This window comes from Peromyscus californicus, unplaced genomic scaffold (assembly GCF_007827085.1).
Source record: "Peromyscus californicus insignis strain IS unplaced genomic scaffold, ASM782708v3 Scaffold_6__1_contigs__length_162567912, whole genome shotgun sequence".
Lineage (NCBI taxonomy): Eukaryota > Metazoa > Chordata > Mammalia > Rodentia > Cricetidae > Peromyscus > Peromyscus californicus.
Window position 1 is genome coordinate 137,146,173 of NW_026294584.1, and position 69,917 is coordinate 137,216,089.

Genomic DNA, 69,917 nt, shown 5'->3' on the forward strand with positions numbered 1-69,917 from the left:
GTGTTTATTGTGTATCGCACAGGGGGAGGAGTTAACTGATCTCCACAGGTCCCTATAGGCCAGTGTTCTCAGGCCACACAGATCTGGGAAGAGGAAGTTGCAGTTGCTAGTTTTTGTACACATTACTCACTTGTTTGCACTTGACTCCTGAGCAAAGTTTTGCATCCCTCTGAGCCTGGCCTGGGAAAGGCTCTGCCTCTCCCATGGTGCTGAGGTATTAGGGTCCTTGATACAACCATGTCCATGTCAGTGATACAAATTCACTCAGGACTTTACTCAACTAAGGGCTTCCTCCTCTTCCTATAGCTAGTATTTCTGTCTCATTTTTTAGTTTTATTTTCATATCATAGATTAACTTTGGTATTTTCATTCAGCTATCTGTGTTCTCTTGGAAAATAGTCATGTCTTTTTTTAGTTGTTTGATCATATTTATTTGATCTTTTGAATTCTGCATCTGGAACTTTGTCCAGGTTGTTTTCTTTGAGGATCCAGTTGGTAATTTTGGAAGGAGAAATGCTGTCTTGGTTTTTCATATTACTTTTGTTTCTGCCCATCTAGGGTCAGTTAGTTTGTGAAGGTGGAGTTCGTTGTTGTTTTGGTTTTTGGTTTTTCCTTCCATTCCTGTTGCTTTTCTTCTTTAAGTGGACATGTTTGCAGTGTTCAGGATAGATGGGGGTCGTATTAATATTCTCATTTGTTAAACTGATGTTCCAGGTACTATCTCCAGTCCGTCCCTGTGGGTTGAGCTCTGTCTGTAGCAGCAGTCAGTATCCAGCAGGACATTAACAGACTCTAATAACAGACGGTCGGTGACTACTGTTAGAAATAATCTTGGTGTCACACGAAGGGACACCCAAAGTGAAAGTACCTCAGCGAGACAAAACTTTACTCTTGGTCAAGAGGGAGCACTACCCACAAAATGAGAAGAGTGAGCACTCTGAGGCAGGGAGTGCTCTTGGTTTTCATTCTAATGCAGGTGGTGGCTGCTTTTTCTCTCTTGGCTGGGGTCTGACCTCACAGTCTTTCATGACTGGCTAGCTTAAAAAGAATCAGTTCAAAGGAAAGGAGGGAAAACAGGAAGGGGTTGGTCACAAGTTCTGAGAATGCAGCAGGGTCTTGGTGTAAACAAAAGCTTTACCGGGGTGGAGGGTCATTAAAACATTTGCATAAAGGTTTTATGGGAGGGGGTGAATTCCTGACTTGAATCAAAGCTTTCCCATCTTTGACAGAAGAGATAAATATTTAGTGTTTCTTACACTACAAAACAGACACTCGTCAAGCACCAATTGTGTCAGAGGGTGGAGGGACTATTACAGTCCTGTGTACTTTAGTATGTTGATGTGAGTGGGAGGATGAGAAAAGAAGTGAGCAGTCAGGGTGAGACCAGAAATGAGAAAAGAAGTGAGCAGTCAGGGTGAGACCAGAAATGAGAAAAGAAGTGAGCAGTCAGGGTGAGACCAGAAATAAGTATTCGGTGGTTAGAGGGGAAGTAAAGGAGAGGGATGCGCAAAGCGGGGTGGAGGACACTGAGGCAAACGGGGGGGGGGGGGGGGGGGGGGGGGGGGATAGGGGGGCCCGGGGATGGGGGGGGGAATAGGGTGGGTATGCAGGGTTTTGGCTAATGGTAGACTACAAAGTAGAGGTAAAGATATGCACCCAGATTTTGTATACTAGGCCGGCTTCTGGGCTTTGGGAGATGTAACGGTAGGAGGAATGGGGCATGGGGAAAGAGAGAGGAAGAAAAGAAAGAGAAGAGAGTAAAAGGCATAAACAGTTGGAAACATCTCCCACAATGACCTACTGACATAGGATGGTCTCAGCCTTTCTAATGCTGTGACCCTTTAATTCAGTTCCTCATGTTGTGGTGATTCACCCAACCACAACCTTTTTTTTTTAAGATTTATTTATTAATTATGTATACAGTGTTCTGCCTGTACCTATGCCTGCATACCAGAAGAGGACACCAGATCTCTTGGTTGTGAGCCGTCATGTGATTGCTGGGAATTGAACTCAAGACCTCTGGAAGAGCAGCCAGTGCTCTTAACCTCTGAGCCATCTCTCCAACCCCCAAACCAACCATAACTTAAAACATAACTTTAGCCATCACTGGCAACCCTTTCTATGAACCCTCTGCTAGTATAACTTTTGTAGATTTCCTAATAGAAGTTTGTTAGCCAGTTTGGTTGTAGTTGATGAAATAAGAACAGTCTAATGGTAGAGAAAAGTTTTGAGTCTGATGATAGAGGTTTTTTGGAGACTGGAGGAGTAGTTGGTGGAGTGATAAAATATGCTAGCCCCCTTTGTTTCCCAGACTATAATCAGTCACACATTCTGATGTGGCTTCTAGTCTCTGTCCTGGAACTCACTATGTAGTCCAGGCTGGCCTGAAACTCTTGAGTCATCCTCTACTCTGTCTCCTAGTATACCGTTGGCTCTTACATATACAATTTTACTTACTCTTAGCACTGCTATTGGAGGTAAATATTACTTCTCCTGGCTTACAAAGGAAAAATTGGGCTATAGGTAGGGTAGACTCTTAGCTAGGACATTATATTCACATATGGCATATTATGATTTGAATATGAAATGTCCCCACAGGTTCGTATATTTTGAATATTTGGTCTCCAGTCAGTGGTGCCGTGTGTGAAGATCATGAAATCCTTAGAAGATGGAACCTCACTGGAGAATGTGGTACTTGGGGGGTGGGGATAGCATGGGGGCCCTGGGAAGGGGGCTGTGGTTTTATAGCTACACCCCATTTTCTGTTCATTTCTATGCCTTCTGAGTGTAACCACTGAGCCAATACCTAACCTTTTTTTTTTTTTTTTAAGTTTTCAATATAGGTTTCTCTGTGTAGCTCTGGCTGTCGTAGAACTTGCTCTGTAGACCAGGCTGGCCTGGAACTCAGAGATCTGCCTGCCTCTGCCTCCTGAGTGCTGGGATTAAAGGTGTGCGCCACCACCACCTCCCCACCACCGGCCCTATTTTTAATTTTGTGTGTTTATGTTCATATTATTGATGCAAATCAATTGAAAAACTAAAATCAAGAAGTGTTACAGGAGGTTTTTCCTATTTGTCATAAAAGTAACACCTTTGTGTACCAGAGAACGAATGGTATTTCTATACGTGATGTTCAGTTAGTTGGATAGCCACACAGGAAAACAAGGCTTCATAAGCCTGCCTCATAGGGGACATTCTCATTCAAACCACCCCAGCACCCAAAAAAATTCACAGTGCCGGATACACTGATAGCCTTTCAAAAGTTTTATTTTTTTAGCCTACTCCCAAAGTTTTAAGTCCCATCTTCTCCAGATTTCACCTCCAGGAGACATGCTCGTCTTCCCTCCACCAGCTACCGCCACCCGAGCTCTAAGAGTCCCAAGAATGGATGAAAGAACAGCTCAGCCGTTTCTCTTCCACTGTGCCCTTTCCTTGCGGAGTCTCCTGTGTGAGAGTATCCCCACCTCTCCATAAGAAAGCAGAGAGTCCGAGGTCCAGGCATACCCATCTGCCATCCATCCGATCAGAGAACCAAATCGTGTGATTGAACGAATTCTGCTTCAGGAGGAAAATCACGTTCACAATGTCACAGAGAGTTCACTTAGTCCCCTTCCAGCTTCTATCCTGAAAAGCAAGTAAATGAACAGCAGACGACATGAAGGTCTTACTTACCAAGGAGTGCTCTCCCAAGACCTAGGACCCATGTCACCTCAGAGTTTTCATCCTTACTCTGGCTCCCTCTCTTTTTTTCTCTGCCTGCCTCATGTTTCCTTCCAGTATTTTTATACAATGAAGACATATTATGTAAAAATAGCTAGGAAAAATCCATCTGTTTTCTAAGCCAGTGGAAAACATATTGTTTTTAAAAGTCGTCCAAGGAGGCTGTGAAGACGGCTCCATCAGCAAAGCGCTTGCCTTTCAGACATAAGGAACTGAGTTCATTTCCCATAACTCAGGTAAAAACAATCCAAGTGTGGCGCTGCACACTTGCATTCCCGGTGATGGGAAGGTGGAGACAGGAGGGTCCCTGGGTCTCACTGGCTAGCCAACCTAGACTGCTTGGTGAGCTCCAGGCCAGTGACAGACCATGTCTAAAAAAAAAAAAAAAAAAAGGCAGAATGTTGTCCTCTGCCCCATTCCCGCACAGGAAGCATACAGACAGACAGACATACCCTCACAATACACTCATAATCATATAGAAACCACCACATAAATGCCACTATTGGTTTTCCTGGTGTGAACTATGGGGACATCGTGCTCTCTTCAAGAGTTAAGGACAGTGTGGCACTTGGGATACTGAAGCAGGAGGTTTTCAAGTTCAAACACCAGCCCGAGTCACATAGCAAGACCTCATGGAAGTACACTTTCACCAAAAAATGTTCCAAAGACAGTAACAGTATCTCAAAAGAGAGTTCTCTCCTTAGAAACTGCCCTGCCCAAAAGTCCTCTTCCTTCCGAATGGTACCACTCCAGCCCAGATGGACTCCTTTCTCTGCTGGACTCACCTCATTCACAAGGGTCAGAGTACTGAGTCATCGCCTGCTCATCTGTGAAATGGAATGACATGGTGTTATTCTTGGGAGAATTCAGAGGTGATCCTTCAGAGGTAAAAGTTCTGCTTTATCCACGTTCAGATGTTTCCATGTGTCATGAGCACATTAGAGTTACAGGCACTTTCAATCCCTAACACTGTGTGTTACGGCTGAATTAGTAACTACATCAGAAACATCAGCGCTCACCAGCTCCTTGAGAACAACGGTCTGCTTTGTTCCTGTGGTCTAAAGACCACAGCATGTAAAATACCTCTTCTGTAGGTGAGTTTTTATTATTGATTGATTTTATTTCATTTGCTTGTTTTGGAACAGTCTTATACAGCCCAGGCTGGCCTCAAACTCTCTATGTAGCTGAAGCTAGCCCTTATCCTTTGGCTTTTGCCTCCTAAGTGCTGAGATTACAGGCATCTACCACCATGCCTGGCTCCCTGCACCCCCACCTCCATCCCTGGGCTGGGTACTGGGACTGAACACAGGGCCTTGTGAATGCTAGCTAGTCAAGCACTCAACCGGTCAGTTATAGTTTTTTAGATGACTTAAAAAAATGTTTTAGGTCAGGTAATATGATTGCATGCTGCTTGTCTTGGGAAGAAGTGTTTGTAAAATTAAGAGCAAGAGGCCATAAAAGTGAGATACAACTGTGTTAGGAGATGTGTGTAGGCTCTCCATACTCACCTAGCAGGTAGTAGTCATAGACTTTGATGGTTGCAGGTTTCAGGTTAGTCACCAACACACTTTGGCTGATGGTCAAAGTGTAAGTCTGAGTCTTCTTACTAAGCTGTGGGGAACACAGATCAAGCACATAAAAATGAGGAGGCCAGATGGATCAGTGGTTAGGCCCTGCTGCTCTTCCAGAGGATCTGAGTTATGTTAGATGGCTCACAATCACATGTCACTCCAGCTCTAGTCTAGTGGATTCAATGCACCCTTCTGGCCTTCATGGGCACCCACAGGCACATGGCACATACATCACACACACACACACACACACACACACACACACACACACACACACACACACCTTTACACAAACAAAAAACAAAATGCATTTAAAAGACAACTAAAATGAACCATGCGGGTAACAGCATGGTGACATGCACCTGCACCACCCATAGTCCAAGCACTCAGGAGGCTGAGACAAGAGAATCAAGAGTCTAAGGTGAGCCTGGGTGACACAAGAAGACCCTGCTTCAAGGAGAAGAAGGGAGGAGGGAGAAAGAGAAGAGGGAGGGGGAAAAAAACCTAAAATGAAAAAGGGGATGGATTATAGCTCCACGTGAGGTCGCGGGTGTGATCCTCTGCACTACAGCAAGCAAACAAATCAATGTGTCTTTCCAGAAGATAGACAGGCTGGGCAGAGGGCTGAAAACGGGACATGGATATTCACGGTAAAAGTAAGTTTTAGTTTGGTACATTCTCTCCTGTTGGCTTTAAAATAAAAGTGACTTAGGCCAGTATGGTGGCACAACCTTCAATTCCAGTACTTTGGGAAGCAGAGGCAGGCGGATCTCAGTGAGTTCAAGGCCAGCCTGGTCTACAAAGCGAGTTTGAGGACAGCCAGGAGGACTGTTACACAGAGAAGCCCTGTCTCGATAAATGAAAAAATAAAATAAAATAAAGAGTAAAGGTGACTTTATTCCCCATGTGTAACAAACTTTGATGAAAGTTAGAGTCACATCGAACTTTAGACTGTTACTAGGTCCTTGGGAACTTCTAATTTTATCAAAATGAAAACAAGTTCAATTAAAATTAATCTTAGCATTAAAATAAAATAATATGGACATATACCATATCTTGAGGGCTTGTTTTGTGTCAGTAACACTTTCAAACACTTTTATAGTCTTAAGTCATTTAATCCTCTCACGAGCGCTGCAGGGTTAGCATGCAGTTCAGTGGTAGGACACTGGGTTCCACCTTCAGCACGGCAAATAAAGGGAGAAAAATTGAATAGTTCTAGGACAGATACAGTTATCTGTCTTCTACCAATAACTCATTTCATGGTTAAGGAAACCGAGACTTTCAACAGCTTGCCCAGAGCTACACAGCCAATAGCTAAAACCCAGAGTTCAGAGCACCGTTTTGGTTAAAGGCTTTGCTGTTAAGCATGTATTGTAATCTAGAGTTGCAAGGATGCTTGTGGCTACTGAACAGAAAGAATGGAGACAGGCTGACCATGTAAAACGCAAACTGGAGTGCAAAAACGGAATGCATGTGCACAGGCACTCATTAATACATCTCACTTTATGTTTCAATATATTATAAAGTTGAAATGTTGGAAAATATAAAGTTAAATTAAAAAACATTTTCTTGAGACAAGGTCTCACGAGGCTGGCCTCAAACTCATGGAGATCCATCTGCCTCTGCCTCCCAAGTATGAGGATTAAAGGTGTGTACCACCACACCCAGCTAAAATTTTCTCTATTGTGTCTACTAGGTAGGTTCAGTCTCTAGCACTGTACCACTGAGCTATATGCTTAGCCCACAGAAATACTGAAATAATAAGATTTTAAGACTATAAGAATATTTAGAACTGTTGCCAGTGAAAAATGAGACATGTATATATTCATATTATCTATTGTGCTATTAAGTTTAATTTAAATCAACATGTTATATTTAACTTTTCATTTCAACAAAGCTCAAAGTTCCCAAGGATTAGTACTATTCTAATGTTTGGTACAATGCTAATTCTCATCACACTGTTTCTTTTCTTGAATGTATCTATTAGAAATCTCAAATGGTGTAAACAGCTCAGGGTGTCCGTCTGTGGGAGGGTATTTGCTTGTAGGGGCAGCACCTGCTTCGTGGTGTACCATCATGGAGCAGACCCCTTCTCACATCGTACACTCCCAGGTCCTGCTTGTCTGTGTACAGAACACTTGGACATGTAGATTTGAAGGGAAGCCAGCACACACACAATCCAGCTCTTTGGTTAGTTCTGAACACCTACCTCCTCCAAGTAAATGTTAAGTGTGTCTTTGCTGAACTCGACCTTCTTCACCAGGGGTTGCTGCAGAAGCTGGATTTGAAAAGGAGGAGAGGAAGAGATTAGGAGCCAGAATCAGGCTCTTCACTATCCCTGGGGCAAAGTATTTTATTCAATTTTGAACTCCCAACATTTCAGTCTTATCATGAGACATATACTAACAAGGATGTATACTTTTTCCTTCTCACTACACCTTAGAATTCCAGTATGTTTTACATATACAACTCTGCTCTTTCTGGCCAGTTTCAAGTGCTCCAGAATAAAGAAAGCGAGGCACCTAGGCCACGTGTACAGTATTTGCCTAGCATGTGCAAGGCCCTGGGTTCCAACCCCAGCACAGGATAAGAATAGGAACCAAAACCAATGCTGCTCCCATTTTATGTATCCGATGCACCTCAACAGCCCTTTCCGATGTCTGGCCTTGAATTGTAAATGGGTGGATGTGTGTACATAGATACATAGGATGGTGCCAACTTCACCGGGTTTTGGTTCATCAATAACGTTAGGTTCTCTAAGAGACAGTTAAATGGAAAAAACAGAGGCCACCTACTAACTGCTTGGTGCCTTCCACGGGACTGAACCCAGACAGCATCTTCACTTCCACAATGGCCATGTTGGAAGAGCTGCGGCTCCCCACGTAACTGAGGGCAGGAAGAAGCAGACTTGTTGTCAACCTACTGTTTCCACTCTTGCTACACGCTACATACACACACATACACACACACGTGTGTGTGTATGGGCATATGCACACCCCCACTCCACCCACCCCCTCCACACACAAATTCAGTTCCCAGGACCCAGATGCCCTCAGCTTTCCTTGCCTGGTATGAAGAGTGAGAGTCAAGGATCGAGGTAAAGCGAGTTTTTCACAACCAGCTTTTCCTGTTTCCACCTGAAGGCTAAAGGTCTCTGGAATTTTAGGAGGGAAAACGTTGTATCTCAACACCGTCTGGTGGAAAGAGATAACAAGATTAGAATAAGGAAGGACTTCAAATTTGTGCACCTCAGACCACTTTTCCAGGGAGAGAGAGACACACAAAGGGAAGGAGAGAGGGAGGGAGGGCGGAGGCAGCAAGTGGGAAGTGAGAAACTGTATTTGAGGTGAGAATCCTCTGACACTGCTTTTCCGTGTACTCCACTCTCTTGGCCCTCTGCTTGCCTGCACATAGACGCAGCCCTGGCCTGAGGCCTCCACAGTGTACACTCCGGGGATGCTGGGCAGTGCTTCCTGCTGCAGTACCAGTCGGTTGGCAGATTCTATGTTGAAAGTGCGTTGGAAATTCTCGGTGGATTTTATAAGCACGCTGACTTCCTCGGAGGGCGTGTAGGCAACTGCAGCGTACTTGGCAAGCGCTTGGAGGGCAACTACAGTATCCTGAAGTAAAACAAGCACACGCTTTACCTGTCTGCAAGCCACGCAAATTAGCCCGAAGACGCTGTAGCCAGTGCCTGGTGGCTGAAGCTGGCCTGGGTAGCAGCACTCCTAAGTATACAGAGAACTATATTCACCTCTCCTGGGGAAGCTGATATGGAAACCCGACAACTTACATTTATAGAATATCATCACTAACGAGTTGTTATTGAACAACCTTAAGGTCATCTGGCCATTTGGGTGAATTCATACTTAGAAATAGAACTTAGCTTCAAAGGGGTTATTTCTAGAATCAAGAGGATAATGGCTCATTGTATGTTTCATAGCTGTCTTGTTGGAGGAGGGACTAGCAATAACTTGACGGTCCTAGGAAATTCATACCTTCTGCAGTTATTTATTCTGCAATCATCTGTGTGATGACCTCTGTCCGGCTGGAGAGGGTACCAGGACCCTTGGACAATCTTTCCTTTCAGTCCAAGGCTTCTTAGCTACTGGGGCACATGATATCTTTTCTTTAACTCTGAATAAGGCAGACTGTCACTCAGAGCACATCCTATTGTATAGCTTGAAGCTTTCCATTTCAAAAAAACACCATTTATATAAATTACGATAAAAAGGAAGAAAATGAGATGGTAAGCAAAACTGTTATGTTCTGCTCTCTACTGTGAGAATCTGTACACGCTTGGCACTGTAAAATACACATTCCAGAATAAGGGACCTCACTTTTCACATCCCAACGAGACCAAAAGAGCGTGCATATTTGGACAGCATTACCGCTCTGTGAAGTAGGAAGATGAGGCAAAACCCTGTGGAGGCTGCAAACAAGCTTCCCCTGTAAAGCTCTGTCTACCCTTTGTGAGCTGGAGCTTTACTGCTTCAACACACTTCAGCAATCCAACAGGAGGACCTTCCCATGGGCTGAAGATTCATGGTGTGTGTGTGTGTGTGTGTGTGTGTGTGTGTGTGTGTGTGTGTGTGTGTGTATAACAGAGAGAGAGAGAGACAGACAGACAGACAGACAGAGAGACAGAGAGAGAGAGACTTCTTGTAATCACTAAGGATTTTAGTGAAAAACAATTCTGACAGGCACGTGTCACTGACAGTTCTAAAGACTTCTCTCACTGCTTGGCAAAATATTGATATATATTATAATTACTTAGGGCTGGCTAGGCATCAAGACGTCTTTCCGGATTAAGAATGTCCCTGAGGGGCTAGCATGTAGCCAGCTGGCAGAATGTTCGCTTAGCAGGTACAAGGCCAGGTTTCAATCCCCAGCAGCAAAAATTGAAAATAAATAAAAATCATTTTCAATCTCCTAAGGAAAAACAACAAAAGAAGTTCTCTGAAGTAAGGCACAATACCTTATCTTTTAAAAAATTCATTAAATTGGTTGGGTGTGGTGGTGCACACCTTTAATACCAGCACTGGGAGACAGAGACAGGTGAATCTCTGGGAGTTCAAGGCCAGCCTGATTTACAGAGCGAGTTCCAGAACAACCAGCGCAGTTACACAGAGAAATCCTGTCTCAAAAAATCAAAAAAAAAAAAAAAAAAGAGAAGAAAAAAGAAAGAAAGAAAGAAAAAATGTAGACCAGCTGGCCTTGAACTCAGAGATCCACCTTCTTCTGCCTCTCAAGTGTTGGGATTAAGGGCATGTGCCATCACCACCCAGCCTGACACTAATTTCAATAAATCAATTTATAATTTCCATGAAGACAAGAAATACTTTTTTTTCTTCATTTGAGTAATTTTTACATGTTAGATGTTTGATTAATTTCCAGAACAATGTACTAATGACTAACTATCCTGTTATGGTAAGATGCATATATGTGCATATGTGTGCTTGTATGTTTGTGCAGTGAGTGCACTGCGGATTGAACCCAAGGCCTTGCCCATGCTAGGCAAGTGCTCTACCACTGAGCTACACCCTGAGCTCTCAGATAATTTTGGATACATTCAAATTTACCACAAATTCTACCTTTCTCCTTTATCTCCTCCTGCTGCTCTCCTAGTTTAATGAAAAGTCTCCTGGTCCCCAAGTCCTGGGTCTCTTTCCTCTGGATTACCAAGCAACAGGTTAATCTTTCTGAAGCAAAGTTTAAAAACCAAAACAAGCCACCTTAACCTCTTGGAATTACGTCCCAGCTTGAAGCCTGCCATTCAAGGCCCCCCATAATAATGAACAGAAGCTCTATAAGGTGGCTTCCGTTCCATTGGCTCCCAACTAAAACACTTTTCCCAGTAGCCAATTGCTGTGGGATGTTCTGTATGGCAAATGTGTTGCTAATTAGTCAATAAATAAAACACTGATTGGCCATTGGCTAGGCAGGAAGTGTAGGCGGGACAAGGAGGAGAATAAAGCTGGGAAGTGGAAGGCTGAGTCAGAGAGACACTGCCAGCCGCCATGATGAGAAACAGCATGTGAAGATGCCGGTAAGCCACGAGCCATGTGGCAGGGTATAGATTAATGGAGATGGATTAATTTAAGCTGTAAGAACAGTTAGCAAGAAGCCTGCCACGGCCATACAGTTTGAAACCAATATAAGTCTCTGTGTTTACTTGGTCGGGTCTGAGCGGCTGTGGGACTGGCAGGTGAGAGAGATTTGTCCTGACTGTGAGCCAGGCAGGAAAACTTTAGCAACAGCCAATCGACATTTTTACAGATCGGTGTCTCTGTTCACATCGTTTCTTTCTCCTTTCAATACTTGCCTACCAAAACTTTATACACCTGCTTAGATCCTTCTCTTCTAACCATTCTCTTGAAAACTTTTTTTGTTTTTTAAAATCTGAACTGGGCATGTAGCTCAATGGTAGTGTACACACGCACACACACACACACACACACACACACAATCTTTCTATTCAAGCTGATAAAGTTTGCACCTTTATGCTGTGGGATGTTCTGTATGGCAAATGTGTTGTTAATTAGTCAATAAATAAAACACTGATTGGCCATTGGCTAGGCAGGAAGTGTAGGTGGGGCAAGGAGGAGAATAAAGCTGGGAAGTGGAAGGCTGAGTCAGAGAGACACTGCCAGCCGCCATGATGAGAAACAGCATGTGAAGATGCCGGTAAGCCACGAGCCATGTGGCAAGGTATAGATTTATGGAAATGTATTAATTTAAGCTGTAAGAACAGTTAGCAAGAAGCCTGCCACGGCCATACAGTTTGAAACCAATATAAGTCTCTGTGTTTACTTGGTCGGGTTTGAGAGGCTGTGGGACTGGCAGGTGAGAGAGATTTGTTCTGACTGTGGGCCAGGCAGGAAAACTTAAGCTACACCTTTATGATGTTGGTTCCAGATCCTCCTTCATTTATATATTTTGAGAAAGGGTCTGGCTGGGCCTTGAACTCAGAGATCAGTTCTCTGCCTCTGCCTCCCCAGTACTAAGATTAAAGATGTGCGTTCCTTCCTTTATATGAAATGTGACCTAGCTTTCCTTCTTTACTGTAAATATTTGGAATAGAGATTATATCTTATTAACTTTCCAATACCAGCAATAATAGAAGGGAACATGCCCATGAACCCTCAATTTTCGTATGTACAGATCCCCTAATAGGCTTTATAATTCGTTAACATAAATTTTGCCATAATTATGGATTCCTATTCCTATTTACATGGTGTCCTAGTTAGCTTTCTGTTGCCGTGATAAACACCATGACCAAAAGCAATTTGAGGAGGAAAGGGTTTATTTGGTTTATATGACCAAATTGCAGTTCATCGTTGAGGCAGGAACTCAAGCAGGGAAGGAAGCTGGAGGCAGGGACTGAAGCAGAGGCCAAGGAGCAAGACTGCTTCCTGGCTTGCTCTCCCGGCTTGCTCAGCTTCCTCCCCTCCATCCATCCTTCCTTCTTTCCTTCATTCCTTTCTTTTTCTTTCTTTCTTTGTTTTTGGTTTGGTTTTCAAGACATGGTTTCTCTGTGTAGCCCTGGTGGTCCTGGAACTCATTCTACAGAGCAGGCTGGCCTTGAACTCAGAAATCTGCCTGTCTCTGCCTCCTGAATGCTGGGAGTAAAGGCATGCACCACTGCCTGGCTCAGGCTGCTTTTTTTCTTTCTTTCTTTCTTCTTTTTTTTTTTGGTTTTTTGAGACAGGGTTTCGGTAGTGTAGTTTTGGAGCCTGTCCTGGATCTCGCTCTGTAGAGCAGGCTGGCCTCGAACTCACAGAGATCTGCCTGGCTCTTCAGGCTGCTTTCTTATACCACATAGGACCACCAGCCCAGGGGTGGCGCTGCCCATGTGGGCTGGGCCCTCCCACATCAATCATTATACAAGCCAATGCCCCAAAGACTTGCCTACAGGTAATGTGATGGAGGCATTTTCTCAGTGATGGAGGCATTTTCTAGTTTCTTCCTAGATGACTCTAGCTTGTGTCAAGTTGACAAAAACTAACCACCAGCCCACATACAAAAATACTCCACAAAGAGAAAACCAAATGCATCTGGTATCACTCACATTGTAACAGGCCTCCAGACCTTAGCATAACTGACACCATGGTAGAGACACCATTCTGACCTTAAAACCCAGCATGTAGGCCCCACATACCTGCCAAAATGGAAACAAAGACCTAATCCGTCAAAGACCTAGTCCACCATTCCAGAAAAGTTCCTAAATGTACTGACCTTGCTTTATGGTTTCTGAGGTTCTACTTCTTGCTAATTGTGACAACCTGGCTATGGTTTGTGTACATAAAAGACAAAGGGCTATAAGGGTCAGAGCTGCAGGATTCTGGCAAGTTCCCAATACAGCTGCCAGCCAGCAATAAAGACAGTAGTCTCTGGTGGGCTTATCTTAAAACAACACGTTCACACGACCTAATTAATCCTTCTGTATATTTTCATATGCCTTTTCTCCATTTCCGTAAGATTATAAGAACCCAGAGGGCAAGGGAGATATTTCTCTATCTCCACAGCGTACCTGACTATGTCAGAAAAGCGGACTGCTGCTCACCTGAGTGGAAGAGAAGCCTCCATATGCATTGCGTTGCTTGGCCAACCAAGCCACTATGCTCGTGGCCTTGGCTACTTCCTCTTGAGTCAGGCAGTTCTTGGTGAGATGAGCCAACAACACATAGGCTGTAAGTTCTACATCCACTGCCTGAGGCTCAGACCAAGGACTGGCATCTGCAACGTCAGGTTTCTGGTTCCAGTGAATGGATTCTCCTACAGAGAAGAAAGAATCACTGTAAAGGTTTGCCAAGAGCTAACGGATTTTCTCATTTTCACTTAGTAAATATCACACCGTAAAGTGGAGAAGTGTCAGCCAAGAATCAATTGTGGGTGAGAAAATACTTCTCAGAATCAGCTGATTCAGTTAGCCCTAAGTATGTATGATGTGTGTGTGTGTGTGTGTATGTGTATGTATGTGCACGTGCATATGTGCAAACAACCACACATAACTCCCTAAGGTGAAGCTAGAAGGTCAATAAATGTTCTTGCCGCAGAAATACATGAGAAGCATTCTTGTTGTTTAGAAGTTCCGATGCTGATGCAAATAAGTTGGCAAAAACTTCTGATAAGAATTTCATGTGCTTGGGGGCACTTGTTGCTGCTGAATAAGATTTCAGTAATGTTCATTATTTGCTTCACTTCTTCAAAGGCCATTTTGAAAAGAAAAATGGTAAGATGTGAGCTGAGTGGTGGTGGTGCACACCTTTAATCCCAGCACTTGGGAGGCAGAGCCAGGCAGATCTTTATGAGTTCAAGGCCAGCCTGGTCTACAGAGTAAGATCCAGGGCAGGCTCCAAAGCTACACAGAGAAACCCTGTCTCAAAACAAAAACAACAACAACAACAAAAAAGATAAGATATGTATCCAAATGCTAAGAAATCATAGAAGAAAATATGCTAATGAAAGTCATCAAATAAAGCATACTGATAGGGCAATTAGGTAGAACGTGGGGCAAAAATAAACCTTGATGACGAGTAACCTGAAAAAACACATGGACATAAAGAGTGGGAGAAGGCTGTTTAAAGAGAAGTTGATGAGTCACTCAATGAGGTCATCTAACTGGAAGAACCAAGCAGAAACATGTGGCTACAATTCAAGATAACGCGAGAGGGACAAGCACAATGAATCAATCTAACAGGGAACAGGTGTGTCCTGCCCACTCTCAACCAGAGTCACGTACAAGACAAAATCTATCCTGAGCTCATAGGAGAGGACAATATGGGACTGGTGTTCATCTAGATGGAAGCTGAGATTAAATTTCTGCCTGGAAATATAATTCTACATATGTAGATAAAGAAAACATACTGATGTTTCACTTACGACTTATAACTTCAAATATTATTCTAAATATATCCAACTTGATCTCAGACCAAATATCTCCAAAATAGTTGTATGACACCAGTAAACCTGACCAACTTCAACAGATGCATTCCCATGTTCCGAATATGCAGTGATGTCTTTTGAGGACTTAAATGGACTTTCTCTCACAACTCCCAACGATGAGCTTGTGATTCAACTTCTACCAAAATAGTCCCTAAATTTGAACATATGTGGGGCAGAGGACGGCACAGAAAATGATGGCTAACTCACAGCACACCTTAACAATTCCAAAGAATGCCTACCATGCCAACATACCTGAGACAGTGGCCTGTTGATCTAACTTGTGAAGAAGAGCACTTCTGATTTCTGTTTCTCCAGCCAGAGAGAAGGTATAAGCTAATAGGGCCTGGGTGTAGAGGTTGTTAGTGGAGGTGACAGATTTCCTGAGGCACTGCAGACCTTGTCTCACCATCGAGTCCTAAAAGGTTAAGATGAACAACTGAATTCATAAGGCACTATCATAAGATGAGAAACAATAAGGATATCATCATATCTTCCTTGACTTTAACAGAGTGAATAGTGGGCCAGTGGTTCAGTGGATAATGTCACTTGCCACCAAGTTTGATACCTGAGATGGATATCCAAAGCCCATGTGGCGGAAGCAGACAACCAACTCCTGTGAGTTGTCTTCTAATCTACACACACACACACACACACACACACACACACGCACGCACGCACGTGCGCGCACACACACATACACAGAATAAAATATAAAATATAATGACAGGGTGAATAGGAACAAAGAAGAACAAACATCTCTAGGAACAGGCAAGACAAGGAGTTAGAAAACTCACATCAACCGTCTTTCCCATCTCCAGCAGTGCAGCTGTGATGTACGCAGTCAAGGAAATCTCATCGTCAACACCACCCTAGGGGGAAGCAGGGAGACGGGACATCAGAGCTGGAGTCAACACCTCCAAGAAGAACGTGCAGAGTGAAGAAGAAGTCATCTCCACCAGAGGTCTCTGCAGCCCTGACTGCCGGGACACACGTGAGGTAAGAAAGACTTCACCGGAAGCCACAGGAGGCGGCGGCCTGAGATTGCCAGCTGGGTGGGCACTTAGAAACCCTAAGAGGGGTTAGATCAGAGGTTAAAGGTGGAGGAATAAGTTTCTCACAGGGACCTCCCCCCGCCCCCCCCCAGGAACACAAGCCCAGCCCCTTATCCAGGAAAGATGAAGTGTAACCTTCCCTGCTCGACACGGTTCCTAGAAAGAGCTTCGGAAATCTGGAAAACTCTGGAATCTAAATTATCCTTATTCCATAGAGAAGAAAATAAGTACTTAAAGACATGAAATGGCTTGCCCATGGAGGCACAGGTAAAACACTGTAAGTCTGGAATTTGAAGTTGCAGAGTTTAACTGGTGTTTTCATGCCGAACCACTGAACTTGATGACACGGTGATGAGTTTCTTAATGGGCTATTTGGCTCCGGTAAGAAAGAAGGAGAAAAAAACAAAACCCTGGAATCTTTTTTTTTAATATTTATTTTTATTTTTATGTGCATTGGTGTTTTGCCTGCATGCATGTCTGTGTGAGGGTGTCAGATCTTGGAGTTATAGACAGCTGTGTGCTATCATGTGGGTGCTGGGAATTGAACCAAGGTCCTCTGGAAGAGCAGTCAGTGCTCTTAACCTCTGAGCCAGCTCTCTAGCCTAAAACCCTGGAATCTTGTTCTAGTCAACTCCTGTTGTGTACCTTGACAATGAGGGGCAGGGGCAGCGCCTTTGGAGTCTGGCTGCAAAGTCTCAAGTCTTAGCCCTGCTACCCATTGGCTTACAGCGTGGACAGTTTACCGAATCTCTGGGCCTTTGTTTCATCTGTAAGTGAGGTTAATAGTAGCATACGGGTACTTGGCTCTCTGGTGTGTTGTAAACATTAAGTATCAAACAAATGCTGAGAACAGTACCTGGTACAGAGCAAAGCTCTTACAAAAGACACTGCAAAATGGCTTTGCTTCGGGCCTAAGGCAGTAGCAAGAGACCCAGAGACTGTCTGGTCCAGTGGTCTGAAACTTCAGCCGCTGGTTCTCACTCCCAGCTTCCACTCACTGTCTGGGGTAGGAACTGGGATTTGCATTTCAGACAAATTCCCAGCTGATGCTGATGCCCTTGATCTGAACACTAGATTCTGGAGACTCTTCTCTTTCTATAGACGTGAAGACTGAAAACCAGACCGGTGAGCACTTGACCAAGACCACCCACAGCAGGGATAGACCCGAAAAGGTCCTCCCGGACACAGTGGGGGCTGCAGACCCCTGGGCAGACCCCCACCTTCATAGCTGTGTGCAGCAGCTTTCCCACATTGTCATAGCAGCCGCTGGGGAGCTGGTTTCCCGCCATCCACCTGAGGGCATCCTGGATGTTCTTGTCATCGATGAAGATGAATTTCTGAGCTTGGCCAAAACATTTAGTGACAAAGGCTGTCAACCTGCATGGGTGAAGAAAAAAAGCAGAGTAAGAAGGGGGAATCTCCAGACGACGGCGCACAATCCCAGTTCGTTCTGGTTCTAGAAAGGGGCCAAGACACAGTGCACTGGAGACCTAGAAAAGGGTGAACTAAGGCGCGGGGGAAAGAGTGAGGGACTTGACCAGGTGTGAGCAAAACTAAGCAGCGCTGAAGGGCGGAGGCTGAGAGCAGGAGGAGGGGATTGCAGGGAGAGAGAGGGGAGAGGGGGTGCCTCGAGAGTGAGGTTCTGGAGTACGGAGCCCGTCGGGAAGCCCGCAGTGTTACCATGTGTTGCCATTTCCATCCTGTTCCCCGAAGGCGCTGTACGAGCCATTGCTGTGTTTATACGTCAGTTCCTTCTGGTACCCTGAGGAACCAAGATGTGGTTTTAGACCTCACGACAACTTCAACTCACATCGTCAAGATTTTCAAGGGCGTGGGTCTCTCCAGACACTAAACTTCTCCCTAGCTTATCGACCTATTGTAAACCTTCCAGAAGGGTGTTCAATGAAGAAAGAGGTCTGACTTACCTATCTCCAGGAAGCCCACTGCCCGAGACCTGATCTCCTCAGTCAGCAGCCCTGTCTTCTCCAGGTACTGCAAGACATAGATGGTAGGAGCAAAAGCGACCATGTTCTGCTCCCCACAGCCACCGGGCATCTGTACCAGACCATCCAGATGTTGCAGAGCGGTGCCCATGATGTCTCCTGCCATTAAGATAGAGAAATAAGCATGTGGTGAAAAAGAAAAGAAGAAATTTTGTCTTGTTTTTGTTTGGTTTTGTTTTTTTCAAGACAGAGTTTCTCTGTGTAACCTTGGCTGTCCTGGAACTCACTCTGTAGACCAGGCTGTCCTCGAACTCAGAGATTTGTCTGTCTCTGCCTCCTGAGAGCTGGGATTAAAAGCGTGTGCTACTACTACCCGGCCAGAAGGAATTCTTAAGAATTGTGACTTTTATTTATTTATTTATTTATTTTTGACAAACACATATTAGCTGAGATTTAGTGAGAGCTTGCTGTGTGTTTTAAGGAGAAACACTAAGTTCAACATGTTCTCTACCTTTAAAGAGCTCACAGTTAGTTAGGGGCTGGAAAGATGGCTCAGTAGTTAAGAGCACTGACTGCTCTCGTAGAGGACCTGGGTTGAGTTCCCAGGACTTATATGGTAGCTCACAAGCTCCTGTAACTCCAGTTCCAGGGGATCTGATGCCTTCTTTCTGGCCTCTGTCCATGCAGACAAAACACCCCCACACATAAAACAAAACAAACAAGCAAAAAAGGGGGTTCATAGTCAAGAGGCCAGCATCAGGAAAGAGTTACATTTCTTACTAACAAGTCTAACACAGTCTCTAATACGGGGCATGCGAAGGTACAAGAGCTCAGGAAAGCACGCAGGTTGTCCACGAGAGTACAGGGACTTTTAAGTGGACATGTTGCCAGAGACGCTGCATGTGACATAACAAATCCACCATACTTAGCCATAGTACCTAAGCTCCTCAACTGCACATAAATTTACTCCCCAAAGAGTGCATTCCCCCCTGACACTCATAATACGGATACTCTGTCCAGGTTACACCTACGGACACACCCCGTAAGCCAGCTAGCAGGATACCGTGACTCATTCGCGTTGGAGACGTCAGGTTCAATTCAAATCTACAAATAGGTACTCGAAATGAACTGTCTGAAAGGAATCTGTCAGAGACAGAAAGGAAAAAGACACGACCCGTGTTCTCAGGGGGAAGATGAATCGCGTGAGCTGGCCCACTGGAGGGAAATGTCACATATCTTAGTCCCACGCCAGTCCCGAGAGGGGGAAAGGAGGCTGGGGTTGTGTGAACTTGTTCCGGTCACGCAGTTCAGTGGCAAGATGACTACATCCAACTCCAGGTCCACTCATTTCCACTGTTCTCCCAAAGGCGTGAAGCGCACTGTACGCTATTTGTGTGAACATGGCTGTTACCTTCTGAACTGAACACAAATGCTTCACTGTTAAATGGCTGCAGCGAACATTTTATCTCTTCTCTACCCAGTTTATAGATACCCTAAACCCAAATACATATCAAACGTCTGTAACAGCGAGCTTCCTCCTGCCCCAGTGACTTCACTGTTTAAAAGATTTTATTTTTATCCTGCCTCAATTCTTTCATTTTTTAAAAAGATATATATTAAGTGTGTGCGTGCATGCGTGTGTGTGTGTGTGTGTGTGTGTGTGTGTGTGTGTGTGTGTGTGTGCAGGTACCCTCAGAGCCCAGAAGAGTGTGCTAGATCCCTTGGAGCTACAGTTACAAGTAATTTTGGGTCAACTGACATGGTCCCTTGGTCCTCTGGAAGAGAAGAATGTGCTCTGAACCTCCAGCCCCAAACAACGCCTTCATCTGAAACTAGATTTGTAATCCTATCAGGGGCATTGCTCTTGTACAGGATTTGCTTTTCTTCTTTCACTCCTTCAGACCGGGGACACCTGCTGCAGGCCCACGTGCTGCCCCAACATGCCTCTGCAGCCTCTAGTCCACCTTGTCCCTTCCGAGCAAGCTGCTTACCCAGAGCAGTGATGTAAGCCTTGGCCGAGTCGGGCACAGTATCCACAGGGAGCTCCAGGGAGACAGAGTCTGAAGCCACCTCTCCTGTGACCACAGAGAAAAGGTGACGTGGGTGGTGGAATCATGGGATCCTGAATCAAGTTCCATGACCAAGGATTTCCTATACCCAGTGTTCTCCGGTACTTTCTATGGGGTGGCATGCAGCTGTGTTTAAGCCGATTCATAGTGATCTTTGCTGAAAATAAATTTCAAGCAGTCCTACATGTGCTGCTTAGAATTTTCTTCTTCTTTTTTTTTTTAAATCCTGCCTTTCAGTTCCTTCATCCCAGCAGGGGTAACAACCTAGACTCCCGTTTCCCTTCTAGTCCTGCACACTTCTCTGATTTGTTGCTTGGTTGGTTTGGTTGGTTTGGTGACAAGGTCTCTCCCTGTGTGGCCCTGGCTAGCCTGGAACTCTAGTTTAGACCAAGTTGACCTCAAACTTGTGGTGATCCTCCTGCCTCTGCACTCAACTGGGATTATAGGTTGCACCACCACATCCAGCATAATCCTCCTTTTGTGTATGAAAATCACCTGTTGCCCAAGGGGCGTCTTCCCAGCCACCCTCTCACCTTCTGGACACAGCAATGAGCTGTGAGTCTTCTCCACGAGGACTCCTTCCGGCTGTATGATACAATGGGGTGAGCATCAGATGAACAGCATGATGGGAACAGAAGCAGGAGGAAGGAGAGGAGGCCCTGCCCGTGTTCCCACGCTTCCCTCAGAATTTTAGAGAAGGGAGATTTTCTTTGAAGCATAGAAGGACCCTGTTTCAATCCAGCGATCGAATCCAGGCTCTTTCTATAAACATCTTTCCAGACACAGCCTACAGCTAGGGGAACCTTTAGAAAACTTTTTAGAAGCAAGGTTAACCATGGGGTTCATAATGGGTTAAAAAAGCAACTGATGAGGTCATGAATTTAAGTAAGGGAAGCTAACATTTATTTGACCCTTTGCCACGGGCCTGGCATCACATTGAGCGCTTTCACAGGTCATAGGTATGGGTTAGTCAAATGGCTAAGACAAGAGGGCCAAGGGAGGAGAAGGCAGAACTTTCCAGACTGGAGGTAGAGCATGAGGGCTGTGAAACTGACTGTCGGGGTGGGGCATTGAGCATCCTGTGTGGGTGTCGTCTCTATCTCTGATACCAAGCCCGAAAGACACTCACCTTGACAAGAACTGGCTTGATGAGAGTGTCGCTCCGGCCTCTGTTAGGGACAACCCCCTTCCGGCCCCCACAGAGTTCATCGCTGTCTACAATCTTTGTACTAATAGTGAAGTTAACATGACCTGAGGGGAGACAAAGGAAGGGGAGTGTCACCATAACAACCAGAGGGGCCAGTGAGGCCTCTTCCCCTTTAGACTCTCAAACGGGCATGGCCCATCCATCACCTGGGACTTTGTCCACAGTGCAAGCTCTAGCTCAAAGGCCTGGTATGCAGCCCAGATTCTGCACTTCTCAGGTATTCCTGGGTGATGCCGGTGAGGAGGAGGCAGTGTGAAAGGTGACTTCTGAGGGTGCAGGAGCCCCGCGTTTTGATAATTATCCCCTTTGGGGTATGGGCTGGATTGAGTGACTTCATTGAGTGGGGTAGGGTGTTTGGTTTTTTTGTAGTTTGGGTGCTGAGGGTGGAAGTAGGGACCTTGTGACACATTCTGGGCCATCACTCTGCCTTTGAGGCAGGTCCCCAGCCCAAGTGACTCATGTGTAGTTAGGAGACAGCGCAGAAGTAATGGGTTAGCCCTTCCAAATGTCACACAAAGGCTGCAGGCTCTCTCCAGTGAGCAGACTTGCCAGCCTCGTGCTCTGGAGTGATGAAACAGCCCAGAGAAGACTCATGTGAGACGTGGAATGGGGGCTCCAGCCCACAGCTGAAGCTAAGAATGTGGCGTTCGGACCATGAGCCTGCCAGAAACAGGGACTTGGAGGTGAACTTGAAAGCAGATCTTCTCTCAAATCTCCAGATAAGGCCATAGCCTTGGCTCGCAGCTTGATAGCATCATGACAGACTTTAGTGCCACATAAACCAGGTATGGTCACATGTGTCTATAATCCCAGCACTTGGGAGCTCGAGGCTTGGATCCAAAGTTCAAGACCATCCTCAGCTACATAGTGAATTTGAAGCCAGCCCGGAATATATGTGACTGTGTATACATAAATACATGTTTGCTCTTCCAACCCACTAGGTTTTCCAATAGTGTGTAACTATTAAATCAAAGACCATCTTTTGATTGCAGGGTTTTACTCCCTGAGAGACAGCCAGCGGGTTGGTATGAAGATTAAAGGAGTTAGTACAGGGGCTGGAAGGGTGGCTCAATGGTTAACGTCTCCAGCTGCTCTTGTAGAGGACCCAACACCCACATGGTGACTCACAACCATATATAACTCCAGTTCCCAGGATCTGATGCTCCCTTCTGACCTCCACAGGCTCCTCCATGCACATGGCACATGGATATACACTTAGGCACATACACATACACACAAAATAAAAAAAAAATATTTTCTAAAAGTGGATCGGTACATTAAAGCAGTCAGCATAGTCCTTGTCCCATGGTGGGTCCTTGTCCTGTTATAATACCAAAAGCTCGCCTTTCGCACTCAGAATATTCTAGATTGGATACAGTTGATCGCCCCTTTGAGCCTTCCCTTATTTACCCATCACACAGCCTCAGCCTCGGAAGGGAACGGGTAGAGGCAAATAAAAAGGAGGAAAGCAGAGACAAGCAGACGCAGCAGGGAAGCACGGAGGTCTTGGATCCTGTTGGCTTCCCGCCACGATTCCTCTCTTACCCAGCTTGACAGCGGTGATATCCCAGTGGAAGGTCTCGGCTTCATCCGCACACAGGCAGCTGGAGGCCTGACGATCTGCCCGTGACTCTACGCGGTACTCATCTGACGGGGCCAGGCGAGTCTGAATCTGGAGGATTAAAGACATAAAAGGTCTGAGAGTGGACCACGATAGTGCAGGCCTGGAAACCCCGAGGTCTGGGAAGGCTGAGGCAGGAGCTGGAGTCCAAGTCCGCTTTGGGCCACAGACAGAGTTCAAGGCCAGTGGAAGCAACTTTGTGAGACTCTTTCTCAACACTAAAAGGTAAAAAGCAGGCTGGGAGGTGGGAACAGGGTGAGGGAGGATAACGGGAGGTGGGAATGACCAGGATATATTCATGGATGGAACTGTCAAAGAATAAACACGTACATAAATAAATAAAAAGAGTGCTGGGACATAGCAGCTCAGTGGTCGAGGATTTGGCTAAGGGGCTTGAAGCCATGTGTTCAACTCTCAGTATGAAGGAGGGAAAGAAGGGAGGTGGGAGGGAAGGGGAGAGAAGGGGAAGGGTGGGGACAGGGTGATCTAGGGACTCAGGGCCTGTGACAGCGGCAGGGCGTCTCCCAGGGGAATCGGGTATGCTTCCAATTTAGGGATGGACTCGGAGTGGGCCTGAGGCTCCAGGGCCACACTGCTTCCGGCATCCCCACTCTCACCCTGATGCAGTCCTTTAGGTAATTGAAGACGATGGCTGTAAGGCGGAAGGATTCTCCACGAACGACTGAGTAAGGGAGCGTCAGATCAACAAAGAACGGCTGGAAAGCCGTCAGCCCAACAGTAGGCGACAGGCCGAAGCCTCTGGACTGCGAGGTGCAGAATGTCATAGCCTTCCACTCCGTGATGGTATCAGGAACTGTGACCTGGACCACCTTGTTTCCTGAGTTACTGTGGACACAACAAGAACCCAAGTGAGGTGCGGGGCCGGAGAGCATTAGAGAGAATTGATCTGCAAACGGAAAAGTAGAGGCTCCTGGATGCAAATCCTGGGGTGAGGGAGATGCTCAGATGCGGGAGAAGGGGTGTCACGGTTACGTGGCCTGTGGCTTGCACATAGTCAGTGGTTCTAAGCATCCGTGTGGATTTGGGGCGAGCGTGCAGTCCGCACTACGTGGGTGTGAGGTATGAGTTTGAGTGCTTGTTTTGGGACCCCGAGGGAGGAGTTCCTGACACGGAGATTTTCGAAATGACAACTCTGAATTTTCTGCGGACTCTACCGCATCACTTACCCGACCGGAAACAGTTCCCACAGCCAGGTCTCCGGGAAGTACTGGCGGACCTGAGAGCCCTCTGTCTGCGGCGATGGCGACGCGAACCCAATCTTTGGGGCAATACCGCCACCTGCTGACGAGGCTGAGAAGAAACATTTGGAAAACAAGACTCGCATGCATTATGAGTGAGACTGCCAGTAAGAAACTCAGAGCAAACCGGAGAAGTCACACAAAGCAAAGGACTGCCAAGGAGAGGCGAGGTCAGGAGGGTCACTGGGGAAGTCCGGCCAAGAGCTGTGGCCAGAGACGGGACAGATAAGGGACTCAGGCTCCAAAGGCTCTTCCTGGAGAGACACGTCCTGCATCTCCTTCCCAGTACCAGTCTGGGGCGACACTCAGTGCACTCAGGGCAGAGGAGGTTTCCAGGGTCCCAGGGCCCAGAGCCGCAGCTTACCTCCTTCCATGGTATGGCTGTAGTGTGTAGGGTGGTAACTGCAGTCTACCGGCTTCTTGATTTTGGCATTTGATAGAATTTTCAAGCCCATGTCCTGATAAGCACCAAAGAGACCGTGAAGTGTGAAGGGGGCTTTTTACCTTACGACCAGACCTCCAAGGTTTGAATCAAAATATCCTTTTGTTTATTAATGGTGAGACCATTAATGTTATCACCCAGCATTCAGCCACGGAGACCAGGCTGCTTATTAGGTCACTTGTGGTCTGGGTGTGCAGCTCAGTGACAGAAAGCATTGGGGTGGCATTCGGGGCCCTGGGTCCCATTCCCCCAACCAGAAGGAAAGGAAGATAACATTGCCTGAGACTTCAGTGTGACTAATGAGGCCTAACTCGCTCAGCCTTGAAATTCATTAAAAATAAAGATGTTTCTGCTTCTCCCAAATGTCACTGTGTCCTCAGTGTTTGACTTCTGAGGGCAGAGGCCATACCAGCTTAGCCAGTCCTCCAAAAACACGACTGTTACAGAAAAGCAAGCATTAGGAAGAACACTCCGATGAAGAGGACGCGGCCCCTGACCGTGGACATCTCCTGGTCGGGCTTGGCTCACACAGCATCCCAAGCCCTGCTCTTGAAACAGGTATAAACTGCTTTCTATGACAATACAGGCCTCTGGGTTACCTCTCCCACTGTTCTTTCTCAAGTGTCACCTGTGTCAGAGGGCCGTGGAAACAGTTCCAGGACAGCCTCACACAGTGGTTCTTTGAGTAGACAAGATCTCCAGGCAGGAGAGCCTACAGAGACTGTCTCACAGGTCAGAGCCTCTCCCACATCCTTCCTGCCCGCATCAGCCGCTCTGCTCTCTTAGATGTGGGGTACCCTTCCCCTGTTCCCACACCATCGTTTTTTTCACAAAAGCCTCAGGGCATCCACCTGGAAGAAACTGAACAGGTCCGCGCCTTCAGAGTGCCAGGGTCTCCAGATGATGGAATGCCGGCCCAGTCCCTCTCTGGGCACAGGATCGATGAGGGGTTGAGGAAAGTCCCATGGGCCGAATGCCGGGCACTCATCATACTCAGCCACTTGGTAGGGGTAAAAATTGTACCAGGATGGAAACATCCCATAGACCTGTGATGGGGGGAGGGGAGAACAAGCCCAACTTAGTGCAGCCGGTGGGGACCACGCCCACTCTGCGGCCACAGCTCATGCTGTCTCGCTTCACTTGTATGGATTCTTCTGTTTATTCTATGGTAACCTCTATGGCACTTTCCCGGGTCCTCATACTTCCTATTTCACCCCTCTTCCTTCTCAGCATCCATACTAAAGGACATATTACTATGTCCTTCAAATGCCTTTATTCCTTCTTCCTCCCTCCTTCCTTCCTTCCTCCTTCTCTCCCTTCCTTCCTTCTTTCCTTCTTCCCTCCCTCCCTCCCTCCCTCCTTCCTTCCTTTCTTTCTTCCTTTCTGACCTCACTATATAGCCCAGGCAGGCTATGAACTGACAGCCTCAGCCTCTCCAGTGCTGGCATTACAGGTGTGTGCCACCACCACACAGGGCTCTATTTTCAAGTCCTCTGCAGCTTTTCCAGCACCTTTCATCGGGCTCTTCTTTCCCTAGGACTCGTGCTCACTGCCGTGCTCTGATGCAGCTGAATTGTTCTCTCCATCATCTCCTTGGTCCCCACCCCTTCCAGACCACTCACAGAGCTGTTGCTCAGCTCAGTCTCGGGCCTGAGGAGCAGAACACTCATCCACAGCCCGGACCGCACACAGGGACCCGGGCGCTGCCTGCAGCTGTAACTCCACATCTGTTCCTGGGAGCTGCTGGGAAGGCGAGAAGCCAATGGAGACCTGGGGAAGAGAAAGGTATGCAGTGGGGATCCAGTCATCCTGGACAGCAGGTGAAGCAGAGGGACCTGGGTCACCAGCCAGCGAGCTGGGATCCAGGGATCCAACCCACTCCATCACTGTTAGATTATTGATAACATATATTTCTGTGATACTAGAATGTTATGACAGAGATGGAAAATGTGGGGAGACTGATCAAGTTTAGAAGAAGAACCTGGGGGACGGGGATATGTGGCCAGCTGTGGTGGCACATGCTTATAACCCCAGCACTTGGGAGACAGAGGCAGGAGGGTTGCTGCAAATTTAAGGCCAGCCTGGGCTACATAGCAAGGCTTTGTCTCAAAAATAAAGAGAAGAGGAGGGAAGGAGGGAGGAAGGGAGGGAGAAGAAGGGAAAGGAAGGGAGAGAATACTGGAATAGAGGTGGAGAACATGCCTTCTGGGACAGGCTCTCACTATAGTTTAGACTGGCCCTGAACTCACAATCATCTTACCCACCTCCAGCTCTGCTGTGACTTTAGAAGGGGGAAAGAGAAGGAGGAGGACAAGGAAGAGGAGGAGCAGGAGGAGGGGGCATTGGGGAGACCAGTAAGGGAAGGGGAAGGACCAGAAGAGGGAAGAAAGAGATCTCAGCATAGATTAAAGACACAGGTACGGTGTGACCATCAACTTCCATATGCTCTTCAGATTGCGCTGAACTTGCTGGCCTCCAACTCCATCACACACGAGAACTTTCTCTTCGAGTTACTCCTAACTGCCACCTTACCTGGTTGTCAAAGCACATCTCCACGGAGAACTGAATTTTGTCAGCTATGACACCTCCGCCGGGAAATATGGTGTAGATGACGAGGGAGGGGGAAGGGGCCATTCTGGAGGTGAAGGTCAGCGAGACGGAGAAGGAGCCTTTTGGTCCTGAAAAAGAAGAGGGGCAGAGGAGCAAGGCTGCACACCCACCTGCACGGCTCTTCTCCAGTGTCTGGTGGGGCCTCAGGGTCCACGCCGCCCCCTTTTCTCTCTAGTGTCTGGTTGTTAGCATTCTTCTCCAGTCACCTCCGGGCATAGGAACTCTTCTCTAGGATCGCTCACATCTCTGTCTCCCAGAAGCATGCACACTCACCTTTCTCTTTAACCTTCAGCTGCTTCTGCCCTTCCATCTGCAAACTCCCTTTCCCTGTTACCTACGAGAGAGAGAGAGAGAGAGAGAGAGACAGAGACAGAGACAGAGACAGAGACAGAGACAGACAGAGAGAGAGACAGAGAGAGAGAGAGAGAGACAGAGAGAGAGAGACAGAGAGAGAGAGACAGAGACAGAGACAGACAGAGAGAGAGACAGAGACAGACAGAGAGAGAGAGAGAGAGAGAGAGAGAGAGAGAGAGAGAGAGAGAGAGAAACAAAAACAAAAACAAATCTCAAAGCTCAGAAGTCAGTAGGAGCAGGGTCCCCTTCCTCTGGGCCCCCTACCTGCGGAGCATGTCTGCATCCCCACTGTGAACTGCACCTCTTTGCAGCTTCCCCGAGCCTGCACAGCACCTCACCTAGCAGCTGTCTGCCTACCAGATAACGCTGCCTGCCCACAGGTCCTGAGGGCTCCTCTCCAAGTGGAGCCTTGGCTGAGAGCCAGAAAGAGGGTGGAGGAAACAAAGGACAGACGGCATTTAAAAAAAAAAAAAAATCCCTCACAGCAGAAGTCCGGGACTTCTCTAGGATCTCCAAGCTTTATTGTTTTATAATCCTCGTAGCACAAAGTCAGCCAAAAATCCATCATCACAATCGTTCTTTATTACAGTTCAATTAAGTAAAAATGAATCTTACACTGTCCAGAGCCAATCTGGCATCTGGCTCATGGAGGAGAATGCTGCTACTTCCTAGGCACTTCCTGCATGCTCTTGCTTGAAATAGAACCCCTGGCTTCGTCTCAGCAGGCAGGCAGCCCTGCTCCTACCCAGTGCTCTCTGCCCATTCTCAGCCACCCGACCTGAATCTCAGAGCTCCTCAGGCCCAGCCCCCAGCCTCTTGTCCCACCCCTGTCCTGAGACCCCTGTCGATATTCTCACTGTGACTTATTTTCTGCACACCCCTCCTTATTCTGCTGGGTCAAGATGGTTCTTTACAGCTTGCTGGAGACAGTGAAATGACAGAAGTAACCGGTATGATCCAGAGGAGAGACAGTCTCAGAAACTGAGAGAGTCAGGGAACAAAGACTCTCTCTGGGTCATGCCTCCTAAGGTTTATTTGCGTCTGGTTCCTTTAGTCGCCGTGAGCGGCCAGGCACTTGCTCATCTTTACACACTACTTGCTGTCCACCAATTGGGGGTTTTGCTTCCCCACTGAGGCTGCTGTTGATGTCAACCTTCAGTTTATAACACTGCTTTGAATACAGTCCAGAAGCCGGGCACGCCTTTAGATCTCGCACATGGGAGGCAGAGGCCGGTGAACCTCTGTGAGTTCAAGGCCAGCCTAGCAGAGCTAGTTTCAGGACATCCAGTGCTACACAGAGAAACCCTGTCTGGGGGGGGGGGGGGGGGGGGGGGGGGGAGATATAGTCCAGGGCTGGCAGGATGGATGGCTCAGTGAGTAAAGAAACCTGTGAAGCCTGGAGTCTATGTTCAAGCCTCAGAATTCATAGAAGGTAGGAGAGAACCAGTTCCACAGAGTCATCCTCTGGTCTCTACATGTTCAACACACACACACTGTGTTATGTATGTGCGTGTGTATATGCATGGCAGTGAAGGACTAGGGTACAGCTCAATGGTAGAGTGCTTGCTGGGTTCAATCCTCAGCACCAACAAAAAAATAAAATTAAAAATTGAAATACAGAAGGACGGTGTTTCTGAGTCCCATGTTCACTTTCCCTCCCTTCCCACTCACTCACCCCGCTTCAACCCTGGACTAACTATTTTCTCGATTAATTTCTCGTTTTGTTTTCCTACATAGTTACAGTGGGTTTTTGTTTAAAACCAAACCAAACCAACCCTCTTTGTCTGCAATCCGCCATCTCTTGCTGTATTTCAAGATGGCGCAATAGAGTTGCCAGTAGGTGTGTGCAAATACTGAACACATCACAACATCCAGGCTTCCGTGATCACTAAAGCGCAGTGAATTGTAACTGAGGTATGCTTTAAGAATTAAATGTAGCCGGGCGGTGGTGGCGCACGCCTTTAATCCCAGCACTCGGGAGGCAGAGCCAGGCGGATCTCTGTGAGTTCGAGGCCAGCCTGGGCTACCAAGTGAGTCCCAGGAAAGGCGCAAAGCTACACAGAGGAACCCTGTCTCGAAAAAAACAAAAAACAAAAAACAAAAAAAACAAAAAAGAATTAAATGTGTGCTGCTTGAAAGCCTTAGTTGAAAAAAGACTGTGAATATCTTTTATTCCTTTGACTTTTCGAAACTGGCTCTTACTGTGGAGCTCAAACTATCCTTGAACTCACAAACAATCCTTCTGTCTCTGCCTTCTCGATGCTGAGACCACACGCCTATCTGGGTTTTGTTGGTTGTTTGCTGAGGTGGGATTTTGTGTAGCCCAGACTGGCCTTGAACTTCTGATCTCCTGCCTCCACCTCCTCAGTGTTGGGATTCTAGGGATACACCACCACACCCAGCTTTCTGGTGTCTCAGCTTTTTAAATGTGTCTCTAAAATTCAGCAATTCTACACATGCCCTCCATCTTATCTCCATCCAGGCATCTGTCTCTCCTCTCTAGCTCTCTCTCGATATCCTTTCACAAGCCCCCATTTCCCAACTCACATAGTAGGAGAAGGTGACTTCTTGGTCTGGGCTTGCATCCTCTGGATCAATGGAATAGTCCACTAGCACCTCCTGGGTCTGACCACACCTCACCAGGCCATTTGGCCGCCGGATGCCCAGGAAGCTGCGGGTGGTGTTGTAGAAGGGACGCAAGTACAGATAGGCATTTTCGTAGTAATGAGGTACTTCCTTTGGATTATATACCACATCTTCTAGTTGGAACTTGCCCTGGAAGAAGCAGAAGAGAAGAGAAGGAGGAGGAGGAAAAAGAAGGAAGGAAGGAAGGAAGAAAGAGAAGAAAGAGCATGTGCGCTCCTCATCACAGAGGTCTTTCTCTCCAGTTTTCACTTCCTGAGAATGACAAATGACAAGTGGGCATTTTCCTAGAGGCCCAGCCAAGGACAGATGGGGAAATCTACGAAATGGTGTGTGCAGGAACATTGTGATGTAGAAGACAAAGGTAGGAAGAATGAATTACAGTTGTCAAGTGACGGGAGGTTGTGAGTGATATGCCTTCCTAAGACCAGTGCCAGTTGGGTAGATAAGCGTGACCAAGTTTATATTTCAGGGATAAGAAAACTAGGTATAGAGGATGAGGAGGTTGAAAAAAAGTTATTTCTGAAAGCAATGATTGACTAAAGCCTAGAATAAAAATCTAGTTAAATTAGCTACAAGGCGAATTGTATGTGCTTGCTTCAACAGTACTGCTGAATGACGTCACAATGGCTCCGGTCTGTCATATTCCTGTACCAATATTTTTCACCAAGTAATTGTATAGCATCCTCTCTGGCTGACTATGTGTCAGCAACAGGATGTTAGCACACGCTAACCAGCGACTTGGAAAAGCCCTGGTGGGCCAGCTCTGGTCCTTGCACTGCATCACTGCTGTAAGCATACACCTGGGCTAGCAGGTTGGGGGATGAGAGAGAGGCGGAACACCAGCTTGCAGCCAGTGGGCCCACAGACATACACAAAAGTCCGCCTAGATCATCTGCCCAGCTGACCACTGTGGATGGGTGGGCGGTGAGTACCCGTTCTAGAGCCGTGATGTGTGACTGTTTCATGGCATTCACTGCTCAGCTGTCCAGCTAATAACTGATATAACTAGCCTTACGTTTCCTAAACCCACAGGTCTCTTGGTGCTTGCAGTGTGAATGTCCCCTGAAAGCCACGCGTTGAAGGCTTGGTTTCCAGGCTCTGGCACTACTGAAAGGTGGAATAACCTTTGGGAAATAGAATCCGATGGGAGTTTGTGCCCCACCCTCCCCACCCCTACTTTCTGGCCATCATGAGTTAAACACGTGTCCTCTACCATCTGCTTCCGCCGCCGCCGTCACATACTGCGCCACCACAGACCCAGAGCAACAGGGCCACGTAACCATGTACTAAAAACTGTGAAACCGTGAACCAAATGAAAGGCTTTCTCTTTTCAAGTTGGTTATTTTAGGTGTTCTGTCACGATGGTGGAAACCTGACCCAAAAGAGTCACTTTTACAAGGAAGAGGGAGAGAGAGGATGAAGGCTTCACTCAGAACCACTTCCCTTCCTGCTCGGAGCTCAGGTCTGTCATCAGTCAGAAATGAGGACGGATTCATAAGCGTTGTGTAGCACTTCGGGTGTGAGGGTTTTCATTTGGTTAATACTAAAAATAGAAGGAACCCAGGGGAACCTTCTGAGGGACCAGAGAATGACAGTGTTAGCGCCACATGCAGCCAGAGAACTGCAAAGAGAAGTCTTGAGCCTTCCCTCCAGGGGATCCTCCTCATCTGGGATGCTGCCTCCCCAGGGCTTACCTCCAGAGAAATGTCTGTCGCATTCCAGGTGACCGTATCCAGTGTGAAGGAAGCAAGGCCGTTGTTGTCAGTAGTTAGGGTTTGCTTGGTGGTTCCATTTATGCCGGAAATCACCAGGAATACTGGATGATTCTTGAGGAGGGTGTCATCGTGGCCTCTAACTCTTATCTGAAGGGTAAAAGTCACTGAGGTTTTAAAGTTAGGTTAGGAGGAGACCGGGGTATGAGGCAAAGCAAAGTGACAACAGAAATTCCAAGAACACATTTCAGGAAAAAGCCTAGGAAAAGATAGATGCGATTCAAGCTTTGAGAAATACACAGAAGTTGTTGGTTGGTTCTGTTTTTGAGAAGAGGCCTTATGCATCCCGGACTGGCCTTGAATTCATCGTGTAGTCAAGAATAACATTGAATGTCTGTTTCTCCTGCCTCTACTTCCCCAGTGCTGAGATTAGAGGCATGCACTGGCACACCTGGTTAATAGGATTCTGGGGCTCAAGCCACAGCTGGGTTTGTGCATGGTAGGCAAATACTCTGATTACTGCACTATGTACCCAGACCTAGAAATACAGAAGTAGTAGCCTGACACAGAACTTGGTTTGCTGTGTAGCCACTGGCTTCCTAGCCTTTCACTTGCATAGGCCCCTTCTGAGGCTCTGTGCATTGTTTTGATTTCATTTCAATGTTTGTTTGTTTGTTTGTTTGTTTATTTCTATAGGTTCTGGCTATACAGGCCAGCTGCCCTCAAGTTTGAGGTTCTCCTGCCCCAGCTTGCTTTCTTTTTCCTAAAGATAGACTTCTTTACCTCCTCAGTTATGGAATCTTTAATGTCTAAAGACAACTGGATCCATCCTTGGTGCAGATAAGATGACTAAGCAAAAAGAGTTTAGAGGTGCACAAAATTGTGTTGGTTATTTCTTTTGGGGAAAAAAAGATAAGCAGTTGGGTGCACTGGCCTGTTACCCTAGCACTTAAGAGGCTGAGGCGAGAGGACTCAGAGTTCAAGGCCAACCTGGGCTAAACAGCCAGACCCTCAAAACAACAACCAAAACCAACCAACCAAACAACAAACCAAACAGAGCAACAATAACAAAAAAAAAGCGGGGAGCGGGGAGGGAGAGAAGGTGAGGAGGGAGAGAAGGTGAGGAGGGAGATGAGGAAGGGGAGGAAGATGAGGAAGGGGAGGAAGAGGCCTCCTAAGGGAGTGAAAATTCAGTCAAGTGAAATTAGAAATCTCTAACGACACAGATTAAAGATCTGAAAATGGCTCTCTGTTGAGAAGTGCGGTGTGAATCTTGCCCAGACCCAGGAGCCCAGGCTAAGTGATTCCCCCCGAAGCTCTGCGGCTCTTAAGTCCAAAGATCTGGACTTCAGGAGACGAGACTCTGGGGTTTGCAGAGATGGCTCAGCAGTTAAGGGCCCTGGCTGCTCTCGCGGACCCAGCTTCAGTTCCCAGCACCTACACGGCAGCTCACAACCACGTGTAACTCCAGTTCCAGGGATCCAACACACTCTTCGGTCCTCCGCAGGCACCAGGCACACATGTGGGACATAGACACACGTGCAGGAAAATCACCAACATAAATTAGTAATAATAATAATAATAATAATAATAATAAACTTTTAGAAAGAGGAAGAGGAGGACACCACCTCTGGTCTGAGGAAGGGCCTAGAATTTCACTCTGATGGTGATGGCACCAAAAGAGGAGTGAGGACGCTCCTTGTGGATGAACTGATTATAATGACTCAGCAGCTGAGAAACCTAGGGAAAATCACTTACTTTCTCCTGCCTCAGTTTTGTCATCTGTAAAATGGGGCCAAATGATAGTGTCTACCTCACAGGAGTACTGTAAAGATTAAATAGTCAAGGCACACCAAGCGCTTAGGACAGCAGGAAGGAGGTGGGAAAAGCTAGGTCAGTTTGATGTGTCTTTGATGTTGGTTGATTGGTTGGTTGGCTTGTTTGGGGGTACGCAAAGACAAATTAGCATACCTTCCCACTGAAGGGGAAATTGGGGTAATAAAAATTGTTAGTGTCTTCAAAGGTCATGGATCCCATCTTTGAGGAAATGTAGATGTCCTGGGTGGTATTGGCCTCCAGTCCTGCAGAAGGAAACAGATGAATCATGCCCTGAGTCCTGGCATCCTCATCTTCATGTTGAACATAAAATTCCAGAGAGGATGGTGTTAGGGGAAATACAAAACTGTGTTTTTGACCAAATGTCAAAGCAAATCAACTCTGTCTCCCCAGGTAGTAGATGGAAGGAACGGCTGGGATTTCCCTGGTCTAAGGACTGGGAACAGGGCACCCCCTTTTCCTCCCCCTCCTCCTCCTCTTGTTGTTCTTGTTACATTTTCTTTATTGGCAGCTCACATTTTATTTCTTTCCTTACTTATTTTGTGTATGTTTGTGTGATGTTGTATGTGCACCATGGTTCATGGGAGTTTACTCTCTCCTTCCACCAAGAGGGCCTCAGGGATCGAACTCAGGTCAGCCAGCTTAGAAGCAGGCTCCTTTAGCCACTGAGCCATCCCACTGCCCCCTTTCCTTCCTTTATGAGTCAAGCAGCACCCCTCTTACCTGTCCCTTCCTCCACCACTGAAGCCACAATATTAATGCTGTGGCTGTACATATATCCAGTGAGGTTGAAGGTGGACATGTCCACAGAGGCAGAGAAGCATCCTGCTTTGTCAGTCTGTGGAGGCAATCAGAGAGAACAGTCTAAGCCCTGCTTTCGCTTTACAATGTGTCACAGAAGCACATAGCTGCTAAACTCCATGCCTCAGTTTCCTCAAGAGAGAAAACTCTGCTGTGACATGAGAATACACCATTGCAGATCTCTGAGTTCGAGCCCAGCCTGGTCTACAAAGCGAGTTCCAGGATAGCCAGTGCTACACAGAAAATACACCGCATACAACATCCTTGAAACTCCGAGCTAGAAGAAGGGGAAGGGAACTGGAAAAAATGAACTCCCTGGCTCCAGTGCAGGCTGAGAAGCTGCATTCTGGTGAGGGGTGCTCGGATTTGGGTCTGGGGGAAACCCCCACCACATACACATACCACCACCACCAAAGCCTTCCCTCTGTGCTTCATTTTTTCATGCCGGTGTTTACTGAGGCTGTGAAAGACAACATGGATAAGGCAGCTCTTCAGATTCCATTTGCTCACCTCTCCCGAGAAGTTTCTGCATTTGTCCGGTAGCTGTTCCTGGCCCACTTCTCGGTACCAGTAAGTGTACGCCTTCTGACACACTGAGACCTGCACTGCCCCTCGAACAGGCTTTCCGTATGTGTATCTGATTTAAAACAAAAACAATACCAAAAACAAAACAAAACAAAAAAACCCACAAGGAGACAATTATGAAACTCCCTGAGATGCACACACACACACACACACACACACACACACACACACACACACACACACTCACACACTTCCTCTTTCTCATACTCCCGTCTCAGTCAGGTGCTCTGACAGTCATGTGATGTTCCAGCTCTTTCCTTCCCTTCTTTAATTACACTCAAGCACCACCATATGGACAGAGGTCTCTCTCCTCCTCCCTTCCTTTCCTCTTCCTTCCTTCCCTCCCTCCCTCCCTCTCTTTCGTGGTACTAAGGATTTAACCCAGAGCTTTGCAAACACTATGTAAGCCCTGAGTTACCACTGAACCACACTCCCAGCTCTTCGTATTTCTTTACTATGAGACAAGGTCTCACTAAGAACCCAGGCCAGCCTTGAAATTTCTCTGCAGCCCTGCCTGGCTGACTTTGAATGTCCCGTTCTTCTGCCTCTGCTTCCCGAGCGATTGGGAAGGCAGGCTTCCACCAGACCCAGCGCCCCTTTCTTTCATTTCCCCGGGGGAGTTGGTGTTGTACTTGGTGCAAAGTAGAAATTAAATCCATAATCTCGACTAAATTCATAACGGAACGTGAGAGCACATGGGCGGTTATAAAACTTCCTGGATGACTCATGACTCCAAGCCACATCAAATCACCTACATATCCCCTCCTCTGACACCCCCTCAGGGCCTCCAGCGCTAAAGCTTTCCTCTCCAAAGCTTCCGAACTTACCTGCCACATATTCTTGCAAAGAAGGATTCCTCCATGGTTGATAATTGTTTTGGTTCCAACACTTCTACCTTGAACCTGGGCAACACTGGGAAGAGCAGAAAGAAACACACAAGGTCCTGGTGTAACTAGGAGATAATAAAGGAGTATGGAGATAGCGATAATTCCGTTAGCTAGTTAATTAGTGGAGTGCTGTTTAAAAACCAAATGTTCCTGAAGTTAGACTCAGCACCGATTAAAAACACGAACAAACAGCCTTGACGTTACCTTCGCTGACTTTGAATCAAGACTGTGCCCAACGCTTTGGCTTGTTCCTTCCTGCACCTACCATATTCCTCCACACTGAACGTGCCGAAGGTCTTGCCCTCAGCCACTGTCACTGTGTAGGTGCCCAGCGTCGCCTCTGGTGCCAGTTGAAAGGATAAGTCTACGATGCCTTGCTGGGGTGCCACGTCCAGCCACTGTGCAATCCTGTTGTTATTTGGGTCCTGTGTCCAAATAAAGAGAAACGGCATAATGCGGCTGGCCACTTGGCTTCCAGCTCTGCATGGCAAAAAGCAGGGAATGAACTCTACCCATTGCTCTTCAGGCTTTATCCAAGAAAAAAGAGGCAGGGTTTGGAGAGCTAGATCAGCAGTTAAGATCACTGGTTGCTCTCCCAGAGGACCTGGGTTCGATTCCCAGCACTCACATGGTGGCTCATAATCATCTTTAACTCCCGTCCCAGGGGATCCAATGCTTGCCTTTGGCCTTCATGGACACTAAAAATATACAGATTATTTACAAGAGTAAAGAATAGCTCCCTGTGTGATTTATGCCTTTATTGTTGTAAATCCAGCCTCATTCAAGAGAAACCATTTTCTCTCTGAGTTCTTGCAGATGTTATCAATGGCTTCAGGAAATAGACAGACTTTAAAGTCCTACTCATCAGGAATGTTCACTCATGTTCAGTCCTTCTTAAGAAATAAGGCTGAGGGAACTGATTGTACACTGCCTAAAATATGGGTCATGTTGTTTAAAATGAAAGTGGAGGAGATACGGTGGCCTCACCCTTTGGGACATTTCTCAAAGGTATTTATCATTCAGCTACCAAGTTTCTATCCAAAAGGTGTTGTGACCCTGACAAACAGGGACAAACGGCCTGTGTGGCTAAGTGGGCATTGCACAGAGAAGTCACCAGAGCCAAAGATGAATGCGGTCATAGCAGGACCTGCTGTCCTTATCGACAGAGGTTTCGGTCTCAGTGCACAGGACAGTGGACATGAGACAATGCAAAAAGTGTGGTGGACCTACGGCTTTCCGGTGCTGGGGCAGAGTCTAGAAACTCTGGGCCACGGTGTGAATAGTTACTGCCTTCAACTTGCTCCCACAGCTCCCAGGAGAACTGGTGCTTCCGCTTACCTGCAGCTCCACCATGGAGTACTGGAAAGGGAAGGCAGAGAGCACAGGTTACTTTACGGTGCAGCATGGGTACGTTTCCTGAAAGGACTCCTTCCCCTCTGGCCATTATCTTAATGCTGGGCTCAAGACTCATCCAGTAGAGAAAGAAAGAGATTTTCTCAGAGGACCCCCAGTCCTAAAAGGGTCGAAGACCCGCAGCCCCAGTCCCTGAAGGGACATGTCGTTGCCCAGGACTCCCACTCTTTAAACCTCCTCTTGGAAGCTAATCGTTTCCTGGCACCTTCTTTTGACACCCAAAAGCCCGTGGATAGGAGTGGCCTCACTTCCACTCATGGTAAAATAATTTTTTAAAAAAGTTTACAAGTGGCCAGCTATAAGATCTAAAGGTGGTTGATACATGAATGCTAACACCGCACGTTCATAGTTACGGGCTCAGAGAAGGTGTGTGGTCATTCAAAAGAGTCCAGTTTCCATCTCACTCCAAAAACTGGGTGAAATCAAGACAGTGCACACGCCTTTGATTCTTGGGTAAGTACCATGTGATGTTAACCCTCCCTAAACACAAACACAGATGACATAAGGGAGGGAGATTAGCAACTCTGCAAGAGCCAAAAAGGGGGTGGGGTGCAGCAAGAAGCCTCAGTGGGTAGAGGCATTTGCCGCCAAGTCTAGGACCTGAGTTCAATCCCCGGGACACACGAGGCAGAAGGAAAGAACTGACTCCTGCAGGCTGGCCTCTCACCTCCCCACGTGTGTCACGGCTCTCCCGTGTGCACACACAAAAATGTAATTTAAATAAAATGTCAAGAGCCCAAAACTAAGATCCAAGTGACACAGGCCTGGAGATATTTAGACAACCAGGAGGCAAATATCACTCTTATTGCTGTGGAGAGCCACAGGTCCCGGAGAACGAACATAATCAGATGACAAAGTACTTTCCTAACCCAGGGGCCAAGCGTCAGGGAGAGGGCCAGTTAGCCAGAGGTTTCTGGGAGGAACTGAGCGGAACAATCTTGACTATATTTTGTTATATTTACTTATTTATAGTGTGTGTATACACACGCGCGTGTACACGTGTATGTGCATGTGTGTGCGTGTATGCGTGTATGTGCGTGTGTGTGTGTGTGTGTGTGTGTGTGTGTGTGTGTGTCTGTGTCTGTGTCTGTGTCTGTGTGTAGGTCTGAGGACATATTCCAGAAGCTGGTTCTCTCTTTCCACCATGTGTGCCCCAAGGACTGAAGAACTCAGGTCATCAGCACCCTTACTCACTGAACCATCTCACTGGCCCACTCCAGCTGTATTTTAGCGCTCTGGGTATGAAATATTGTGTTCTTTATTTATTTGAGGGTGGATGAGTGAGATAGCATCCCATGTAGCTGAGGCTGGCCTTGAACTTGATACTCCCAACTCCTCTCTACCTCCCAAGTGTAAAATCACTATGTTCTTTAAACTTGAGATTTTGTCCCGTGGCTTCTTGGTAAAATTCCTTTTGTGAATGTCAGTTCTCAACCTAGAAGGATCTGTGTAAATGGAATGGGGGGGGGGGAGCGGGGGAGTCGTTTTAGAAGAGAAATCAAGCCTTATAACAAAACCCACAACCTTTTGAGCAGTTTGTGCCAAGAAAATGTAACGGGGTAGCTAATGAGATCCACCTCCAGGGGGCGGTAGAGTTCAAGCACCGGCTGAGATGGCACCCATCGCTTTGAAATCAATTACCCAATAATAGTATACCAGACTCTGTTATGGAAGGGTTACTGGTGACAGGAAAGAAAAGACCATCGGGAAAGAACGTGGTTATGGCTGCCCACCTGTAACAAGCACACAGGGAAAGGAACCCTGAAGCCAAGGAGACAGAAAACAGAAAAAAATGCCCTTCCTGTATTTAAGTTCCATTTAAACACACAGGAAGATGGCAGTGGGGCATCCAAGGGGTAAGGACCAAAGCTCGTAGGACCAAACCACAGCGTGCCCTGAACAAGATCAAACCCATTACAAAAACTTATGATCAGAATGTGGCTCCGTCAGGGAGTGCTTGCCTAACATTGGTCAGACCCTGGGTTCCATATCCCACGACATGAAAAGTAAAGATTTTGGGAAAAGACACGATGTTAAGGATTGAATTGGAGGAGGAATATTGAAGTATATTTGCCAAGGGTTACCACACTTTCAATGTTGCTAGAAGAAAACTGATTACTTTATAAATGACCTTATTTATTATCTTGCCTATTTATTTATTTATTTATTTATTTATTTATTTATTTATTTATTTATTTATTTATTTTTTCAAGACAGGGTAGAAGGGCTGTCCTCACTCTGTAGACCAGGCTGGCCTTGAACTCAGATATCTGCCTGCCTCTGCCTCCCAAGGGCTGGGATTAGAGGCGTGCGCCACCACCACCACCACCACCCGACTATGAAAAGTCTTTTTAAACATAAGCAGATGCAGCCATCTCTCAGGAATGTCATGCTAATTGAATTGTGCATGTAAGGCTGAAAACCAGTCATCTTTGCAATTTCCCACACTGACAGGGCTGGGCATCGGTGGGCTGGTGCCCGAGGCTAGGACTCCTTCCTGAGGGTGTTCTACAGCCCACAGACCCGCATCACCTTCTCCATTCTCCGTGATCGAACACCTTTCCCTCCTCCAGCTAAATCCTTACCTTGTCGTTCACTGGAATGAAGTCGCTGTTCAAGGTGACAATTCTGAAAAACACTAGACCGGCAAGGACATAATTAGCAAAGAGGGTTTCCCATCCCAGAACCCCTCCTCCACCTGTTTCATTTCCTCGCACATGTTCCTGCGTCAGGAAAACCCGTTAGGCTGAGGAGAGGGGAGGATGTTTGCCAATGTGAGAGAAAGGGGAAGACCACACACACACAGTTTCTTAGTTTTTCTCCAGGCTCTTAGTGTGAGACCTCAGAGTGGAATGCCCCACAAAACTAAAATGAACAGAATCACAGACGTGCAAGCCAAACCCTGGACACTTTCTTACCCATAAGAACCATTAACCCAACTGCGTGTGACACCCCACCCTCTGGGACAGACCGTACCTTTGTTTTAGACACCCAGAGGCACCAGCAACTCCACCCACGCTCTTGCTAGAGTAAGACTCACAATCAGGCCAGAAACTTGGTCGCTGGACGTCCCTGTCTTCTCCCTCCTGGTTCTGTAAACCCGCTAACGCATTCACAAATCTCCGTCATGATGCGCAGCCGTTTTCCTAGCCTGTCTGTCCCGAGGCACGCACGCCTTACCTTGCTGGCCGGGGGTGTAGACAGGTTTGTCCGTCTGCACAAACGTGCCGCTCCCTTGCCTCTGAATCAGAACTTTTTTCTCCTCTTCAAAGCTGAGGTTCTTTCCGACTCCTGACACTCGAATGGTAACCACTTCTTCCGTACCACCAGCGGGTGGGGGGACCTGGGCAGGAGAGGAGCATGCTGGGGAGGAGTAGGGTACTGGGGGACACAGTCCCCGGTCTCAACCCAGCAGTGGGAGAACAGACGGAGAGAACTGGGTCAAACGGGGGTAGAGAAGTCTTAAGACAACACTGAAGAGAAGCAGTGTTATCAGAGGTGAGGGACTGAAAGAGTGTGAGGACAAGGGAATTGTGGGTAAGCCCCCACCTGGAACTGAAGTTTAACAGAGTCCAGCTAAGAAACCTAGCCAAAGCACTACAGAAGAAACCCGTACTTGAAGTCAGACTATGGTGAGCAGCCTGGGAGGAGACCTGGAAATCCAGGGATTAGCGTTAAGGCCTAGTCAGCACTTACTGAAAATGAGACACAGTGGAAGTTCTTCTTCAGTCCGGAATGTTCTAGCAACTTCTGCGTCTTGTCCTTGGTCTCCAGGGTAATAGTGAATTTTACATCACAGTTCCCAGGGCTCAGATCCAAACAAACCTTTTGTGTGGAGGGGAAGGCAAGCTGGGCTGGTACTGTCACCAAGTACTTTCTACTGAGGGGAAGAAAGAATTGCAGAGCGGTGATTCATTCCTCAGTGAAAAGCTAATCCCTTCCCTTGGAAGCAGCCAGCAGCCAGCTAAGCAGAGCAAGCCCTTGCTTCCCGAGTCTTGCTTTTTACAATAAAGGAGAAAGAGACTCCCAGCACAGGTCTCAGCACCCTCCCGGATTCCTCAGTGACCACCCCTGAAATCCCAAACCTGGCTGGAGTATCAAGGACAAAATTAGGCCTGTCACAGAGATCAGGATACAAACAGCCTACACATTTTCACATTTTAATATTATCTTGTTGCTGTTGTTAAGCTCAAGTCTGGTGTTTCAGCTTTTCATTCTAGGAAAGGAATAAAGGAAAAAGAGTAGACAGAAAGCGAAGGAAGCCATGGGTATGTCTTCGCTTGTCCATGTTTAAGCTTGAGAAAGACAGGCAAAAAAAAGTCATTGGCCCCCAATCAACTCTGATGGCCCCCAATTAACTCTGATGGCCCCCGATCAACTCTGATGAACCCCAATCAACTCTGATGGCCCCAATCAATTCTGATGGCCCCCAATCAACTCTGATGGCCCCCAGTCAACTCTGATGGCCACCAATTAACTCTGATGGCCCCCAGTCAACTCTGATGGCCCCCAACTAACTCTGATGGCCCCCAATTAATTCTGATGGACCCCAGTCAACTCTGATGGCCCTAATCAATTCTGATGGCCCCCAATCAACTCTGATGGCCCCCAGTCAACTCTGATGGCCCCCAACTAACTCTGATGGCCCCCAATTAATTCTGATGGACCCCAGTCAACTCTGATGGCCCCTAATGAACTCTGATGAACCCCAATCAACTCTGATGAACCCCAATCAGCTCTGATGACCCCCAATTGGCTCTGACGCCCATACTCACGGACAGAGGCTCGCTGCCATGGACACAAAGGCCAGTGTCCCCAGTAGGAGTGGAGCCTGCATCTTTGTGAGTGGGCCAGGTTCCCCAGGATCAGGAACGAGGAGTTCTGCTCCCGATGTCCTCCCGCTTAAATCCTAAGCACCCAGGCGGGGTGTGCAGCAAGACTGGACATTGGCCAATCAGCTACTGTGCCTTAGGTTGAGGAGGTAGAGCAGGGTAGGGCCACTGTTCCCTTTCTTAACTCCTTCTAGAACATTCATACTGGTCCAGCCAGTCCTCAACACTAGCTTTGGGAGAGGCTGAGTCTTCTTGGAGGTGAAACTGCAGAACACATCCTAGGCACCTCCTTTAATTTCGGGGTTCATTCCCAATTTATTCTCCTTTGATCTCTTTTGCTTCTTCATCTCTTTTTCTTCAGGGAAATAGGATGGGCGGTAATAAGCAAATAAACTAGGAAAGATAAAATAAAGCCTATCAAGAGTTCTGCTAAGTACACTGAGCAACACGGGAGTCCTGGGGTGTCAGTCCAGGACAGCCATTGTGGCCCTGTGTGGTGGCTGGTGCCAGAAAACCCAGCACGCTGAGGACAGGCAGGAGGATCAGAGAGTTAAGGGCAGTCTTGGATGAGTTGTGAGCTTGAAGCCAGCTTGGTCTACATGAGACCCAGTCTCAAAAAAAAAAGAAAGACGTGATAAAAGGAGGGAGGGAAGAAGTGGGGAGGGAAAGAGGGAGGGAAGCGGAGAGGGAAGGAAGTGGGAAGCAATAATCCTCTAACTAGGAACTTCTGTTTTTCTTTGAGATGCCTGGTGTATGTGGTTCTGGGGATCCGACCCAGGCCTCCATGCACCTTAGCCAAGCACTCTGCCAGCTAAGCTAGCTCCACTCCCAGCCCCTAACTGGGAGTTGTTGGTTTTATTTTTTTATTTCTTATTTCAAGGCTATTTAGAATTGGTGTGACTGTGTGGAAACAGGGACATATGTAGATCTAGAGAAAAGAATAAATTGACAGCAACTTGGCCACATGCAACAAAAGCCTTTAAGATGTGCCTCTGCATTTCCTCATCTGGGAATGCATCTTACTGGGGGAGAGAGTGGGAGATGCAGGCACTTCGTTTCTTCTTTATAATACAGGTTATACGGGTTATAAGTCATGAAGATACTTCCTTGCACAATGACTAAGCCGTATCAAACAACTTAAACAAAAAAGGCTTCCAGTAACTGGGGCGCCTCAGGCATGAAGCAAGAATGGAGAGAAGCAGGACAACCAAAGACTATTCATGATCTGGGCTTAGGCTGTCAGGCCTCGCCTCTCCAAAGTTCCCACTCTCAAGCCAGACTGTTTTATGCTGCACACTCAGGCTTTTCTTCAAGAGGTGAAGAAGATGGCCGCTACGTCCACAATGCACGTTCTTCTGCCTCGGTGGCTCCAACTGACGAAAGCTCTGTTTCTCCTCTCGCTTGCTCTGAATCAGTCACTGTAGCCAAGGGGCTGTGCTGAGCAGGGCCTGTGCCTCCTGCTCACCCTAAGGCCAGGCCCATGTCTCAAAAAACCCCAGAGACCACCAAGGAGCCAGTTTCCAATGCAAGCACACAGGGTCTCTTTATTGTCAGGTTTGAACCTGGGCCGTCAACCTATGCTCTGACACAGAGGATGGAGGGAAATGCAGTGGCCCAGGTCTCAGGGGTTGGGGGGACAGTTTTAAAGGAAAAGACCACAAGCTGGGAATTACATGCCTTGGCAGTTTTGGGGATTGGGTAGAAGGGATATGGGGCAAGGTGATTTTTTGAAACTATTGGTCTAGACTTTCAGTGAAAAACTACATTTGAAACTATTGCATTGGACTTTTGGCTGGGAACCACAACTTGCTGACAGGATCATCTGGATATCTTCAAGGGCCATAAATCGCAGACAGAATGTCAGCAGGAGCATCTGGATCTTGTTAAACTTTACCGCTCTGTATCTGTTGTCATGGCACATTCTGAGATTTTTCCTGGAACTGAGTAGAGCAGGTGGTCTAAGATGGTGGCCCTTTCCCAAAGATGGAGCCTGTCAAGTCAAGTCTAGGCCTTCACACTAGGATTGGTGACCCAGCTAGATGCCCATGGAGTTGGCAGAGACAATTACCAGAGGAGGCAAATTGGGGCAAGATGCCTCGAAAACACAGTGTTCAGTCTATACAGGGCGCAATAATACAGGTTTGGTTGAACAAACTGTCATCTTAACATAAAGCAGTGTCATGCAGCCGCTGAAAAAAATAAAACTTCTTGAGCTGGGAAGATGGCTCAGCAAATAAGGGAGTTTGCCATCAAGACTGACAGCCCAAGTTCAATCTCCAGGGCCCACATGGTGGAGGGAGAGGGCTAACTGCCATAGCCTGTCCTCTGGCCGCCATCCGTACACTTTTGCAGATGTTCATGTGTGCACACACAAGTAAGTGTAAAAATAAATGAATAAACAAACAAACAAACCCTTTTTGATAACAATAATTTTAAGAATGCTTCTTAGACCAAGTACGGTGGCCATGCATGTAATCCCCCCATTAGGAAGGCTGAAGGGAGGATTTCAAGTTCAAGGTCAGCCTGGGCTACAGAGTAAGACCCTATCTCAAACATTTTAAAAAAATTAAAATCAGAAATATTGTTTTTGTAGGGCTGGTTCTGCTGTTAAGAGCACAGGCTCCTCTTCCTGAGGACCAGAGTTTGATTCCCAGCGTCCACATGGTGGCTCACAACCATCTGTAAATCCAGTTCCCGGGTATCTGTGTCTGCCTCTCTGGCACCTGGCATGCAAGTAATATACAGACAGACTTGCAGGCAAAACACCCATCCACATAAAATACAAAATTTTAATGTTAAAAAATTCGTACACATGAAATAAAAATGCATTTTGAAAAGAAAGAAATACTGTTTTCTGAGCCACACACTGTATGACTCAGGCCTGTAGTCAGCTGCTTGCCAGGCTGAGCAAGAGGGCTGCTCATGTGTGCACAAGTCAAGGCCAGTGGGGCAGCAGGGTGAGACTGTCACATACCCACAAGTGTGTGCTCAATGGGGAGAATGTGTGTTTTGTGTGTGTGAGGCTCTGGGCTAATCCTCAGCATTCAAAAATCGTAGTAATATTGTTCTCTGATAGTGACTGAATGGAATCTCCCTATTAATAAGACACAAATCAGCAAGTCTGAAATTCTGCTTTCACTCACAATCTAGAAAAATGTGAGCATCGCTCCCTGTCTGAGAATAACAAAAGGCAAACAGAGCCTGGAGAGATGGCCGAACATTTCAGAGCACTGGCTGCTCCTGCAGAGAACGGGTGGGATTCCCAGCACCACATAGTGGTTCTCAAAGTGAGTAAGCCCAGTACCATGGAATCCAATGCCCTCTTCTGGCCTCTGCCTCTGCTTCCTTCACCCTAGCGAAAACAGCAGTTGTCAAAGCACTAACCGTATGCCTCTTATTGCCAGGCAAGAACACGGAGAGAGGTTCCTGAGTGGTATATCCACGTACACAGGGAGTCCTGAGCTCCACGCTGCAGGAGGGTTGAGAAACCTGCTGCATTCCAGACACTACCCTAAGCATAAGGCTTTGTAAGGGAAACTGGGAAGCTGTGGTACAGTGAGAGCAATCCTGGCCAAATCTCACTCTAGCACACCTTTTAATGAGGCTGACTCCTGCACTGCCTACCTGTGGAAAGACGTGTTCATTTCCAGGAACAAGCACTGTTTTCTTAATTTTGTTTCATTTCACACAAGATGCTGGACATTCAATCAAAAACCATAGCATCCAAGGGCGGGGCTGTTGCCCAGTGACAGAGTGCTTGCCTCCCCTGTGTGACCAAGATTCAATTCCCAGTGCTGGGGAACAAACTGAAAAATGTGCTCGGGGTAGTGGCAAATGCCTATAATTCCAGCTACGCAGGAGGGCTAAGGCAGGAAGGACAATATGAGGTCTCGGGCTAGCCTGGACTACATAGTGAGACCCTGCCTCAAAGTAAAGGTTTTACAAATTATGTTTATTTATTTGAGGGGAGCTGGGGAGGGAGCATGTCATGGCATGTTGCTTGAAGTGAGAGGACAATTTCCAGGAGTCAGTTCTCTCCTTCCACCAAATGCGGTCTGGAGATTGAGGTCAGGTCATCAGGCTTGGCGACAAGCAGTCTTGCTGTCTGAGCCATTTCACCTGCCCTTAAATACAATTTCCCAATGGGAGGATGGAGATTACCTCAGTGGTCGACGGCTTACCTCCCATGTACATGGCCATGGGTTTGATCTCCAAACTGTGCCGAAACCAAAACCAAACAAAATCATAATATGTAACAAAACAAGAGAAAAACACCAACCGTCTCCTTTGTAAAACTACAGGGTAGTCACCAGGAGTGAGGGCACCGGCCTTTGATCCCAACACTTTCAAAGTGGAGGCAGGCAGATCTCTGTGAGTCTGAGGCCAGCCTGGTCTACAAAATGAATTCCAGGACAGGCAAGGCTGCACAGTGAGACCCTGTCTCAAAAAAAAAAAAAAAAAGCCACAAAATAGTCTAATGAAAATACATGGATCATGTGCATGAACAGGCAGGGAATTTCAAAAGAAAGACAGAAGTTAAAGAAATTCTAGAAAATAAAAATGCAGGCGTGTGTAAGGCCATGGGTTCAACCTCATCACAAAGGAAGAGGAGGAGGAAGACAAGAAGCGGTTGGAGGAAGAGGAGGAGGAAATGGTAATACAATGGAAGAGGTGTCTAACTTCAGAAAGCCCAGTAGTAAATCTAGCCCATCAAAGAAAACAATCAGTCATGTTGGACACAAGTCCACAGAAATTACCCAGAGAGAGAAAACATTGAACAGAGTGCCCAGGTGCTGCAGGACAAAGTCCTAAGTAGCTTAGCGTACTTACTGGAAGCTTGGGAGGAGAGAGAAAGAACAGAAAAAACATTTAGGGTCCGGGATGTAATTCAGTTGGTAGAGTGTTTGCCTAGCACAAAACCTTGGATTTGATCCCCAGTGTAGGGGGAAATGGGATGTGGCAAATGCCTGTACTTAATCCCAGCACTCAAGGTGTAGGCAGGGGGATCAGAAGTTCAAAATCATTCTCCTTTATTTACATGATAAGTTCCAGGCCAGCCTCGGATATGTGCAGCCCTGTCTGTAAATAATAAATAAGTAAATGTTTAAAGAGTGAAAATCTTTAAATAGAACAAAAGAAACCAGTTCAAGAATCACAGAGACTTCCAAAGATAAATATCAAAATAAAATATGCCACTGGCAGTGGTGGTGCACACCTTTAATCCCAGCCCTCGGGAAGCAGAGGCAGGCAGATCTCTGAGTTTGAGGCCAGCCTGGTCTACAGAGTGAGTTCCAGGACAGCCAGAGCTACACAGAGAAACCCTGTCTTAAAAAACCAAAAGAATAAAATAAAATACACCTAAACACACATTCAGACTGATAGAAATGAGAACTAAAGAGGAAATCCTGAAGGAGATCAAGGAAGAGAGACACACTACATATAGAAGCATTACGGTAAGAATTCAAGCTACTAACCCACATCACCACATTTCATGAGAAACAGCACAAGCCAGGAACATGCACTTATAACATTAAAATGCTAAAGGAAAGAGACCTGGAGATTCAAAAGGCTGTGTACAGCAAAAGTATCTTTCTACTATGAGAGGAGAATCTTTATTTTCTGTGTATGGATAGATGTTTTGCCTGCCTGCATGTCTGTACACCGCATGTGTGCCTGTGGCCCATGGAGGCCGGAAAAGAGGGTCGGAGCCCTGGAGCTGCAGCTACCGATGCTGCTGAGCCACCGTGTGGGTGCTGGGGACTGAACACAGGTCCTCTGCAGGAGCAGCTAGTGCTCCTGATCCTTGAGCCATCTCTCTAGCCTAGAAAATAAAAATTATTTTATCTTATTTTATTTTCCCAGACAGGGTTTCTCTGTGTAACTCTGGCTGTCTTGGAACTCACTCTGTAGACCAGGCTGGCCTTGAACTCAGAGATCCACCTGCCTCTGCATCTCAAGTGCTGGGATTAAAGGCATGCGCCGCCGCCACCACCTCCTAGCTATAAGTAAAGTTTTGATGGAATCAGTAAGAATAAGTCATCTATATTACCTACTCATCTGTGTATTACCAACTCATTTGCATATAACCTACTCATCTGCATATTACCTACAACTGCTTTGTGCCACCACACTAGACTTGAGTGACTCGAAGGGGCTGTGCAGGACTGAATGCAGAGATGACAGGCATGTGCCACCACACCTGGCCTCAACTCAACCCATCATATTCTAGTGCTGTGGGCAGAGCTAGTTCCTCCTTTGTCTATGCCCCAAACCTCAGCACCTCGTGAAGCTGACCACAGCACTGGCCAGTTTGTCTCATCCCCCTTCATCAAAAGTGGGACTCTTTGTCTGATCACACTATGAAACCCCTTCAGGGTGACAACCGCCGTTTTTCCACGTTCTCTCCCAAGCCTGAGGACTCAGTGTGGCGTCTGAATGAGGAGCACGGGGCAGGAGTGTCCTACTTCCTGTCTGCCTTTCTGTGTCCTCCACAGCCGTTCCCTCTACTCCTGCTCCCACAGACCCCCTCAACAGTCTTTGTGTTAGGAGCGCTTGCTTGGGGAGATTATGACGGCTAGCATTCTAACTGTTCATTCTGACAACTAACATCAGATACTCGACTAGAGAATGTGGGGAGAATGCAGCTTTTTTCTCAATTAATTTATTAGTAATGGAGGCATGGCACAACGGTAAACCACATTTTCCTAGGTCCCAGTGCCAGGGTCTGTGATCCATTGTTCTGTGGTGGAGCCTAAGAATTTGGACACGCATGAGTCAGACTCTCAAGCGGAACTGGTGTTGCTGGTCCAAGGGTGGTGTTTTGAGAACCGCTGCTGTAACGCTGAGTGTAAGAGGGCGCAGTGGCCAGAAAGGCCTCCTGGAGTTCAGAGGGGAAGTTCTCAGAAAGTCCACCCCATCTCTGCATCTCCCTTTCCAATAGCCAACGGAGAGAGGCCAGGAAACTGTTTTCAGTCTGTCCCTCCCAGGACGTCTCTGAGCTTATTATCCCTATTACCAGCAATTTCAGATTGGGACTCTGCTCCCCAGAGGGAAATGAAAATAGTAACCATGTGGGGTGGAAGGAACAAGGTACCAGTATTAATGAGCCCTCCATGGAATGAATCCAGATGTGTTTTTCTTTAATGGGAAAGAGAGTTACTTCAAAACTATGAGGGATTGTTTCAAGCTTTTATTGTGCATAATTTTCTTTTAAAACACATCCCTATGAGCAGTGATGCATAGTAAAACAATGAATGCTAAATTTAATCCACACCTTAGGGCCTTTGGTTTGCCTCAGAAGGTCCAGAATGTGATTCAAATCAACATTCTTGCAAAGCTTTCCTCTGGGCAATTCTTGGAGCCCAGGCAGACCATGTTTGGCTAATTCTGTCTCCCAAGAATTGTATGGTATCTGGAAGCTATCAATTAATACTGGTATAACTGTGCACACTCATATATATATATATATATATATATATATATATATATATATATATATATTGTACATATCTGTGTGTGCCTGTGCATGCATAAGATTAGGTATAAATGATTTAAGTGTCCCTTCAGAGCCTTGTTGCACAAACCTTGGGGACCTTATTTCTACAATTCCAAGATAACCCCTTGGTATTTCTCTTTACTTCTCTGCCACATGCACACGATGGGCAGAGCAGACATGCTCATCTTAGTGCTCTTTACTAACACGGCAGCCCTGAGATTCTCCCTGGTGGTTTTGATTTGTGCACAAGGGAAAACTAGTACATCCAATTAAAGTTTTGATATATACCAAATAAACTCTCAGACAATTGCTTACTACAAAGCATTCTTATCTGTAAACTTATACGAAGGTTTCGACACATACATATGTACATTTTATATGTAATGTATGTATGTACAAGTGTGTGGCCTAGTGGAAGGAAGTGAAGTTATTTGATTTGGGAGATACTTTTGAAAGCAATTTATGACCCCATCTCCTCTCTGTGCCTTTGCTTCCTGACCACATGGTCTGGGCGCCTGTGCTTAACCACAGGCGCCCCCAGGGATGGGCTGCCTCACCCCAGGTCTATGGACTGAAATCTCTGAGCCTGTGAATCAAAATGGACTTTTTGTGGTGATATTGTGTCCCCCAATATATAAACTTATCTTATATTATATATAAACTTATCTTATATTGTGTCCCCCAATATATAAACTTATCTGGGGTCAGAGAACAGACCAGCCACTAGACAGACATAGAGGCCAGAAAATGGTGGCATACACACCTTTAATCCTATCACTTGGGAGGCAGAGATCCATCCATATCTCTGTGAGTTCAAGGTCACACTGGAAACATGGTGACACACGCCTTTAATCTCAGGAGGTGATGGCAGGAAGCAGAAAGGTATATAAGGCGTGAAGACCCAGAACTAAGTTTGCTAAGCTTTTAGGCTGTTAGCAGCAGTTCAGCTGAGATAATTCGGATGAAGACTCAGAGGCTTCCAGTTTGAGGAAACAAGATCAGCTGAGGAATTGGCGAGGTGACGTTAGCTGTGGCTGGTTCTGTCTCTCTGATCTTTCAGCGTTCATTCCAATATCTGGCTCCCGTGTTTTTATTAATAAGACCTTTTTAAGATTTGTGTTACAACTTGTCCTCTGTATAACTTGTTTTTCTTGGATATTTTATCACAGCAATTGAAAGCCCTCTGACACGTACACAAAGTGTTCTTTTTACTTTCTGCCCTTCTTGGGGTATCCATGAAAGATGGGTGTTTACATGGCTTTTAACTGCCGCCCAGGCCAATCTTGCCTCTTAGAAGCTTCAAATATGCATCAACAGTTAAGTGCTAGATGGCATTAATTAAACCCAGTAATTTCCAATCAACTACATTTACTATCTGATTAGCACCTGCTTTGGATTTTAATCAGAGAATCCCTCCATATCTGCTTTCAATTTAAATCAAACTGCAGTTGAAATAAACTTCAGAGTATGAAAACTCCAGAGGGCCCATGAATAAGGTTTGGTCACAACACCAGCTTGTTTAGAAACACACCAACGATCACTGGGTAAGTCTTGGTTTTCTCTGTTCCGCCACTCTGCCTGGGGAAGCACCCAGGCCCTGTTACCACCACCTCCTCTAGGAGACCAAGTGGCCTCCAGGGGGAGCTGTTTGTCCACTCACACCAGACAAGGGGTCCCCCTAATTGCTTCCATCTCTTCTGATGTGCTACAAAGTCTCTCTTTAAATGCAATCATCAGCCAGATCATCTGCCTGGAATTTGGTGGGGAAAATAAGTCTAGTTAAGTAATTCCAAGTGAGGCTGTCTCAAACCCCCTTCCTGGCAGATTATGTAGAGACTATACGGAGCAGCACTTGCCCACTGTTGGTGAGAGTGCACATTCATACAGCCACTATGGAAAACAGCACTGATTCCTGAAAAAAAAAAAAAAAACCCTAAGAATTTAATTTTTAAAATGAAATGACCGTGTGACCTTGACATCTTACTATTGTACAGAGGAAACAAACTCATTGTACCAAAGAGATTCACACTCCCCTGCTCTGGGCAGCGCTACTCACAAGAGCCCAAAAGGGAACTGTTGGAAGTGTCCATCACATGGGGAGGAAACACCGTAACCAAAAAGCAAGTTGGGGAGGAAAGGATTTATTAGGCTTACACGTCAGCATCGCTGTTCATCACTGAAGGAAGTCAGGAAAAGAACTAAAACAGGGCAGGATCCTGGAGGCAGGAGCTGAAGCAGAGGCCACAGAGGGAAGCTGCTTACTGGCTTGTTTCCCATGGCTTGCTGAGTCTGCTTTCTTATAGAACCCAGGACCAGCAGCCCAAGGATGGCACCACCCACCATGGGCTGGACTCTCCCCATTGATCACTTACAGCTGGACCTCAAGGAGACATTTCCTCAACTGAAGCTCCTTCCTCTGATGACACTAGCTTATGTCAAGTTGATACACAAAACCACCCAGCACACATACACACACACACACACACACACACACACACACACACACACACACACACACACACACATTCATTCTGTCGGTTTTGTTCCTCTAGAGAATCCTGACTTATACAAGCTCTACTCAACCAGGCAGTGATGGCGCACACCTTTAATCCCAGCACTCGGGAGAAAGAGGCAGGTGGATCTCTGAGTTCAATGCCAGCCTGCTCTACAGAGTGAGTTCCCAGACAGCCAGGTTTCCTGTCTCAAAAAACAAACAAACAGATAAAGAAATAAATACATAAATACAAATAAACAACTTATAGTGACTCAGATGACAAAAAAGCTAGAAGTTTCCTAGAGCTTCACTACTAAAAAAATCATAAATGTTTTAAGATACAGATGTGTCAACACGATATAAGCATTTCAGAACATAGAAATCGATGGGAATTATATGGCAACCTAATAGTATGCACAGTTTCATCTATCAATTTTAATTCTGAATAAAATACTGAGCAATGTCAAGAGATGTTCTGTAAAGGAGTTGGTTCACATGGCTTTGTTCTAAATGTCAGAATTCTGACTTTAGAGGGGTGGTGGTGGTGGTGCACGCCTTTAATCCCAGCACTCAGGAGGGGAGACAGGCGGATCTCTGAGTTCAACCAGCCCGAGTTTGAGGCTAGCCTGGTCTGCAGAGAGAATTCCAGGACATCCATGGCTACACAGTGAAGCCCTGTCTTGAAAAACAAGAGAGACAGAGAGAGAGAGAGAGAGAGAGAGAGAGAGAACAACAGATTTCTGGCTTCAGAGTTTTAACATAGGTAGACATAGCATATTATCTAGAAGGCCATTTCACTTGGACCTTTATTGTAAAAATGTATTTTCAGAATAAAAATTACATAAATTATATATTATTATAATAGTATATTGTCTTATGCTATGGTTTGGGTAAGCTTGTCTACAGCAGTCACTTTTCTTGTCACTATAACTAAAGTAACTTAAGGAAAGAGGGTTTTGGCTGGAAGTTCCAGGTGGAGTCATCACAGCAGGGATGTCATGGGGGCAGAGGTTCCAGGTGCAGTCGTCACAGCAGGGATGTCATGGCAGCAGAGATTCCAGGTGCAGTCGTCACAGCAGGGATGTCATGGCAGCAGAGGTTCCAGGTGCAGTCGTCACAGCAGGGATGTCATGGCAGCAGAGATTCCAGGTGCAGTCGTCACAGCAGGGATGTCATGGCAGCAGAGGTTCCAGGTGCAGTCGTCACAGCAGGGATGTCATGGCAGCAGAGATTCCAGGTGCAGTCGTCACAGCAGGGATGTCATGGGGGCAGAGGTTCCAGGTGCAGTCGTCACAGCAGGGATGTCATGGCGGCAGAGGTTCCAGGTGCAGTCGTCACAGCAGGGATGTCATGGCAGCAGAGATTGCAGATGCAGTTGTCACAGCAGGGATGTCATGGGGGCAGAGGTTCTAGGTGGAGTCGTCACAGCAGGGATGTCATGGGGGCAGAGGTTCCAGGTGCAGTTGTCACAGCAGGGATGTCATGGCAGCAGAGGTTCCAGGTGCAGTCATCACAGCAGGGATGTCATGGCAGCAGAGGTTGCAGGTGCAGTCGTCACAGCAGGGATGTCATGGCAGCAGAGGTTCCAGGTGCAGTCGTCACAGCAGGGATGTCATGGCGGCAGAGGTTCCAGGTGCAGTCGTCACAGCAGGGATGTCATGGCAGCAGAGATTCCAGGTGCAGTCGTCACAGCAGGGATGTCATGGGGGCAGAGGTTCTAGGTGGAGTCGTCACAGCAGGGATGTCATGGCAGCAGAGATTGCAGATGCAGTTGTCACAGCAGGGATGTCATGGGGGCAGAGGTTCTAGGTGGAGTCGTCACAGCAGGGATGTCATGGGGGCAGAGGTTCCAGGTGCAGTCGTCACAGCAGGGATGTCATGGGGGCAGAGGTTCCAGGTGCAGTCGTCACAGCAGGGATGTCATGGCAGCAGAGATTGCAGATGCAGTTGTCACAGCAGGGATGTCATGGGGGCAGAGGTTCTAGGTGGAGTCGTCACAGCAGGGATGTCATGGGGGCAGAGGTTCCAGGTGCAGTTGTCACAGCAGGGATGTCATGGGGGCAGAGGTTCCAGGTGCAGTTGTCACAGCAGGGATGTCATGGGGGCAGAGGTTGCAGGTGCAGTCATCACAGCAGGGATGTCATGGCAGCAGAGGTTCCAGGTGCAGTCGTCACAGCAGGGATGTCATGGGGGCAGAGATTCCAGGTGCAGTCGTCACAGCAGGGATGTCATGGCAGCAGAGGTTCCAGGTGCAGTCGTCACAGCAGGGATGTCATGGGGGCAGAGGTTCCAGGTGCAGTCGTCACAGCAGGGATGTCATGGGGGCAGAGGTTGCAGGTGCAGTCGTCACAGCAGGGATGTCATGGGGGCAGAGGTTCCAGGTGGAGTCATCACAGCAGGGATGTCATGGCAGCAGAGGTTCCAGGTGGAGTCGTCACAGCAGGGATGTCATGGCAGCAGAGGTTGCAGATGCAGTCGTCACAGCAGGGATGTCATGGGGCAGAGGTTCTAGGTGGAGTCGTCACAGCAGGGATGTCATGGGGGCAGAGGTTCTAGGTGGAGTCGTCACAGCAGGGATGTCATGGGGGCAGACATGTTCTAGATGCAATCATCATAGCAGGAACAGCATGATGGCAGAAGCTTGAGACAACCAATCACATTGAATCTGTAGACAGGAGACAGTGCTTAGCTGGTGCTTAGCATGTTTTCTATTTTTTATATAGTCCAATCTAATCTCCCCAGTTTATGGAATGATGCCTGTAGGTGGAGTTTCTCTGTGTCCCAGCAGCTGCTCCCAAATAATCACAGAGACTTAATATTAATTATAAGTGCTTGGCCAATAGCTCAGGATTATTACTAACTAGCTCTTACAACTTAAATTAGCCCATTTATATTAATCTATGCTCTGCCATGTGGCATTACCTCTCTTTCATCTTGCACCTTCTGTTTCCTCTCCATGTCTAGCTGGCAACTCCTCTGACTCCACCCTTCTTCTTCCCAGTGTCCTTAGTCTAGTTCTCCCACCTAACCTTATCCTTTCCAGCTATTGACCAGTCAGGCTTCTTTATTAAACCAATCAGTAACATATATTCACAAAATAACACCCAAATGTCCAGCACCTACATCTACATAAGACCTAAAAAAGCTTTTAAAAGGCTCTAAACACACAAAAAGAGCCAAACATGACTTCCTAGTCTTATGTCTCACATGCCAGCCACAGTACAGACACGCATCTCCTGGCAGCTGCCAGTACACCATGAGCTAAGCTGCATGTCGGGCTTCCTCAGCTTCTCACATGGGCTGCAGTACAGAGAGGTGCCTTTCAGAGGCTGCCTGCAGGCTTGAACCACCAGTGTGAGCTCCCCCAGCATGCTGCATGGTAGGTTTGGGGTTTTGCTCAGCAGACATAAATGGTTACAGATGCTCAGAAAAGACAGATCCAGATTGGGGGAGAAAAAAAAAACCACCTCTAAATGGGTTACAGTGTGTTTAAAAATGTGCAAAGCCTTGGGAGAGGAAAGGAAAAGGGTATAGACAGACATAAACAATATAGTTTAAAAATAATAAAGACCTTAAAAAGTGAGTGAAGTAATATATACATATATAAAAGCTACATAAAGATGGAAAATACACAGAGAGTCTGGATCATGTATGTTATTCTCTTGTCTTTAAATTTTTTTTGACTGCAAAAGGACATTGGATTATAAAAGTTGCTAGATTAAACCAACTTATATATTTTAAAAATATCTTGACTTCAAAATGGAAGTCAAAAGGTGTGTTGCTTTAGGAGAGAGGTTATGCTTTTATTTCCATAGGAAATGAGAGGCTGTGGATTGATTCCAGGCTAAAGATGATCAGGTTTGATCAAGGAGGACCCCCAAAAAATCCTGACTACAAACATAAAAAAAAAAAAAACTAAAAAACTACAAAACACATGATGTATATTTTACCTGCTCAAACATAAAACAGAAAGTCATCTTTGGCTAACTTGTGTACAACACATAGTCTATACTTATACTAATGCAGATATGTATGTGACCTTTAAAAGTTTATGTATTTTTTGCTGGTTGTGGTGGCGCACGCTGGTAGGATTTGCTGAAGGAGGCGGAGGCAGGAGGATCACGAGTTTGAGGCCAGCCTGGGCTACACAATGAATAAAAAAGAAAAAAAAAAAGTTTATGTATTTTCAGAGCAAGGGAACCAGACACCAATTAAAATAAATGGACCAGATGACCCAGCAACTCAAAAGGCCTCTGTTGCAGTTTCCTCAGAGTTCTGCATCCAGACCAGCTTCAAGGCTGCTGGCTGAGGTTATCCAGCCTCATAAACTACTCCAATCAAGACAACCATTATCCTAATTTTCCTCAGGGTCCAGAGATACCAATAACCCCCAAACAACAAGAAGTATTCTAGAAAACAACACCCACATTCCCAAAAGATGGGTTATTGATGTTTATTATCATTTAAGGGGGGGTGTTGGTTACAAGTTGTTATTGGTAATAGTCAGGATAAAAGCTAAACAAGCCGGGCGGTGGTGGCGCACGCCTTTAATCCCAGCACTCGGGAGGCAGAGCCAGGCGGATCTCTGTGAGTTCGAGGCCAGCCTGGGCTACCAAGCGAGTTCCAGGAAAGGCACAAAGCTACACAGGGAAACCCTGTCTCAAAAAAACCAAAAAAAAAAAAAAAAAAAAGCTAAACAAAGGAGATTAAATTCAGTGATCTTGTTCAGAAAAGGAAAAAGGGGGATATATGATAGGGCAAAAGAGTAGATTATTGAATCTACTTTTAAACTAAAAGAGCAACTTCTAGTCTTAAATATTTTACATTGTATGGATTTTAGTTTATTGATATAAATTTAAAGTTATTTTTGCTATACTATATGTATGTTTTTACTCTTGTTTTGGGTATTGTACTTATGCAATTCTTTTAAAAATGTAACATATAATTAAGAAATACAGGTTATGCTACAAGCCACAGAAATATGTAGTAGGAATTCAGCTGACTATGGTAAAGCTATTATTTGGAAGAGTCAAGGGCTTTTCCAGAGGAAGCCAAGACTCAAGGAGTACTGGTGTTATTTGGCTTTTGAATATATCAGCTGTTTTCTGCTATGAATTTCATGTGCGCTATCACAGCTTCCCCAATTGATTCTTCTTCCTTAGAACTAACATTGTGGATTGATCATTCTTTGGGCATAGGTTTTCCCTATACAATTAAGGAATTTGGATAACAGTCACATAGGCAAGGGTTCCTTCTTCCAGGCTTTTTGTTTCTCTTTTTTAGCATTAGATTCAGATATCTGCCTTCTGTAACTATCTCCTTTAGCTAGCATTCAAGGCTAGGGCCAGCTCTGGACATTTTATCTGAGATACCTATCAATCATCCTAGGAAAAAATGGTAGACAGAATAAGCATTCCAGACCACCTGCTAGTCTCCTGAATTAAGGTAAATATCCATATGGAGACACTGCCTAGGCCAGGTGGACATTAGGTACATAGCTTTGTTTCTTGTGCAAATTAAGCTCAGACCTTCCATTCTTACACAGCCTTAGCGGTATCTCTAGACTTCCCTTTTGACATTCAACTTAGAACAAAAGGACTTTTTGTATACCAGGTACATTAAGCTGTAACACAGACTGCATTACCTACCCCCACCCTGCCAGACAATGACACAGCTGAGTTTTACAGAGACAGTTATGGCTCCTAAAAAGAAATAGGCAGTTTTATTTTACTCATGATTTATACTAACGTTGTAGACTTTCAACATTTTACCTAACCACTTCTAGGAATGTAGTTTGAGCACATAAATTTCCTTTTTCTGATATATTAACTGATTTAAGCTCTTAGTTGACCCCACCTCCTTTAACCACTCCCCTTTTGGGTTGTAAAAGAAGCTTGACAGTCACTGCCGGAGATAGACTCTTTTCTGCCTTTATGACCCTGTAAGAATTCAAGCCTTGTGACCATGCTTTGGCCAGAGAATTGCTGCTATGTATGGTTATGTAACTGAGAACCTCAGAGAGGGAGGACTAGAAGAATGAACTAAGATGAGGAGAGAGCTAAGATGAGGAAGGAAGATGGAAGGAACAGAGATAGAACAATGAGAGGACAGGAGAGGAAGGGACAGAGAGGAGCTAAGTATGAGAACAGGACTGAAGTTGTGTAGATAGATTTTGACTCAGAAAAATAAAGTGTATGGACTAAAGAGCTCGGTGTACTTAGATTCATTGAGTATCCCTCAGATTAATTCTCACCACTAGTAGTGTCTCTTCTGGAACCCTGGGAAAAAGACTATTAGAGGCTGGACTCCAATAGTCTTTAATAAGATTAGTAGTTAGTCATCTATAATAATCAAACTTGTAGTCATATTAGGTATGCTTTCAAGGTTAAACAGATGTATTTAGATAGATAGATGGTCTTCAAACACTTCAAAGACCTATAGAATGTGGCATTTAAAATGTTTTAATGACATAAGACTTGTCTTGATAGTGAGACAGTGTGGCAGGGTCCTGTGCTGTTGTTCCCTTTGGGGGAGGGGCCAAGTAGGCACAGAGTCAATGACACAGAGAATGTTGAACCAACACACTCAGTTTATTCAGGAAGAGGCAAGCTTTATATACCCTCCACTCCACCCTGGGGGAAGGTCTGATAAATATACATCTGCTGCCATTCCACCCTGGGGGAAGGTCTGATGAATATGCATCTGCTGGTGTGACATAGATGCCTCTCATTGATCCAGGTTATCTCCAGATCATGTCTCAGTTGCTGTTGCTAAGGCCCTTAGGCAGACCCAGGCTGGCTCTCAGAAAGTATCTTATTACTGGTTTGGGCCGGCTGGCCCTCAAGCCTGTTAGGGATGAGTCATCCCACAAGACGGGTCTGCCCCTGGCAGCACCAATTTATTTCAGAGAAGATAATGGGCATCAAAGAAACTCCATATGGAGTTTGCTTTCCTTATGGCAAAAGCTAGTCATTTAGGCAAAAAAAAAACAAAAACTGCCCCTGGCTCAATTGCTGACAGTATACTGTCCAAACTGGACCAGAAGGATGCAAAAGAAAGTGACTGTCAAACTTTTCCAAGACAAGGCAGGACAGTCCTTCAAAATTCCCTGCTTCACAGGAAAGTCTGTCAGATATACTAGGCCTGTAGGATGCCTCAACATTATAGAAGAACTTTGAGTTACTGTCCAGACAGCCAGATGTCCCTGTCATTAGGTAACATTTCACCCTTCTGGGGTCTTTGATGGAACTGAAGACTAAAGAAACATAGTTAATGTTTTCCTTAGTTATGACAAAAGATAAATTAGGTATAAAACTTTAGAGTCACAAAGATAAAATAAATAATAGAATATTTTCTCTAAATTTACTAACCATAAATGAACTTGATATTGTAACTGTAATTCTTACTTAATAACTATTTTTGTTGTATTTTACTATGTTAAAGTTAAAATCTTCCTTTTTAATTAGACAAAAAGGGAGAAATGTGGAATTACTCCGTTACACTGTGAATATATGTCTCTATGATTGATTTAATAAAGAAGCTGACTGGCCAATAGCTGGACAGGATAAGGTTAGGTGAGAGAACCAGACTAAGGACACTGGGAAGAAGAAGGGAAGAGTCAGAGGAGTCACCAGCAAGACACGGAGAGGAAACAGGAGGTGCAAGATGAAAGAGAGGTAATGCCACATGGCAGACTATAGATTAATATAAATGGGCTAATTTAAGTTGTAAGAGCTAGTTAGTACTTATAATTAATATTAAGTCTCTGTGATTATTTGGGAGCAGCTGCTGGGACACAGAGAAACTCCACCTACAGATTCCATTCATATTTAGGGTGGGTTCTTCCATCTCCATTTACCCAGTTACAAACTCACTCACGGATACAGCAAAAGATTCATTTCTAAGATGACTCTAGATCCTGTCAAGTTGACGAGATTATGAACCATCAAGTTCCCCCAAGAGTCTGTGCTTAAAGGTGAATTTACTGAGAAGTGATGAAACTTTTGGAAGTGGGTCTGAGTGGGAGGTCCTTAAGTCACTGGGGTGTGTGCTCTTGAAGATATCTGTAGGACCCTTACTTTCCTCTTCTTTTGTTTCTGGCCATGAGATAAACAGTTTCTTTTACTACATGTTCTCCATTTCCATCCAGTAGGTCTACCAGATGCCCAAAGAATAAGACACCCCAGTCTTGGACAAGAAGCTCTAAAACTACCAGCAAAAATGAAATTTTTCTTTTTTTTACACATATCTATCTCAGATATTTTGTTATGGTGATCGAACACTAACATATACTGTATATTGCCTTAGGTATAACTGTTGTATCCATTCAATCTGTAATCATTATTCAGTACTATCATACATTTCCAATTCACTATTAGTGGTATCCAAAACTTGGGATTTCTGGAACAAAATGGTAGATTAGAAGGTGTCTCCATGTGGCATGCTGGTTGAGAAGAGTCAGGACAACAATGAATAGATAGTTTGTTTTTTTTGGAAAGTGTTTTTTGGAAAGTTTTTTGGGGCTGGAGAGATGGCTCAGTAGTTAGCACTGGCTGACCCATGCTCACTTCCCAATACCTGTGTGACAGCTCACAACTGTCTGTCACTCTAGATCCAGGGGGTCCAAAACCCTCTTCTGGCCTCCACAGGCATCAGGCACACATGTGGTAAACAGGCATACATGCAGGAAAAATATTCATAAATATAAAATAAAATTATATATGAAAAAATAATAAGCAAGTGTGATCACAATTTCCAAAAATTCTGGAACATGATTAAGAGATAAAAATCTTGAATCCCCAGAGTAGAAGGAGAAATTAAAATGCAAACTAAAATCATAGAAAAAAAAACTATTCAATGAAGCTATAATGAACATTTTCCTAAGTCTAGAGAAAGAAATCAACATCCAAGTCCATGAGGTATGTTTTTCACAGTAAAATACCCATATCGGATTTTATTATTACCAAAGAAAATGAGAAAATGCATTCTCCCAAAGACAATGAGATCTTTTGTAACCTTAGTTCGTGTAGCTCAGTCTCTAATCTAGTCAGTGCACTGAGCTCTTGGTTGTTGGACACCGTGTGTGTCCAGTGGGGCCTGGGGCCTGGGCTCTCACCATTCCTTTGCATGCTGTATGTGCATCGTGCTTGATGGGAGGCCTACCCATCCAGCTCTCAGCGAAAAAGAACCAGGAGTTAAGGGGGGAAAAATAACCAGGGTTTATTTAAAAACAGACTTCTCCGGTTGACATTCTGAAGCAGCTAGCAACTGTCTCTAACCGTCATCTCGTTCCCTTCTCTGGCGTCCTCTTGAGACTTTACTCCTTGAACCTGGGAGGGGGGAGTGCAGCACCAGACATTGAATCTCCAGAGGGCGAGGTGTTAGCCAACCTTCTGCTGCTCATTCTGAATGCAATACACAGATTCTTAAGCCTCTTTATTATTCATGTCATGATGATTGTAGGGGGCAGGGAGTTTAAGTCAAACGTGCATACTGAAATGATGAAAACACACAAAAAACCCTGTAAATAGTAAATATCCCTGAGCTGCCTGTTTCAGCCAGGTCCATTTGAACTCACTGCTAATAACCCTCCAGTCCATTTTGACTTTCTGCACTGATTCTTGTTTGAGCAGCTGTTTGACACCTCCGTTTGCTTCCTGTCAGCTGTTCCTTTGGAAATTCCCCATGGAAAGCAATTATCAAGGGGCCCTTGACGTTATTGTTGTCAAGGTGGGGAGCCTTCCCCTTTCTCCATAGCCTGTCTCCTGGACCGCTAAGCTTATCCTGGGAAATATGTACTTGTGACTATCCAATAAGTACCGTACCCCTCAAAGGCAACCACAGCCCCCTCTAGTGAGAGGACATTTGTGTGCAATCATCGCCTTTCCTCTCAAATATCTGGTGCTTGACAACTTTGATTTGGAGTCATTGGTCTCTGTATTCCCCATCCACAGGAGGCTCACCATGTCCAATAGAGGGGTACTCCAGATTCCCCATCCACATGAGGCGCACCGCCTCCCATAGAGGGGTACTCCAGATTCCCCATCCACAGGAGGCTCGCCGCCTCCCATACAGGGGTACTCCAGATTCCTCATCCACAGGAGGCTCACCGTCTCCCATACAGGGGTACTCCGTGCCATCTCTACCCCAGATTCTATCTCTACTTCAAGTGTGTGTTCTTCATTCACTGGTTTGACTTTAGAGGACTCATTACAACCCACCTCTTGGGTCATTTGGAAGCACCCAGGCCCAGCTGTATGGTTCACATCCCCCTCCTATCAATGGATGCATTTCCATTTCCCAGGAGCCTTTCTGGCTACAGTCTTGTTTCTAACTAGTTCCACAGAATTTCCTGCATACACTTCTTCCAAAGTGCCTTCTCCGTCTATGATGATGTTACTTCCTCTTAGTTTTTTTGTTTTTTTTTTCTGTGCTGCTGACAAGGGGTTCCTCCAAGCATAAAGCCAAAACCTCCAAAGCAGTGTGTGTGTGTGTGTGTGTGTGTGTGTGTGTGTGTGTGTGTGTGTGTGTGTGTATGTGTGTGTGTGTGTTGGGGGGATGTGTCCTTGGGAGTTCTGACCACCATCTTTCAAGCCTTCTTCACTGTAAGTGTCACACTGTTTCCATGTTTTGTCGTTTGGCAGAACCTCAGGAGCATTACCCAGATCCTGGAATTTCTCCTCAGCTTGGGCATCATGAGCACTCAGGAGGCAGAGGCAGGTGGATCTCTGTGAGTTCAGTGCCATCCTGGTCCACATAGTAAGTTCCAGGGTAGCCAGGGCTACATAGTGAAACCCTGTCTAAAGAATAATGATTATAAATACATATTCAGCAAAATTTTATTTACCTAATATCAAAAAACAAACATTATTTGACATAAAGGGACAGATGGGGCCATAAAAATTATAGTGGTGGTTTTAACATTCCACTCTCTATAATAGATAATATGTGCAAAAAAAAAATTAAAACCAACCAGCTTACAAACTAAAAATCTTTTTTTTTTGTTATTTTTTTTTATTTTAATTTATTTTGCAATACAATTCAGTTCTACATATCAGCCACGGATTCCCTTGTTCTCCCCCCCTCCCGTCCCCCTCACCTTCCCCCCAACCCCCCCCCCCATTCCCATCTCCTCCAGGGCAAAGCCTTCCCCACAGACTGAGGTCAACCTGGTAGACTCAGTCCAGGTAGGTCTAGTCCCCTCCTCCCAGGCCGAGCCAAACAATCCTGCATAGGCCCCAGGTTTCAAACAGCCAACTCATGCAATGAGCACAAGATCTGGTCCCACTGCCTGGATGCCTCCCAAACAGATCAAGCCAATCAACTGTCTCACCCATTCGGAGGGCCTGATCCAGCTGGGGACCCCTCAGCCATTGGTTCATAGTTCATGTGTTTCCATTCATTTGGCTATTTGTCCCTGTGCTTTATCCAACCTTGGTCTCAACAATTCTCGCTCATATAAACCCTCCTCATTCTGGCTAATTGGACTCCCAGAGATCCACCCGGGGCCTAGTCATGGATCTCTGCATCCAGATCCCTCAGTAGTTGGATGAGGTTTCTAGCACAACAATTAGGGTGTTTGGCCATCCCATCACCAGAGTAGGTCAGTTCGGACTGTCTCTCGACCATTGCCAGCAGTCTGTTGTGTGGGTATCTTTGTGGATTTCTGTGGGCCTCTCTAGAACTTTGCTTCTTCCTATTCTCATGTGGTCTTCATTTACCATGGTCTCCTATTCCTTGTTCTCCCTCTCTGTTGTTGATCCAGCTGGGATCTCCCGCTCCCCCAAGCTCTCTTTCCCTCAACCCTCGCCTTTCATTACCCCCACTCATGTCCAGGCTGTTCATGTAGATCTCATTCCATTTCTCTGTCATTGGGCAATCCCTGTGTCTTTCTTGGGGTCCTGTTTTCCAGGTAGCCTCCCTGGTGATGTGAGTAGCAGACAAGTCATCCTTGTTTCATGTCTAGTATCCTGCTATGAGTGAGTACATACCATGTTTGTCTTTCTGAGTCTGGGTTACCTCACTCAGGATGATTTTTTCTAGATCCATCCATTTGTCTGTAAACCTCATGATGCCATTGTTTTTCTCTGCTGAGTAGTATTCCATTGTGTATATGTACCACATTTTGTTTATCCATTCTTCAGTTGAAGGGCATCTGGGTTGTTTCCATGTTCTGGCTATTACAAACAATGCTGATATGAACATAGCTGAACAAGTGCTCTTATGGTGTGGTTGAGCATTTCTTGGGTATATGCCCAAGAGTGGTATAGCTGGATCTTGGGGGAGATTGATTCCCAATTTTCTAAGAAAGCGCCATATTGATTTCCAAAGTGGTTGTACAAGCTTGCATTCCCACCAGCAGTGGAGGAGAGTTCCCCTAGCTCCACATCCTCTCCAGCATAAGGTGTCTTCAGTGACAAACTAAAAATCTTTAGCGTTAATCTGAACTATGGATCATAACAAACACCTACAGAATATTCTATCCTACAGCTATGGAACCCACATTCTTATCAGCTGGCTAGGGAACTTTCTCTAAAACAGATCACATTTTAGAATGTAAAAGAAACGTGAACACATTCCTGCCATGATAGACTATACCCCCTGAACCGTGGGTCAAAGACAAGCCCTTTCTCCCTTAAATCGCCTCTTTCAGCAGTCTGTCACAGTGATGAGAGAGAGCACTAATAGAAAAGTGTATGGCTGTGAGTGCTTACATTAGGAAGTCAGAGCTCAAGTTAACAATGTGAGGATATACCCCCAAGGCCTTAGAAAAACAAGAGCAAGTCAAAGGCAGCATTAGTCTTGGAAAATAATGGTCAAGTTGGGCTAGAGAGAGCTCAGGGGTTAAGAGTATGTATTGCTTTTCCAGAGGACCAGGTTGATTTGTAACACTCATATCAGGCAGCTCACAACTACCTGTAACTCCAGCTCAGGGAATCCAATGCCTCTGGCCTAAGTGGGCACCTGCATTCTCACACCTGCATTCCCGTACACACACACATGACAAAAAAAAACAAAACACTTTTTTTAATTAATTTTTTTTATTAAAAAAACTTTTTAAAAAATGGCCAGGGCATGAATTAATTATATAGAGACAAAGAGTCAATGAAACAGAATTGGTTCTTTGAAAAACTAAGCAAGATCAACAAACCCTTATCCAAACTAACCGAAAGAAAGGAAAGAGCCAAATTAATAAAAGTAGAGATGGGAAATGGGACGTTGCCATGACCTGCATGGCTTTGGGATTGACTGTCTGGGGCACTGGGGATGAAGACACCACAGACATGCATACAAAGAAGGCTGGGGTCAGGTGGACTATGTACTCCGATGGAAACACACCAGCACCCCAGAAACTCTTACATACAGCTGAAGGAGGAGGCGAATTATCCAATCTCGGTAGGGGTCTCTGTAGGAGAGCAGTCTCAGGCTGTAGTCATCCACTACAGGAGGAAGCTGTAGCTCATATTTCTACACACATTGTCAACATCTGTACTTTGTTGCCCATGGGTCTGAGGCATTGGGGTCTTTGACATGCCAATAATACAGATTCACTTAGGACTTCATCCACTCCTCACAGGACATTACAACAGATACCAGTGAAATTTAGAGGACCATTAGGTAATATTTTGAAAAGCTATATTACATAAAGATAGAAAATCTAGAAGAACTGGATAAATTCTAAAATACATATTGTCTACAAAATCAAATCAAAAGCATATAAGCAGATCTAGAATGAGATGGAGCAGTATAAAAAGAAAAGCCAAGGCTGTATGGATAAAGCCAAATGCTACCATGCCTTAAAGAACATTCTTAAACTTTTCCAAAAAAGAGAAATGGAAGGTCGCTAGAAAACATTTAATAAAGCCAGTGTTGCCTCAATTCCGAAACCATAGAAAGCCATGATAATTCTCCTGATGAACATAGACACAAAATTCTCAATAAATACTTACAAATTCAACAACATATTGAGAAATCATACACTATAATTAAGTAGTTCTCATTCTAGGAATCTAAAGGTGGCTCAACATATTCAAATTAATAAATGTAAAATAGCACCAGAATACACTAACAACAAGAAATCACGTGATCATCTTAATAGGTGTGGAAAAGGCCTTTGTGTAAAACTGACAAAAAACTAACCGGCACAGCCTTCTGCTGACATGGGGTGTGTGTGTGTGTGTGTGTGTGTGTGTGTGTGTGTGTGTGTGCGTGTATTTGCATTTAATTGAGGTGGTGTGTATGGAGCACGGATGGAGGCTTATTTACTCTTCAGACTCTTGAAATCAGTACCAGACATCAACTATACTCCTTAAGAGATTCGTTTTTGCTGATATGGTAGGTCGTAGCTATAATTCTAGTACTTGAAAAATGAAACCAGGAAAGATCCTGGAAAGCCAAAGCTCCATGATGGAGTGCTTGCTTAATATGCACAAAGCCCTAGATAGATAGATGGATGGATGGATGGATGGATGGATGGATGGATGGATGGATGGAAGGACAGACAGACACACACACAGACAGATGATAGATAAATAAAAAAAATAGTGAACTTCCTTTTAGAAAAGAAAAGTGAGTGTGTGCATGTACAGTGTACTCGTGTGTGTGTGTGTGTGTGTGTGTGTGTGTGTGTGTGTGTGAGAGAGAGAGAGAGAGAGAGAGAGAGAGAGAGAGAGAGAGAGAGAGAGAACTGGGATTTGAACTCAGTGTCTTGTGCATGCTAAGCAAGTACTCAACCACCCAGCTGCACTCCCAGCCCAGTGGTACTAACCTTTATCAATCAGTACAGCTAAAATAAAATGACTTTGTTCTAATGTATTCTTCTATCTTTGTGTCACCCCAGCTTCCTTTTCACTGAGGATGGCATGGATTTCCTGATCTGCCTGCCTCCATTTCCTGAGTGTTGATATGCAGGCAGGTAACATCACACCCAGTTTTGTGTAGTGCTGGGGGTCAAACCCAGAGACTTCTGCATCCACTCTACCAACTAAGCTACATCACCAGACCGCTGTGTATTTGATACTTTGTTCTAGAGCATTCTGCTCGAGTATTATTTCCTCATTTTCTCCGGATGATTTCCATTTTTCACATATACCATTGGTCTCATACTTGCAAATATATATTGTGAGTGTTTTCATTCTCTGTGATGTGGTGTCAAAAAGGTTCCTAATCCACATCACTTGGGGACACCCTAAGAACATCCTGGTACCTCCTGCCAGGGGTGGGGTGGAATTCTTGGCAGCCAGGTTTTTATTCTCTTCATTCCAGAGGAGAGCAGAGCAGAGAGGCCTCTTTCTGTCGCACTCCAGAAATGATGACTCAAGACTACATCCGGAGAACTGGAGTTATGACCAATCACAATATAAGGAAAAGAAAAGGAAGAGTCAGTGAAGCTTGGCCACTCCCTGATCCCTCTGTGTCCCCTCCACCCTTGACTAATTACAGACTTGAGTCTATTCTCTTTTCTCTGCAATCTGCCAAAGCTCCCAAATGAATGCACGAAGGCTAATGAGATGGGTATTGACTCTACCCCAGCTTAGACAGTGGTATAAGAACATACTGTTCACTCCCTAAAGGAAGAAAGAAAAGAAAGTTTGTGTTAGAAGATGGAAAGCAAAGCCGAGAGATCACGTGCTCAGGTTACTCTATAAGAGAAAGATGCTTTGTCAATACATATTTCTTGAACAGTGTTGTGGGTTAAATTATGTTTCCTTCTGCAAATTCACGCTGAATCCTAACCCACAGCTATCTTAGAGTATGACTGTATCTGCAGGTGGGTTCAGCCTGGCAGCCTGTGCTGCAGACTGACTTTTTGTGCCACCATACACATTTTGAGATTATTTCTCCTACATCTGTAAAATATCACCCTGGAATTTTTATTGGGGTTGCATTGCATTCGTAGATTGCTTTAGGTAGAGTGGTCATTTTTACAGTATTAATTTTTCCAATCCATGAGCACGGAAGTCCTTTCCATATTCTGGTGTCTTCCTCAATTTCTTTCTTTAGTGTCTCAAGGTTTTCATTGTAGAGGTCTTTGTTTCCTTAGTTAGGTTTATTCCTATGCATTTCATTAATTGTGTAGCTATTGTGAACGGGATTGTTCCCCTGATATAGCTTTCAGTGTGTTTGACATTGGTATATAGGAAGGCTACTGATTATGTGTGTTAATTCTGTATCTTGCCACTTTGCTGAGAGTGTTTATTAGCTCTAAGAGTTTTGGGTTGAGTCTTAGGATCTCTTATATATAGAATTATACATCTACAAATGGGGATACTTTCCCTTCTTGTTTCTTAATGCTCTAGCTCAGACTTCAGCACTGTATTTAAAGGAGTGAGGAGAGTGGACACTCTTGTCTTATTCCTGACTTTAGTGAGAATGCTTTGAACTTTTCTCCATTTAGCATGATATTGTCTATAGCCTGGTCACATAGAACCTTTATTATGTCGAGATATGCTCCCCTCATTCCTAGCTTCTCCATGACTTTTTTTTAAAGATTTATTTGTTTATTATATATACAGTGTTCTGTCTGCATGTATCCCTGCCTACCAGAAGAGGGTGCCAGATCTCATTACAGATGGTTGTGAGTCACCATGTGGTTGTGGGGAATTGAACTCAGAACCTCTGGAAGAGCAGCCAGTGCTCTTACCTCTAAGCCACCTCTCCAGCCCCATCCATGACTTTTATTGCAGAGGAATCTTGAATTTTGTCAAAGGACTTTTCTGCCTCTATTGAAATGATCATGTGATTTCTGTGTTTGATTATATTTACATGATGAATAACATTTATTGATTTACATATTGTGGTGGTTTGAAAGAAAATGACTCCCAAAGGAAGTGGCATCATTACGAGGTGTGGCCCTGTTGAAGGAAGTGTGTCACTGTAGGGACAGGCTTTGAGGTCTCTTTTGTTCAAGCTTCCCTCAGTGTGACAGTCAGTTGAATTCCTATTGCCTGCAAGATGTAGCACTCTCAGCTCCAGCACCATGTCTGTCTGCACGCCACCATGCTCCCTGTCATGATAATAATGAACTGAACCTCTGAAACTGTAAGCAAGCCACCCCAACTAAATGTTTTACTTTATAAGATTTGCTGTGGTCATGGTGTCTCTTTATAGTGATTTAAAAAAGCTTGGTCTGGAATTTTCTTTTCATTGTTATATCTTTATCTGTTTTTGGTATCACGTTAATGAGAATTGGGGCACCTTCCTTTTTTTTTCTGTTTCATGGAATAACTCAAATAGTACTGGTGTTAATTCTTCTTTAAAGTGCTGATAAAATTCTGTAGTGAATCCATCTGTTCACAGGCTTTTATTAGTTGGGAAACTTTTATTGCCGCTTCAATCTTTTTGTTGGTTATGGATCTGCTTAGATCATTTATTTCTTCTTCTTGTAATTTCAGTATGTTCTATGTATGTAGAAGTTCATC

General features: G+C 45.7%; 1 protein-coding gene and 1 pseudogene across 1 annotated transcript; both read right to left on the reverse strand.

The window, feature by feature from the left end:
• Positions 1-3,249: 3,249 nt before the first annotated feature.
• Positions 3,250-41,193, reverse strand: A2ml1 (alpha-2-macroglobulin like 1). Its single transcript, XM_052720929.1, is given in 35 exon segments — positions 3,250-3,624; positions 4,506-4,547; positions 5,229-5,331; positions 7,501-7,569; positions 8,087-8,177; positions 8,358-8,485; positions 8,696-8,911; positions 13,858-14,069; positions 15,492-15,654; positions 16,034-16,108; positions 17,512-17,668; positions 17,972-18,053; positions 18,217-18,393; positions 20,226-20,309; positions 20,837-20,888; positions 21,433-21,554; positions 23,056-23,182; positions 23,749-23,977; positions 24,319-24,442; positions 24,755-24,848; positions 25,684-25,878; positions 26,455-26,497; positions 26,499-26,602; positions 27,365-27,510; positions 27,716-27,776; positions 30,344-30,571; positions 32,137-32,304; positions 34,126-34,235; positions 34,714-34,828; positions 35,302-35,428; positions 36,204-36,288; positions 36,529-36,688; positions 37,602-37,622; positions 40,262-40,314; positions 40,857-41,193. Coding segments are annotated over 32 exon segments (3,903 nt in total). The 5' UTR covers positions 37,617-37,622; positions 40,262-40,314; positions 40,857-41,193; the 3' UTR covers positions 3,250-3,624; position 4,506.
• A 20,883-nt stretch (positions 41,194-62,076) lies between these two features.
• Positions 62,077-66,658, reverse strand: LOC128099742 (dnaJ homolog subfamily B member 11-like; annotated as a pseudogene).
• Between the last annotated feature and the right edge of the window lie 3,259 nt (positions 66,659-69,917).